We start from the raw sequence: 60,948 nt of genomic DNA, 5'->3' as shown, positions 1-60,948 counted from the left end.
AATCCATTTTCATCTTGTTTCTTCACTAGCTGTGAAGATTAACCAGTCTATATTATAACAATTCTTAAAATAAAGCCATATAATTTCTGTAACAGGAAGCCTTTTGTTATTTACTATTTTTTTTCCCTGAAGCGGTGAGCAGGAGGGCCAGCTGAAGCATTGCAGGAAATCTCATTTTATTTGGGTAAATTGCACCCAAAGAAGTGCTATTCAGTGTTAACAAATGGAGAATAACACACAGGAGTGAATACACAAAGAACATGACCACTGTCTTGTGCATTAAAACCTGATTCACAAGTTAGGAGACTTTGAGTCATTGAAGAGAATTCAGTGGTTAATTCAGCAATCCTAAAAGCAAGTGAAATACAAGAAATAAAAACTAAATAGAGGAGAGATTGAAAAAGAAAAAAAACTGTGCTGATTTAGAAACTTATTTTCTTCGTATTTCTATTTTTGAGCTACCTCTTACATGAAGGGTAGAGTAAGACTAGCCTCCAGTTAAACCAGAACATCAAGGAATAAAGGACCACTACAAAAACATGAAAAGTTGATGCAAGTTTTTGTAGGTGTTGAAAGGCCAACAATTTCAAATACTGCCGGAATAAGTCAAGGGAGAGAAAAAAAAAAAAAGCTGCTTAAGTGAGGGGCTCATGTAGCCTTCTGGAAGACTGTTCTATTTGTGTTATTACTCTTTGTCCTATTTTTATACCATTCCTGGATAATTGATTCTCACCTCTCTCAGCCAGGGCACATGCTTTAGAGGGGTGTATAATCTGTCCTTGTGAAGTTATTCTTGTTGTAGTAGATTCTAAGAGTAAAGCTTGCTACTTTTCCCTTATTTTCAAGTGTCTCTGAGTGTAGGAATCTTGGAGTCTGAGAATGCATCTCAGAGTTTTTAATTCCCTGTCAGCCCTGAGCTGTGCTGTAGTTAACAGCTTTTATTCAGTACCTGTAGCCACTCTGCTCCAAATATAGAAACAAAATTAGCTGCTTTTCAGAGATTTCAATATTATGCTTAGATTTATTTGTACTGGTTTGAGGTTTGTGCTACATTAGTCCAGTAAGTGCTATGCTAAAGGCTGTGCATTTATTCAGCCCTGTGCATTGTTCTCATTCAGTGTTTTTTTGTAGCAGATGAGTAAAAAGATATTTACATGGATTCCTTTTTCCTTAGCCTCTTCTTTTAAGTGGCTTCAAAAGAAATTGCATAAGCTTCTGCATTTGCCAAACTGCTCCGGTAGCCTAAAGTTACTCTCTTTTAGTACTAGCTACTCTGTTTGGGCAGCAAAAAGTCTTAACCCTAGTTTATTCCTTTCAGCACCTCATGACTACAGTTAAAGACTTAGTGGTTCTGTTTTTCTAGCCCAAGCAGTTGCTATTCACAAGCACCCTTACAAAGTAACTGCATCAGCTCCTTGTCTAAGTTTCCTACGCATTCCTGCTGTACACATCTGTCTGTTGAAAGTTGATTTCTTGAGGCAGAGTGGTGCTTATGTATTTGAATTTCTCAATGTTTAAATAGGTCATTGCAAGAGACCTATACCAAAAATTAACAAAAATAGTGTTCTTGTTTACTGGGTACAGTTAAACTGGCTGATAGAGTATCTTCTTAGTTCACTTGGCATCAGCAATTGCAGAGGAAATTAGATTCTACTTTTCTCAGTAAACATAGTTTAATGCTTCTTCAGGCAACAGAACTGACTGTAAGAATGGACAAAGCTGGACTCTTGCAGGTACCATCAATTTTGCTTGGGAGATTTGACCCTTTCATGAGGATTGCTCTAGTACATAGCATAGCCACAGCTGTTCTTAAAATAGGACAAAAAGGAACAATTTCTGCAATGCTGGTTTCATAAACAAATTTCTGGGGGAAGGAATGCGTTGAAGTGTAGATAAAATTATGAGAAAAGTGTTAGATTGTGCACAGCAGCTGCATTGCTCCAGGTAATACCATGCTCTGTGTGCTGCCATCTTTCCACAGTGCTTAGTTTTATGGGATAAATTGAATTCAGTGTAACCCAGCCATCAGTCTTCAGTCAAGTAAGTGCCTTTCCAGGAAGTTGTATTTTTCACTAGTCCTGAGTAGAAGCCTCAAGAGTTGTGCAGAGCATATCTATTGTTCCAGGAGCAGCACAGAGCTGATAAAGCTGTGTTTCTGTGGTTTTATGCCCTTTACCACATGTGCCTTCCAGCAGCTCCAGCTCACTGCTTTGGAGCACTGTGTGTCCATGGTGGTGAGGCAGACACTGCTGGACAGCCTGTGTGGCGGAGGACAAAGTCTCATTCTCCTCTTCATGCCTGTTCCTCTGCCTGAACACAGATTTTTCACAGAGCTTATAGGGGCTTCCCAGGTCTGTCAATGAATGGGATTTTCCAGCCCTTCTTTGGTTACTTCAGAGTCTTGGTAGAAGGCAGGGTAGAGCAATTGATGTAGTTGAAATTCAGGATACTTGTTGAAATTTGCATTTGCTTCCAAGATAAACCCTAACCCAAGACTGAGGTATGATTAATTTGGAAAATGAACGCCACAGTTTACCTCTAGACAGCTGGAATTTGGTTAGGCTAGTGGGGCCAACTGTTGAACTCTCTCTTGGTCAGTTTGTTTCTTAAAGAATTATACTAATTTATGCCAATGGAAGAGCTAATGAATGTAGACCAGTGTTGTTTAAATGGGGAACACAGACATATAACCCCAGGACAACATGTGGCAGTGATTCACCTCTGCGTGGTGTCACTTGAGGAATCTGTGTCTGACTGGTACAGTGTGGTACAAACATGAGCCACTGACCTTTCCACATGGAGCATGGCTGCCCCTTCCTCAACATCTATACAGTTACAAAGTGGGCATAAGCATCCGTGTGGCAGTAGTCTTTATCAAGGATAGTCTTGTCACAGAACAGTAAATTGGATGCTAATGGGGGAAAAAGGCAAGACAAATGCATATCTTCAAGAGTCAGTCAGAAAATTATAGAAGTAGCCTGCAATAAATAAGATTAGGAATATGAAAATTAACATGCAAAACAGTTTGTGCTATACAGTCTAAATCCTTCCTGATACTCTAAGCAGTGTGGCTCAGGGAGCCACAGAGTAGCTTCATTCCTGTCAACAGGTAGATTAGATAGTGAGAAGGAAAATAGGTTTCCCATCATAAGCAGAGCACTTGTGTGTGACTGACTTGGTGTCAGCTAGGAGTTTCGTTAGAGACGTCTGGGAACTGTCCTGTGCTAACCTTCCACTGTCCTTCTTGGAATCAATGCAGTCAACCTGCTTACAACCATCTTGCTCCTCAAGTGATCCATGCAACAAAAGTGAGACTTGAACAGGTTTTATATGTACTGCCTAGAAGTACTGCAAGAGATGCACATTTTTTTACTTAGTCAAAATTAATTATTGTTATTTTTATCAATTTTAGATACGGACTGTATTTTGGAGCCTCTGTCTCTGCCAGAAAGTCGAGGTGGTTTTGATGCAGTAGAAAGTTCCCCCTATGTGCCTTGTATTTTCTGCAAAGAATGCTATGTCTTAGCAGAACAAAACCAGCTTCTGAAGCACATGATTATTGAACACAAGCTCGTCATAGCAGATGTGAAACTGGTTGCAGATTTTAGAAGGTAAGGGTTATATAATTTAAAATGAGTGTGTATATGTGCTTGGTATTACTAAAAGCTTTGGAAAAGTAGAGATCATCTTTTTTCCAAGACATTGTGGGAGGATTTGTGTTAGCTTTTCTTATGAGCAATTTGCTGCTGGACTGTAAGGTTGTTTTCCTATTTCCTCCCCTCTCCCTTGTGCCTAGATGTTGCTGGGATTTGGGAGCTCAGTTTTTAGAATACATGGCAATTCTTGTGTTTGACATTTTTTTGTATATCCTACGGTCTTCTCAGGTCCTGTCACTAGTCAACAAGTTGTGTGCAAACTAGAAAGCTGTTTTTTAGCAAAGTCCGTTCCAGACAATCAGCTCTTCTAATTTAGGGTTTTATTTGTGTAGGGCAAGACTATTTCTGCACCTGTACAATGTCCTGAAGCTATGTATTGTACACAGAAGCTGCTCAGTACAGGATTTCTCACATTCTGGGATGCAATTTATTTGTGCTACTTTAAGGACAGTATTTCCCCATAGAAATCACATTTAATCCTTAACTATGTTTACAGTACTGTCATCTACATACTTTGACTCCTTCTACAGCTGTGTCACTGATCATCTCACCAGGGTCACATTTGGCTTTCTCTCTAACTTCTTCCAGTAACTGGCATGGCCAGCTGGCTTGTAACTTCAGAGACAAGGTACTTGCTTGGCATTTTGCTTTCCACAGTAATGTATGGACTAGGAGGAAGGCTAGACAGTACCTGCCAGTCTGTAGATAGTTCTGCTGTACTACTTAAGTGTTAGACTGATAATTTCTCAAATAAAATTAGTTTTCTAGTAGGTCTTCTGTTACTAGTTACGCAGTCAAAGTCAAGACCTTGTGTCTATCAAGACTCAATAAAAAAGAAATAATACAATATAATTTTGGAAGAGAAATGTAAGCCATATAAATCCTTAATCAAATGTATGAGCTTAACATTGCTTACAACTGAAAATGGATGGTAGTTTTTGTTTGCTTTTCTGCTGAAGGCAGGCAGAAGGAGAATGTAGTGTTCTTTGGAGATAGTACTAGTATCTTTGGGTAAGTAAAGGAATCAGAACTGTTCAGTCATGGATCACCAGTCTCAGCATGCTTGAGGGAATTATTTTGCATTAATAGAAATGTATTTTAAAATCACCCCTTCCAAAAGTGCCCATTTAGATTCTTTTTGCTGCTAATGCAATTGGAAGGTAGCCAAGTCTTACAGAAAGTGGCCCCAGGATGTGAAATGATGGAGTTGTTGCTCTGAAGTGTGCATTCTCTGATTTGCTTTATTAGTAAAATAATCTAATACTATGCACAAAAAGGAGAGTATATTCTGAAGTGTTGAACTGAGGTGTGGAAAATACAAGGATGAATTCTGTAAAGATAGTATTATTTTTATACTTAGCAATGAGTTACAGCCAGTCCTAGGAATAAATTTCTCGACAGAACTGCAGAAATGGATAATCCAGAAAAGACGAATGCTAATGGAAAATTTTTTTTCTTTCCATTTTAACTTTGAAGAATAAAGATAAGTTGGCATAAGGGCAGAGGGAAGAGATAAGAGGAATAAGCTTCTGCTTCATGACTCAATACGATCACTCATTCTGTCTCCCTGGAAGTATCACAAGGCATTGGTTTTATCTGGTCATTGATTATTTGGGTTAAGTCTTATGATATGAAATCCCTTAACTGTAATTTCCATGATACAGACAGTTATGGGCAGGTGAGTTTGTACCAGTGTTCATTTCTCTCAGTGCAAGGGACAGCCATTTATTAAATGAGCTCTTGAAATCTCTTAATTTGTACATTTATGTCCTAAAAACTCAAGGACGACTTAGTCTGGAAGAATTGTAGTTCTGTTTAGGAGTTCTTTCGATGTGCATTGCAAACAGTGGAGTAGGCAGGGGGAGAACTAGACTCTTCTCTTACTTACTGACTTCTGATGATGCTGCTGAGTAAGCCTCAGCCACATGTGCTGGCTTCACTGTGCTCAGCTGTCTGTGCACCAGAGGTTAGTCCTCTCCATGTCAGAGTTAGCAGAAAGAAAGATGTGCTGATTCCTTGGCTGCTGCAGTTGAAATCCTCAAATGTATTAGGTGAGATGGTAGAAGCAGTGTGAGTCACTATGGGATGTGATGGCTGTGGCAAGTAAACTTACCAATTGCACAAGTATTAAAAGCTACAGCTATTTAAAAATGCTCTCATAATAATGATATCTGATTTTTTAATTGTTATTTTTCTAATTTGGTGGCACATAATAAGAAGCATTTACCTTACCAGCTCTCACATGATTTATATCATACATTAGTATAAATTTAAGCAAGCACTTAAGCAATTTCAGATTATTTTTTATAGTAGAATTCTGAATAATTAGCACAAGTGTTTCTTGGTTCCCTTCATCATGCAAGTGAAGTGATGAGTTCTTCTTGGTTGGACAGTAACTTCCTAATTCAGTAGAAATCTAATCTCAGTTGTGTTCTGTTGATGCAGCTGTAATACCAACAAAATACCAAATAGAATGTTTTTAAACAATTGTAGCTGATGGGTTAAACTTTCAAGATGTGTTTAGGTCTTTTTCTTATTCTCTCTGCTGTCTTACCCCCAGGTGTTCAGGGACTTCATTTTTCTGTCTTTCTAGTTGTTTGCCAAGCTACAGCTTTCACTATAACTCCACAGGAGACCTGCCAAAACCTCACTTTTGTCAAGTTGGTGTTTTTACTGAGTTTCAGCTGTCTGACTGCATCTTGCAGAACACAGAGCCCAATATTTTGGGAATTTGAGAATGCTCTGTAGTATATCTTTTCAGTAAAGATGCATCTGAGTGGCACTTCTGTCTGAAGATGTGAATAGGTCACAGTGTTTATGCAAAGCTTGGTGCAAATCTGCTTATTGAGTTCTTCACTTTGACAGCACGGGTAAACCCAGTTTAAGTGAAACTGAATTAATTTCATAAAATTGAAAACTAATATGAAGGAAGAAAAAAGGGATGCAGGAGCTAAAAAAAGAAACAAAACCACAGAAGAATTTAGAGCATGGAAAAAAAAAACAACAGCTAATCAAATTTTTAGTAGAAGTATTTTGCTTTTTCACTGATCATCTCCCCCTTATTTTTAAAGCTACATCTTGTACTGGAAGAGGAGGTTTGCAGAGCAGCCTATCACAGACTTTTGTAGCGTGATAAGAACAAATTCAAAAGCTCCATTAGGTAAGTATGCTGCTTGCTTACTCTCTGATGGGCAGTTAATGTGATAATTTCTGGCATATACTGCTTCTTTGATCAGCCCAAGTGGGTCTGACACTAGGTCATAAAACCACAGAAGTAATGTTTAACTCTTAAGCACTTATTCAAACGTACCTTTTCCAAGGGTTACAACATGAGCTTCAGCACTGTGCTGGGTGAGGATGAGCTCAGTACATGCTTAAATGCCCTGTGAACATGGTCTGCTGCAAATCAAGGCTTGGAAGGAGAGCTGGGGAGATATTGGTATCCACTGCATAAAAATTAGTGATGGTCCTTCCAAATTATGAGAAACATTCCCAGCAAGCTGCCTTTTCTGACTTTATCCTGCCCACCACCTGCCCTGATGCTGCTAATTCTTCTTGGACATTAGGGACACAACCTCCCTTCCTTTCCCCTGCCACAGTGCTCCCTGTCCCAAGAATGTCAGGGGATGTTATCTTGACAGAAGCCATACAATTCTGCAGTTTTCTGGGCTCCAACACCAGTCTAAAACTACAGTTCACTGTTCTGCTGCATTGGTATGGTGGCACGTTCCATCATAGGGGCAGTGTTGACTGTGTGAAGGAAGTGGTTTTCTCAGAAGTAGCTGATGCATTACTTTGTCTTTCCTTTTCTAAAAGAAAAACACAGATAGATAAGAACTTTAGGACTTTTCTGCATCTTTAATTCTCAGTGGAGACCTTAAAAGAGAAAGAACAATACATACAGCTGTCAGAGATGGTTAGAAAGTGAAAACTGAGCACAAAATGGATGAAAGTAATTTTTTTAAATTATTCAAAATAATTTTAAGAAAAGTAGCACTGGACAACATGAAATTCACTCCAAAAATCATAATTCTGTTTCTCTTACACTTACCATTCAGTTTGAAAACTGCAAATCAAGCACCTGAATGGCAGAATTAGGAAATACCAATGAGCTTTCTCCCTGTCGCTCTCTCTCTCCTTCTCCTTTCCTTCTCACCCCCTCCTTTCCCCTCGAGAAAATTGTTCTTATCTCAACCCATTATCTTTTGTATTTTCCTACACACTGAGTAATTTTAATTCCTTTGAATAAAATTTGTTGCCTTCTTCAATTGGATATGACCATAAATAGTAAAAAGGTTACTGAAGATAAGATATGTGTAAAACATGTAAGTCAAAATGTAAATTAGGCAAGTCTAATGTATGGTACTGAGCAGTTGTGTATATCCACAGGTGGAAAAATACTTGATGGTAAAAGGTAATGTGATAGATCATTGCAAGGGGAGAATAAACCAAATTATGATAGCTACTGAAAACTGACAATTACTTAGGGAAACAAGTGATAAGATAAAATTAAAGGTGATTTCGTATTTCTTTCATGCTGATTTTAATCTGTAACCAATATAAATGCTAATTGTTTTCTGTATCCAGATGAACCATCATAAAAATGAATAAAGCTGGTAGTGGAGAAGAGCTATGCAAGACTTTTGCCTTCATACTCTAATATAAATATGCATAAATATTTAAACATGCTTCATTAAATTATGAAATTAAAGTAACTGACTTTTATAGGTTAAAAATCACATTTTTACATTTTTAATGTATTCCAAAGTCTTAGCAAATTATCTGCCAGTAATATTCAAAGCAGCTACAACTTCCCATTCCTTACTCAGACTTCCTAATCTCTTCACAGAGGAACAGGACAATTATTTTCTTTTATGTGATGTTTTACCAGAAGACAGATTACTTAGAGAACAGCTTCAGCAAAAGAGACTGGTAAGAAATTACTCTTGTTTCATTTTTTAAGGTAAAAATTCCAATAGTAACTTAGGCATTTTGAGTTTAAAGCATTTTTTGCTAGATGGCAAAACCCTGCATTTTTTTTAAGCTTATTTCCCTAGCTGCTGCACAAACATATACAAATCCCCTGTTTATATATTTTATCTTGGGATAAATTTACAGGTTATATCTCAGTGTTTCACACAAATGAAGAATATGCCCAGAACACTGAAAAGGGTTGAGTGTGCTGAATGTTTTGCATCTTGCAAGGATCTGCATTGCATTGACACACTATCTTTCATGTAATAATATGCATCTAGGGAAATTAGTAAAACAGAACTCAGTGTGCCATACTGCGAGCATAGAAGGTGATAGTTATCTACAAAATCTTTGAGCAAGTTGTTTTTGTGCCTTCATACTCCCTTTCCCAGATTTCATTAATTCACAGTCTCACAAGCACCATGGTGTGTGAGTGGAGGAAGTCTGGCCAGTATTGTTTTTGTGAGATGCAAAGGACAAGAAATGCCAGCTCTTGAGTCCACATGAACCATTCTGGTTCTTCTTGCCTGATGGCAACCTAGTACTTTGGACAGACCTTGCTGAATTTTTAGGCATTGTCAGTTCTGAATGGATGGTCCTTCAAGTTCAATTCATGCTGACCAGATTCCAGGAGTCTTAGTCCAGATTGTTGACCGGTGGGTTTTTTTTTTCTGTCTTCTTGTTTGAAATACACATCTGGAGTCTGGTTTTGGTGTTGGGCTAATTTAGAAATGAATGTTGTATGGTACATAGCAGCCTTGTTGGCAATCTCCTTGTGTTAGGATGCAAGGTGTTCTGCTGGAGATGCAGAGTACCCCGTATCTGTACTGTGAGATGTTAGAGTGCAGGTCTTATGGTCTTTACATAAATACATTCCTCGGTTTAGTGCTGGCAGCTGTGTCCTGAGAATTGTCAACACAGGCCTTTTAACCCTTTGTTTTGCTGTTTGTTCTGGTGTGTTTATATTACAATTTTGTACATACACAGCATGCAAATAAAGACACATTAAGTTATATGCATTCAGAATGAGGGAGAACCTTACAAAACCCAAATTCTAGGCCTGACATGCAAAATCCAGTTGGTTCAGCTACTCTGTGAGTGCTATTTCCATTTGCTGCCAGCAGTAATATTCTTCAGCTTGAAGTACATGACTAGTGAATTCCCAGAACTGGAGGAGTATGTACAAGTCTTACACAGCTTTCCATAGGATCCCAGTTCCTGCAAAGGAGAGATGTGGTAGTTCTTCCACTGGGGATTTCCTGTGGAGTTGCCTGAGCTGAAACCTGCATTCCTATGTAGGCCCATTGGATTGGCATAGACTCAGAGAAAAACAGCTGATGCACTCATGCCTAGCATGCTTCCCTTCCAAAGCTATCTGGGATTAGTTAAAAATGTTTGTCTAGATCAGTATCTTATCCTTGACAGCAGCTAAGTGTCTCTGGTATGTGCTGTCTTCTGATCTAGTGTTGATTCTTTCCCAAAATACTCACTTAGTCTCCTGCAATTGGAGAAAAAAAATCTGAATTCAGAAATATGAGCTTCCAACTCTGAACCCACAAAAACTTCAGGATCCCCACTACCTGCAGAAGTGAGTTGCTCAGGCTTAACACACACTGGGAGAGAACCATCTATTTGGTCCTTTTGAACCTGTCATGTCACACCTGGCAGGTTTTTGTATTAGAAGAGATAGTGAAGAATTTGTCCTTAGTATTATCCAAACAATTCATGGTTTGTCTCTTGATTTATCTGCCTTACATTATGTCTTTCATTGGTCCTGTGCTGGAGTGCACACTCATGGCAAAGAAGGATAGCAACATCCTGGGCTGTATTAGGAAGAGTGTTGCAGTCAGGTCAGGAGAGATGATCCTTCCCCTCTACTTAGCACTGCTGAGACCACACCTGGAATGCTGGATCCAGCTCAGGGCTCCCCAGTACAAGAAGGATACAAGAAGGATTTCCTTGAGCAACTCTGGTGCAGGGTCACAAAGATGCTTAAGGGACTGCAACAGCCTGTGTACAAGTTGAGGCTGAGACAGCTTGGACTGTTAAGTCTGGAAGACAAGGCTCATGGGGGAACTTAGTGATGTATATAAATACTTGATGAATGGAAAAAGATTCAGATTCTTCTCAGTTGTGTCCACCGACAGGACAAGAGGAAATGGGCATAAATTAAAAATCAGGAAATTCTCCTGAAAACAAAAAAAACCCACTTTTTTTTTACTGTGAGGGTGGTCAAACACTACAGCAAGTTACCCATAGAGGCTGTAAATTCTTCCTCTGTGCAGACAGTCAAAAGAAAACTCAACACACTACTGGGTTACCAGGCAGAGGTGACCTTGCTTTGGAACAGGAGTTGGACTTGTTGCTCTTAAGAGATCCTTTGCCACGTCAATGATTAGGTGATTTGAGGATGAGGAATGCTATTTGATGGTTCTTCAAAGTGCATCGTTACTGCACTTCCCTGTATCTTTTACAGTTTTCAACAGTCCTTTTGCGTTTGTGAAAGACATCTTGAATTATGCATGTGGGCATGCAGTGTCATAATGATACTTGTTTCCGAAGAGTATATCATGTTTGTGGCTTTGAGGGAGGAAAAAGGGTTGTGATTGATCATGCAGCTGATGATTTCATAGAACCATTTTATTATAAATAATATCTCCTGGCTGCTATAAATTAGGCTGTATTTTGGGGTTTTTAAAAGGCATTAGTTTCTGATTTTGTAGTGTTTTGTACTATGCAGTCCTATACCAACTAAACCTTTTCTGCACTGCAGTGCTAAGGGCATGAGGGGTCTGTCAGCAGATGAGCAATCTCATCTGCTCTGTAAGTACACATTTCCTCAAACTCTGGAATGAGTAGAGAATTTAGCTGAAAGCAATTGCTGATTTTGTTTACAGAGTAATTCAATTAGGGAAAAAAAGAAATATGCATTCTTATTATGGTGCAAAATAGTTTGTAGTTGTCATTGTTTTGAATATCAGAATTGTATCCCCTGTTTTTACAGAAGGATTTTGTGAAATCAAGCTGCAGCTGTAGTTGGGGCTAATGGAGTCACTGCTTTAGTTACAGCAATAAAGTCTGTTTATTTTTTTCATTTCCTTTTGCTGCAATCTAAGCATTGACTTGCAAGTTAAATAGATATTTTGCTTTGTAAAGCCTTTTACCTCCAGACAAGTCCAGCAATTAAGAGTGAGCTGGCAAATGGGCTCATGTGAGTTGCATAGAATAAAGACAGAACTATACAACTTCTGGTGATTTTTCTGCAGCCTTTGAATCCTAACTGCTGTCTCCAACAGCAAGCCCAGACAAGGAAAAATGCTGTCTTTAAAATGTGCTGCCTGAAGCATTTAATTCTACAGTTTTGAAACTCCAGTTTAGGAATATTTCAGGCTGTATTGCAGCAGGGAGCTAGCCAAGGTAGATGTCATGCAGAGACATAATGGTGACTGTGATGTATTGAGAGGCGCCAAGGAATGAGCCTGAAGTAGGTTAGAGAGCACAGCTTGCTGAAATAGCTGACAAGGCTGTGAAATACAAAACAGATATGGTCTTTTGGAAAAACAGTCTTGACAAAGAATCTGTAGTTGTGAACCACTACCAGGCAAGGAAATCCTGGCAGCAAAACAAGAGATACATGAAGGGGCAGTGTCAATATGAGCCACCTGGGTGTTTAAATACAAGTAACATCCCCAAACCTGTTTTCTTTGAAAATACATACTTTCTACAACAGCACTGACCTTGTCTTGCTGTCAGGTATACAGCTATTCACCCATCATCTCACTGGTACGTGTAGGCAAAGGGGCTTATCTTTCTCCCAATAAGTAAAGACCCTGAAGAGGAGTCTTCACCAAGACTGCAAGCTGTACCAGCTTCCAAGGAAGAGCTGCTTGTATGATCCCCAGTTTGTCACAATCTTAAGCTGAGACAAGGTTCAGGCGGTTGAAGATAGGCACTGGAAGGGATGGAGATGTTAGTCCAGTTTAGAGTAATGCAACATCAGAAGTACTTACTGAGTAGCTGGTAATGTCAGCATGCTAAAACCTACTTCTGAGTTCTATAAGCCCTTCTTTGCCTGTTTTGGGTATTTCATTGCTTTTCTCAAGCACTCTTTAATCTTGCCCATCCTCTATCAGTTTATTAAGACTTGCCATACTAATGGTCAGAAATAGTTTTATCTGATTCCGTGATGACTGTTGGGTAAATAATGTCAGGTCTGAAGACGTTTAATGTCCAACCTTTAACCCTTTCTTATCCTTTGCTGATCTTGGTTCTTTTTTTTCTTTTGTTTTAAAAGCATTTCTTCAATAGTTGTGACATAATTAGACTGAAGCCCTGCATGTTCCAAGCATTCCTCTTTGCTCATGTTTGGTTTCTTGCTGCATTGGATCTATGCTCTTTTTTGTTGTTTATTTCTGATGTATTTGAGGGTGGGGGAAGGTCAGTTTTTCCTATTTCCCTTTACTGTATGAGCATATCTCCATATTCTTTTGCTTGTGTTAGTTCAAACAAACTGCACCTTTCTCCTGCTTCAGCCTGGCAGCCTGTGGTATGTGTCTAATGTAATTTCAGCCCTCTTTTTCTTTCCATACATCTTTACATAGTTAGTCTTCATCCTACCATGAAACTCTTCCTTCCTTCCTTTGTTTTAATTGACTCAGCTTCCTGAATGAGCTGCGAGTATGATGTCTTCTACATCAGCACTACAGTACCCTTCAAAGTCTGTCATCTGACCTGTCATTGATTATAGCCTTTTCAGGGGTAGGGTTTAGCCTGTAGCGCTTCAGTAGCTGAGTCAACTCAAGAAGAGGAGCAATAGTGAAGAAAGGAAGAACCTAAGAGCAAATGGGACAGCTAGAGGAACAATTCCTTATACCTGTCCCAGTTAGTCATTCCAACATTAGTTTTGAACCCAATCTCTGTGGAGTAGGCTGGAATAAAGGGTAAAGTACAGGAAAAAAAAGGATAAAAAAAGGAAACAAAGACATTTTTTAAATGTTTCAGGTATTGTTTTGTCTTGGTATCAACAGTGAATTAATGCTGACATCCCCAAACATTCAAGGAGGTTAGAAGCTGGTGCAAGTATTTAAGCAAATTGCTCATTTCCTGCCTCATAACTTCAGTTTCTGCTTGACATACATTACCAGAATCTATCTGCTCAGAAAAATTTCCATTTTATGTAAGATATTGTAATTGCTGTTCTCCTTTTGGAGTCCCAGCAGTGAAATAGAAGGTTGGAAATGTCTTTAGGGAAGAAGAGCAGCCTTGTTGCTTTTGCTGTATTTGATGTGAATTGGTGCTTTTAATTCCTCACCTGTCCAAGTATCAGACATGCTTTATGGTTTGGAAAGTTTCCTGTAGCAATGAAAGTTGCCAATATTTCATAAAAAGGAGGGTCTACCTCAGAAAATATTTTTTAAACTCTGTTGAGTAAATTGATAAAGCAACAATGCTGTGTTAGTCAAAGCTTCCCAGATGCCAAGTGTGCTGGTGTAAGGGGAAACAGGAAAGGTGAGAGTAGAGTAGTAGTAGCATCATCTGTATGGAGAACACAGTATGCTTCTGCTTCCTCCTTAGACATAACTGAGAGCAGCTGCCAACAAGGACTTCAGTAAGCAATCTGAAGTCAGGCAGACAAATACTGCAGAAAACCTTTTTCCTTCCTTGTAAATTAAAATCAGGAAGCTACATTGCAGTACTGTTAATGAGGGTGGGGGTGTTCAAACCCTTTCTATCCTTATGTTTGAATTGTGCACGATTACCATTTAGTTTCCAGTGTTTTTTACAAAGTATATTAACTGTGTTTATAATGGTTTCAAATCCAAGGTTAGTCAAACATGCTGCTGAGTGGAGAAAGGGGCAGCTCCACATATCAGAGAAAGCCCCAGTTTCTGCTGATGTTGTTGTATGGGACATTTGCTGCCCATGTGGAGCAGTCTTAATTGCATCTCTGCTGAAGGGCTCTGGCAAGTTGTGCTGCATTCATGCCTTTCCAGAGTCAGCCCTGAAAAATAGGATTTTACATTTCTGTGAGTTGACATTTTGCATAACAGAGCAGGACGTGAGCCGATATGGCCTAAAACGTGAGTAGGTGCTGCTAAACATCACTCCAACATAAAATGCACACCTTGTAGTATAAAAACAAACATAAAAGCCGCAGCATCTGTATTTTCATGGTAACGGACCCTTAGCTGCAGTTCCTGAGTGGTGTGGTTGAATATGGGCCCTGGAAGGGGCTGTGGCACAGTGTGCCCATGTGCCCCAGCACCCACAGACCCCAGGACAAGAGCATCTCAGCTGCAGCACTCTCATGTGCTCTTGAAGACATCTCATCAGCCCACGGCCCCTCACGGCATGTAGCCTGCTGCTTTTGTGGAAGAGAAGTAGACAGCACATTTATTTGCTCAGTGGGCAGCAGGATGTGGTGTGGTACAGCCACGCCAGCCCCTCTGCGCTGCAGGACACGCTGGGGCCTTTCATCAGAAGAGCTGAAGCCTTCCTCTCATTTCTTTTGGGTTTTAGGGGGTGTGTCTTTGCTTTCTTTTCTCTTTTCCTTTCTTTTCTACCTTCTCTGGGAAGAAGAGGCAAAGCTTTGCCAACAGGCGAAGCTGAATTCAGCTGGACCCTATGGACAAATTTGGGCATTAATCCACATAAAAGAGTTACCAAAGATGCAGGTGAGAAACACAGTTTCACTGCAGGTTCTAAAGAGATAAAGAGATTGAGAAAATCCCCTAAGAAATTCAGTTAGGATTCTGAATGTCAGAAAGCAGGCAGTATCACCTTTATGTTGCACAGAAATTAAATCCTTTCCCAGTTATCAGTACTTAAAAAACAAGTACAGATTAGTATGCTGCTAGGGTGAAAATATGCTGTTTTAATCCAGACATTGATTCTCCCATGCCCCAGATGAGTATGGCCTTTCCATCTGCAGTGCACAGTAAAACTACGCTGCTGCTCTTACAGCAATGGAGACAAATCATCTGCTGCTTGATTTTGTTGTTAGAAATGTGCACCAGGTGTTGTAAAGTGTCTGACCCAGCCTGTTGCCCTGCCTTAAACAGAGCCAGAGTGAAGGCAATGACCTGCTCCTTTTCCCTGGGTTTGGTATGTGCTTCTTATAGAAACTGCCAGGGCTGTGTCCTGTATTAGGAAAAAGCCCCCTAGGTTGCCTGCAATTAGCCATGTAGGATTGATTTTGCCATTCCATTGGGCGTTAGATGGTTACCCATAAACCTGCTCATTGATACCAGAGGTAAACCTGAGTCACAGGTAGAAACATTAAACTGATATGTTTTATACAGAACTATTTCAATACCTGTCTAAGATCTCAGTGTGGATTGTATTTATGTCCATGCACCATGTATATAAAGTTAAGAGACTTTTACTGGAACTTAACTGGGACATATACTGCCTTTGGAAAAACTTGGGATTTTTGTGAGAACCCACAATCAAAGCATGCTGACATCTGGTTTGTGCCAGCAGCACATTTGAATTTTATGTGTTTGTTGTTACCAGTAAGGATAAATATGTATAATAAGCTTATGTGATGGAATGATTTTATGATTATGGTTTTGTCTGAATAACTACATCTGTTTCTTTTCATAGAGAGAGATTCTAGAACAGCAACAACAAGAGAGATGTGACACGAGTTTTCGTAGTATGTGTATGTTCTGTGATCAAGAATTCACAGGAAACAGGTTTGTTTGTTTGTTGCCCTGTTTGCTTTTGTTTTATTTTTTGGTATCTACTCAGCATCTTTGTTTATGTTTTCAATGGAGTTGAACCAGTCAATGAATAATGGTAGGACTCAGAAGATAGAATTAACTTTAAAGTATAGATTAAGTATTTCTTTCAACTGAAGTGCCATTTTAAATAGATCCTGTCCTACTTCTCAAACCTTTATTTATTTATTCCAGTGTAATTATTCCTACTACACAGTACACTGGAGTTGGGAACAAACCACTTTAAAGAGAAACTATTTTTTGGCAGCTGTTTTAGTGACAAGGACATCTGCGTAAGCCAGTGTGATAGTTAAAAAAATAATTTTATCCAGTTGTACATTTTCTTATTTAATGCTCACCTAACTAGTGTGAATTTAAATATCAAATGAAAACGAGGAGAAGAAAATTAGAGTGGGAACAGAGGGCTTTACAGAAGTGTGAACAAGAATTGCATTGAAGTGCATGCTCCAAAGAATCTTTGTTTATTCAGAGTAAATAAGTTTCAGTTGGATAGGCTAAGTCTGTTTGCATAGGTAGGCTGGAAGGATATATTCCTGCAGGTCATCCCAGTGTTCTATGAGTGTCCCTCTCTTCTCTCTGGTGACCGTAGAGGAACTTCATCCTCTGCTTCCTCTTGGGTCTGGGCAGGCTGAGTGCATGTTTGAAAATTAAGCCCAGATAATGGTAAAAGCAAGTGTCAACATTCAGGTATTTCTTTAGTCCCCAAAAGCAGAAGCTGAGGCATATAGAGAGGTTGGGCACCTAAGGAATTAACCCGTATATCTCTGGTAGAAGAATATCTTAATTGAACATCCATTGTGTTTATTTGTGTACACTTTTGAGTGCCATTCATATCGTTAGTGCTAGTGTGTGAAGCAATATTGAGCTAAAAGCACGTTGCATCCAAGAATTTCTGCTCTGAAACCAGCAAAGAGAAGTCTGACAAATGGCTTTTTAGAATGTTTCTCAGGAGGGTTGTTTGAAATGTGATTTGCTTATACAAGGTAATGAATGAGCTTTGCTAACAGGGAGGGTCAAAATAAACTATACTGTAATTTTCATTTAAAAGGTTATATTTCATGCATGTGGATGGAGCAGTTGAAATGTTACTGAACATTCAGCAGTGCTGAAAATTAAAAACTTCCTGTTTCAATAAAATTGCATTCCTTTTTTCCTAGCATTGGCAGCAAGACTGTTACTGTTTATTTAACATCAGCATTTATGCAGTTTTAGTGCCATTGGTGTATTTTAAATCACTAATTGAATAATTTTTATATATATATATATCAAAAAATATGTAACATTCTATTTGAATGTCTTTTGTAGATCTGTTCTTCTCAATCATATGGCAAGAGAGCATGCCTTTAACATTGGACTGCCAGATAACATTGTGAACTGCAATGAGTTTTTGGCAGTATTACAGGGGAAGCTTGACAAGTAAGTAGAGTTTTGTTTGTTTTCAATAAACTTGGGTTGTATTTCTTTTAATTTTGAAATTGTGGGTAAAAGTGAATTCCACATTTGTGGCTAGTTAAGAAGAAGCAAAGAGAGCATGTAAGTTAATTGTGAGTGCTCTTAGAAGTCTTTGTTGACTTATTGAAAGCTAATTTGTAACAGTTCATCCTATGAAGTCATGTGCTGTGTTTCAGTTACCTGTTGCAGTTTGATATAATAATAGCATGTGCCTTTTTCTCATAACTGTTAGCATTAATGTTCTTTCTTATCATGACAAACTTTTTGCTAAACATCTCTTTAATCACTGAATACAGAGTCCTTGTTCCAGTCTTCATTTGCCTCCATATACCATTACTGTGAGATATTTGGTCTCTCCCTTTTGTACTGCTTATGGAGTAAACACAGAGCAGAAGGGGATAAATTTTCCAGAAATGAAGATATATTAAGAATCATTTGTGTTGCCTAATGCACCGAATTACCATGCTCTCTGATAATTTGCAGCTCTACTGTTTATCAGTAGGACCTGAGGTCTTCAGTTAGAGGGAGTTTTCTCAAAGCTGATCCTCTCTGTAGTTAATGCACTTGCTGAAATTGTGTCCAGAGTAGTGAAAGACTACTCCCCCTATGGCTAAGAACACACTTACTAGCTATGCTAGTAGAATAGGACCTGGGAATGAATTACTAGAGGAGTAAAATCTTGTTTCAGGCAAATAAGACTACATTATGTGTGCTGACAGAAAGCCTCCCATATTCTTCTTGGGAATGCCTTTCTCAAGTAGAGCAAACACTTTGCTGTTAGCAGGTGGAACAAAGCAGATATTAAAATTCATAGATGTATTCTGGCATCAGACCTATGATTCACCAGCAAGGCAATCTTGATTTGAAGTCTGCAAGCACAGGGGAACTCAAAACTTCTTAAATGTCTTGAAAGACAAAGTGATACTGAGAATCCTGAATTTCCACACAAAACAAATGATGGGAATCTGGAACCAAAACAGTTTTATGATGCTGATTGATTTAAGGCAGTGCGTATACTTCTGTTTTGTTTGAATTGCTCTGGAAGACATAATAATTTCATGTCTATGTATATATATATATATATATGCATATACATATGTGTGTGTATGTATGTCTGTCTATGAATTATATATACTTCTGAGTGTGTGGATATGAATTTACTTACTGAATTTTACTTCTTAGGATTTCAAATCCCATTGACCACCCTGGCAAACTTTCATTTGTCTTCCCTGTTGAGGTAGAGCTATAAAAAACTTTCTGCTTAGCTAGTTTAAATTGTTTCAAAAGATAAGTAGTTTGTCCAGAGTTTGGTTTTTTTCACTCTGAATTGCAAAGAAACAATTACAGATGTCAGTGTAAGTCTACGCTAAGTTAGAGAGCTCACACAGTGAGCAATCAGTCTTCCTCTGCCTACTTTTGGTAATCAGACTTTTCTCCCACCTTGCTTATGGGACTAACAGTAAACTTTTTTGTTATCTATATTTTTCATTTTCTGTCATTGTTATTTCTGTTTAATTGACTCTACTGTGATCTAAGATTATCTTGTAATTTTTTTTAAATAAGCTTTCTGTTTCTTTTACTTCGATCTGAAATGCTTAGGTAAATCTTACTATATATAACTCCAGTTTATTTAAGTTTATTATTTTGTACTATTTTCATTTTAACATGTTGGCCTGTTTACTTTTTTATCTTAGTTTGCAGTGTTTATACTGTGAAAAAGTCTTCAGAGACAAAAACACACTTAAAGATCACATGAGAAAGAAGCAACATCGCAGAATCAATGCTAAAAACAAAGAATATGACAAATTTTATATTATTAACTACTTGGTAAGTAGTTCTATGAATAATTAGCAAATTGACTAAAGAGATACAGACATCATCTAGTTAAAAGTGAATAATCCAAACTAGTAATTAGTATAAAGGTCAAAAATCAAGTGAAAGATTCTTAAGAAGTATGTTCATTTATGGTATGATATTCTGGATAATTGTCAAACTAAGCAGTAGTGAACATTTTTTGTTGAGATTTGATTTTGAGAGATGCAGGAATGTAGCTTGAAGAGACACTAATCATCATGTCATTAATGCTCAGTCTCTGCTTTAAAAACAGAAGGGAAAGTGAGATAGAGAAATGAAGTAAATAGAGCAAGTTGGCTCTGAGCTTGTTTTCTACAAACTTTAAGCTGGAAGTGCTCTTTAGATGATAAATTATATACAGAGATGAGGAAAATGAAAGATACAGAGATGAAAGAAAAACAGTTAGTTTTTGGACTACAGGTAGGTGTATGTTGCTAAATGATTTTTTTTATCTCAGACCTTTGGGAGTGCGTGCATGTGTATGTAACAGATTTTCACTTGCTGCCAACAACTTATGAATATGGGAGCTGCTTCAAATGCTGCTATGTTCTGTCCCAGAAATAATTATAGTTCACCTGAAGTAGTCTTTGTGCCTTCTACAAGTGCTAATATCCAGGCTATAAATAAAATAGCCATTCTTGACTGTTTTACCTACTCTTTCCTTTTAATTTCTCTCCATGGGTGTTACTTTAATACTGAGAACAAGAAATTTGTATGTTTAGTGCCCTGCCAAGTCTCTTCTACCCAAGACAGGATAAATTCCTTTGGTCATACTTTTTTTTTTTTCCCAAAGATCAATGATCTGAGACCTGGGTTTGTGTTTTTTTCTAGATATTCAAATTTCACAACTTAGAAAACTGACCTGTATTTGCTGCACAGTGAGGAAAAAGTTGTGAAGCTGTGTAGGGTAGATGTTTTTAGATCCTCAACAGAACTGAGCATTTACTTATTTGGCAGTTAACAGATTTTAATTTAATGTAATTGTTTTAAGTGATTTTAATAGTTTCTTTCTTCTCTGCTTGTCCTGCACATCATACTATGTTTTCAGAACTTGGCATCTTTTTAAATTATCTTTTGTCTCTCATTTGCATTCATCGTTCACATTTTAATGTGTTCCATCATAGATCAGGAAATTGAGCTAGTTGACTGCCCAGAATCTCTGAGAACTATGAAGTACTACTTGAGAAATTTGAGAGACATGCAGAGAAGTCATAACATGAATACAGACACAATGGCTGTGGCATGTTAATAAGCAGAATATGCCAAAGCTAATATAATAGCAAGGCTAATATTCATGTAGCTAACCTCTTTTCTCCAGTTGCTCCAAAACTGGTGACCTTGCCCATGCCTGTCACCTGAGAATGATCTGTGTGCTGTGTGCTTCCTGAACCACATCCAGGCATGGTCTGAGTGATGCTGCTTGCATGACCACAGAACATGCAAACTGTTTTACCAGTCAGGGCCTTGTCCCCATTGCCTGCAGCTGGGATTCTGGCCAGAACTTTGTAGAGTGCCTTCACATGCCAGCCTGAACCAGCTCGGGCATTGGTCACTGAGTAGCGTCACTCAGGCTTGTATTCTTTCAGGTTCTTGATTGAAATTACAGACAATAGTAAATATAACTCAAATAAGCTATGTCAAACCACCAAAGTGTTTAAAATTGGGCAGTGGGTACTGCGTATGCAAGATCTGTGCCAGTACATCTGGGACATACTTGAATGATCACAATTCTTTGTTTGGCTCTACATGCTCTGCTACAGCTCTGTTGTCTTTCCAGACATTTTCAGTTGTGTACACTACAGTCTACTCAGGGGATTGGTTCTACTCAGCCTTTCTGATCCTTCAGACTATACCTGCATCAGAATTTCAGACATTTCTTCTTTTAAAGAAATATTAAAGAAAAAAACTTGTAAACAGACTAAAATAACTGTCTTAAACTCTTAAATGTTCACTATAAAATGTATATTTGCACACAGGAAATTTTTAGGAATGTTCCTACATAATGGAAAGTGTTTGCTTTCCAAACAGCCTTTGACAACTCCTTTTTTTTCTGCACAGAGACAAGAAGACTAAAAGGAAGAGCCTCTGTTTACTACGAGCTCAGTAGATTGGCCATTACATTGTAAGGAGGAAATATTCTGTAGTGCACATACAAGCTCTACAGTAGATTATATTAAATGTGATAGGATGGGTTTTTTCAAACTGAGTCTATATTCAGTAAATTATAGATGTTATACAAGATCTGCTTTTTGTAACGGCTCAATGTAGTGATTCTGCTTCCTCTCCCCTAACATCTCACAAGTTAGCAGATTTTTTTTTTCTTTTTAAATGTGTACTATCAAGATTTACTCATTTTTACCAATGAGTGTTAGAGGTCTGTGCTTCACATTGCTCTAAATATCCAAGGGATTATACAGTTTCAAAGACACAAACATGGTTTATATATTGTATCAAATATCTCTATTGTGTAAGTGTGGAAGATTATACCAGTACTACAGAATGGCTTGAAGTGTTAATTCAGAGAGATTAACTGGTAGCAGAGTGTGAAAACCTGAGCAACAATGTATCAATGATATATAGATGTAAAATTCCTTATTTTTATTTTATTTTAAAAAAATAAATAAATAAAAAGAAAAAAAACACAACCACAACTTCCAAAACTTCCAACCTAATTTCCTTGTTTCTCTGCCTGTATTATCCTGTGGCCCCATGACATACATTGCACAAAGAGCCAAGTAAAAATGGAGAGGGAAGAACTTTGTAATCTTTGGTGCTTGCTGGAGGCCATAAAAGAACAGAAGGCAGTATTAAAACTCTTTTATTCCCAGAGGAACTGAGGCAAACCCAGATTGACAAGGCCTTCCTTTCTGTATTCACCTGATTCAGCACTTATAGGTATAGAGTATCCTTTGTAGGAAGCCCAGATGTCTACTTTCAAATTGACTAATGGCATGTGTTTACAGTATGCAACATCACTGTAATTAATACACTTATAACTAAGCTAGGCAGCTGAAAAATGGTACCTACTACTTACTAGAAAACCTGTTTCATAAAGCTTTTATATTTCTCAAAGATAAAAAGATGTTTTCTCCTTTTACCAAGCTCTAGGTCATCACTGTTATATCTTGGGGGACAGGGGAAGAATATTTTATTATGGGAGTCACAACTTATGTTTAGCCTCTTTTGATTTACACAGTGTGTATTTTGTAAAATAGTAAGAGGAAACCCTTCATGGTGATGGTTCAAGATTTAATAGAATCCCCCAACTGGGGAATGCTTCATATTGAAATTCATCTAACATGGATTAACTAATGTTGGGGTAAGACCATCTCTTCTTCCTGATCGACCATCTCGAGTTCTGCAGCAATATAAAACAGATGACATAACTCAAATGATCACAGCAAGACAGGTGAGAAGAAGGGTGAGAGAAAATTTGCAGGGGAAATCAACATATGTTTGGAGTTTCTGAGCTCCACAGGCCTGGAACTCCATTTGCATCTAGTTTGGGAACTGCTCTTTAGGGAAGATATCAGCTGCTGTTTCTAGTTTCTCCCATCTTTGCACTATTTTCAAGCTGTGGTGTGTTGCTTCAGTGAGGCACACAGACTTTCTGCCTGTAGAACTGCACTCAGGTTTAGAAGGTAAATTGCCAGTGAGACTTTTAATCTCTGTGCATTCAGACTACATTTTGGAAGAGGAAATAATCAAACCACACACATTTGCACTTTTCTGTAGGATCATTCTCTCTGTGAGGTACATAGAAAGTGTTTAAAAGAAAAAGTTGTTTTTTTCTTGAATATATAGCAAGGCCTTTAGGGTTTATTTAATTATTCATTTTTAGTGTTTGAACTATTAACAATGTCAAGTCTCATTTTTTCTCTGGTTATGTTAGGAATTTCATGGGAATCTCTAGAGATCATTCATGGCAGCTCTTGCATCTTGGATGAAAAAGCAGAGAAAGTTGAATACTTAACAAAGGCACCCTTGGTCCCAGGTGCCCATCAAGCTGGAGAATTGAAAAAGTTAAAAAAAAATTTAAAAAAGGTTAAAAGAAAAACCTGAAAGATTTTTAAGAATGTTTCAAATAACTCTTTTCTACCCAATTGCTCAGATTCAGTCTCTTGGCACTTTCATCACAGTGTTCCTAGTTATCCATTCGCCATGCAATTTTCCAGTAATACAAGACCTGGTTAGCTTTTTGCTTTTTCCTTATTTTTTTCTCCTCTGAATATAAATAGATGAGGGAAACGGAGACATCTTACAAGCTCCCTCTCTGCCTTCTTCACAGAAATGCCATAAAAAACATCAGCAATAACAAAGCTCAGGCATGTTTTTTCCCTTTCACCTTCAGTTAAAAGGTGAAGCTTAATATTGGCTGCTGTTTTGAATGTACTCTTAATGCTGATATAGTTTGAGCTGGTAAAGGGAAAAAGTGGTGAGCATTCATCTTCATTTTGCAGTGGTTGTGAGCACTATCTGCTGATTAAGTTGTTAACATTAGCAGACATAGGAAGCGAGTGTGCAGCTGGGAGAACATGTGGTGAGCGGTGTTTATGGCTTCGTGTTATCTCACAGTAATGGTGACATTAATGAGTCTCCCCTCTCACTCAGAGAGCTTACACAGTACCGTGTAGCATCACTGAATTAATTACAGAATTTTCATTCTGTAGTATATTATGACATTATGTTTAGAGCTGTCTAGAGACAATTGTTTATCATTTTCCTGACAGACACTAACAACTTTAAAAATTCTCATTAAATTGTTACATGATGGATATATTTTCCTTTTTTTTCCAAACACCCATAAAGGCAACAATCATATTTGTTACTAAGGATGATATTAAATATATTTATTTGTAGGAATATTTAAATAAAATCAATTAAAGGATTATCTTTTTATTAGCTCTTTTTTTTCTATGGGGACAAAATCGTCAACTATAATATTTGTGAATCCTCCGCAGCCATCAAAAGTATGGGTACAAAAATACTGTTCTGATTACTGGTTAGTTTGCTTGGGTTTGTTTTTGAAAGCAAGAAGAATCTGAGGAAAGAAAAACACTAGCTGAAGATCACTGCTGGTATTTGAGTAGAGCCCTTCAGCTTTTTATTGCCTGTTATTTATATCTCAGTCATGCTGAGAGTGCTTGCCATTGTGCTGAATGCTGCACACATGCATTGTGATATAGTTCGTGCTGAAGGTCTTTAAGGTATAAATAAAGAAATGAAAAAGTAAAAGGAAGAACAGAACATGGTGAATAGATGTGCTTATGCTGATGTCTGAGAAGAGGAGGGAGGACAGACTGGAGTCTGTCTCGGAGGTCTGTGCCCTGGCTCACGCTGCCTTTCTGGAGCACTCTGCAGCTACGTTTGCACCATGTTTTCGCTGGCACAGCCTTGAACAAGGCACAGCTCCTCCCTGGTGGAGCTGTACCAGCTGAAGCCTCGGGTGTGACAGCTGCATTAAGCAGCAGGTGCTGCTTCAAAAGCAAGGTAGGCAGATTGGATTGAGCAAGTTTGAGGGCAAACTTGAGACAATGATAACATACCCACCTCAGGAACGCTTTGGAAGTGTTACACTATGGTTTTCTTGAGACATCTGTGCCAAATCATCTTCCTCTCAGCTGTAGTGTGGGAAGTGCCCTGTTAAAAGATGTAAATAATTCTTACTTTAAAAATTCTTACTAAAGCAGTGCTGTATGACTACCTTTTATTTGCAGCAATACTGAAGTGATCCAAAATAAGACACTGATTGTGACTTCTGAGATGATGATTCAGTTGAGTGACAATGTGTGATGAGAATCAGCAAATGTTTTTTTCTTTTCTTTTTTCCCCACAGGAATTTGGAAAGTCCTGGGAGGAAGTGCAGTCAGAGGATGACCGGGAATTACTAGATAACCTGGAAGAGTAAGAGTTACTCATGTACCCATTACACAGACTTGCAGGACCATTATTTTTTAAAGTAGTTGCAGAGAAAATGCTGTGCACAGTTAGCACACAGTTTAAATTAATTTAAGCCAATCAAATGAACTCCAAGTTGTCCTCATTAAAAACACTTCTCAGCAATGAGAGCTGTAAACTTCGTATTTCAACCACAAGCCCGTTTTTTGTTTCCCTAGGGCTCAAACAAAAGCCTTCTGGGTTTGTAATGAAGTAGACAAAATACATTTTTTTTTTTTACTTTTGCGCCAGAAAACAGTTGAACAGCTTTTGCTCAATTTTAAAAATTAAAAGTAAGCATTAAAAATGTCAGTATGAAGAAGAAATTGTATGAAGAAAATGATAAAAAGGGAATAATTAGAGATTAAAGAAAGATTTCAAAGGAAGCTTCTCAGCAGTGCACCTCTTCTGCATCCTTCTGTGGTCTAGGCCCTCAGATCACTGCAGAGGTGATTTCCTTGGCCATAGAAAACTGAATAAGCAGGAACTAATTTATGGGTATCAAGGTCCCTGATCTTTCTGGTTCTCTCTGTGACTTGAGGTTAATTTTGCTTTACTGTACCTGGTTGTAATAATCGTTCTATCTCTCAGCAGTACTAGGATTTAAATTAATGTTTTGGTAAAGTATTCTCCGTGTACATGTCTAAATGTAGCATAAGTGAGTAATTAATATTTCATAAGTAAGTAACACTTAGAGTTAGCTCTGCCTGATGATTATGACTTTGGCTGGTGAATTGAAAGATTAGAAAAATATACCAGGATTTTAAAAGACCTTAGAAAAATAAATACTAAAAGCAATATTGAATGACTTGGCAAACTGGATAGAAATTGAAGTTAGCATTCTGTTTATGAGTGCAGACAGTTTCAAGTAGGATTAAAAGCCTGTCTGCATAGGAATTACCCAATATTAACTGCTCAGTTATTCTCAAATTTGTAATTTTTTTGGACTCTACACCAGACTGTAATCATGTATCCAGCTATAAATCCACACTGTCTTTTCCATCCCTTTAAAATACTCAGTTTCTCTGAATTCATTTCTAATGTTGTGAAAGCAGAATCTGAATTGCCCTTTCTCAAAATGTCTCTTTTCCACAACTAAATGAATCTTTTTGACTTTTATTCATAAGAGATTGGTCTGACTGGGAAGAGCATCCTGTATGTGCAGTTTGCCTGTTTTGTGAGCAGCAAGCAAACACCACAGAAAAACTGTATCTTCACATGCAGGTAAGTCTTCTTTTAAATAACCATTTTTTCATCACTTTGGAATTAAAAATTGTGTTTGTAACATCTTTATTAAGGTCAAATCAGCTGCTGCATTAGAATGCCCTCTTCAGCACAGAACCAAAGTACTGCATGCACCTCCAGCATCTGTTCTTTAAAAGATGTAGAGAAGTCAAGCTTTCCATTAAGAGTATGAGTAGCTATTACTTGTGAGTGTACAGACTGCTACAGGCAGTAAAGAAATAGCATCTTTGATATCACAGTGGTTTCATGATTTAATATATTTTATGGTTAGTATCTGCCTTTCAGTTTTAATAAACTATTTAACAGTATTAAATATGAATGTGAAAGTTTCTGCTGAATCAAAAATTTTGGGGTTTGTTTCATGCATTCATGTTTGTGTGTCTGTATGCATATGTCTGTGCCAACCCATGAAAAGCTGAGCTGTTTTTATCTTGAAGTAGTAGAAATAGTAGAAGTAGTAGAAATAAGATTTCTTTTCTTTCTTTTTATTTTTTCCTCCAGAAATCACATGGATTTCACTTTCCTAAAATAAAGTCAGAGCATGGTGAGTAAGAGGTGCTCTAATTGTCAGCATTTGCCACTAGTGTGGAGAAAACCGCATCATAAGAATAGTGGAAAACAAGTTTATCAGTTTTATTTTTGTAGAGACATTTAACTTTTCCATTATGGAAACTTTTCTGCCAGCTTACAAAAGCAAGCCAAGAACACTTTATTTTTATGGAACTGTTGTTACTGCCAAGGATGTGTGCTACTTTCTTTAGACCCATTGGACTCTATTTGCAGAGTAGCTTCTACAAATACCTACTCTATGAGTTCCAGGTCTGGCTGCTGGAGACTTGGAAATATTATATTTTATTATTATTGTTGTTGTTGTTATACCTGTTAATGTTTGCTTGCAAGCTAGAACCTTTGTTTGGCCAGTGTTTGTTTTCTGCTGTAGAATAGAATAATTTAGATTGTGGAAGACCTTTGAGATCATTGAGGCCAACAATTAACCCAGCACTGCCAAGTCCACCACTAAACCATGTCTCTGAGTGCCACATCTACACATATTTTAAATACCTCTAGGCACGGTGACTCAACTACTTCTCTGAGCAGCCTGTGCCAAGGCTAGACAAGCCTTTTGGTGCAGAAATTTTTCTTAATATCCATCTTAAATCTCCCCTATTACTTGTTACTTGGAAGAAGAGACTGACCCCTACCTGGCCACAGCCTCCTTTCAGGGAGCTGTGGAGAACAATGAAGTCAGTCTGGAGCCTCCTCTCCACACTAAACAGGGGGGCAATCTCGGCCCTGGTCCTGCTGGCCACACTTGTTGCTGATGCAGGCCAGGATGCCATTGGCCTTCTTGGCCTCCTGGGCACAGCTGGCTCATGTTCAGCTGCTGTCACCAGCATTCCCAGGTCCTTTTCTACCACACAGCTTCCCCCAGCATGTGGCACTGTGTGGGGTTGTGTGACCCAGTAGCAGGACCCAGCACTTCACTTTGTCAAACATAATACACTGACATCCTGACTCAGGCTCATCTCTAACTGGCCTGGTTTTATCCCTTACCCCCTTCAAATCTAGTTTGAAATGTCTCAATGAGCCCTGCTAGCTCCTGTGCAAGGATCCTTCTCCCTCTCTGAGACAGGCATATCCTGTCTGTCACCACCAGCCTGGGGTCATCTTGATACACCCATTATCCAAAACCCCCAAATTCTTCCAGTGACACCAGGCTTGGAACCAGGTATTGATCTGCTGGCTCTTCCTGTTTCTTCCCTCATTATTCCTTGCAACTGGAAGGACAGAGGAAAACACCACTTATGCTCCTGATCCCTTAACCAGTTTTCCCAAGGCCCTGCAGTCTCTCTTGATTGCTTCTTGTTGCAACTTCATCACTGCCCACCTCAAAAATCACTAACAGATCATTAATTACCCATGGGGGTAGGAAGGTTTCTTGTCAGATGTTTAACCTGAGCTCCAAGGAGGCAGAAGTCTTCCCCTAAAAGTGGGTCTGGTTGGCTTTTTGGCCTTCATTCCCTCCAGCAGGGAGCCTTCTGTGACAATGATCTGTCTTTTCTTCTTTAAGGGAGCAGGTTTTTTTGCAGGGGATAGGCTGACTTTACCCTGGTGGCACCTCTGCTGGATGAACCATCATCTTTGTCACTGTTGGGTTCCGCTTGCAGGGGCTCACACCTGTTACCCTGGGGAGATGGGGCAGTCCCAGAGGAGACAGGTGTGCTGCACCAGGAAGGGACTTGTCACCACTGCCCCTGTCCTTATGTCACTGTGCTCAGGCAGGCAGAGGGAGGGCAGGGAATCCTCCAAACTGTGCATCCTGTCTGCCTGCTGGGCCTGTCCCTGGGAAGTCAGAGTAAAGTGCCAATAGTCAGTCTATCTCTCATTTCCCAATATTCTTCAGCCTACTTGCCTCCTCCTGAATCTCTGCCACTAAGCCTAGAGGCTTAGACTGAGAGGAAGCAAAATGTTTGCGGTTTTTGCACTAAAAGAAGGGTTGGTTTCCCAGCAGCTAGAAATAAACACTTATTCAGTTAATTTACTAAGATAGAGCATACAGGCAGTGCTGTCTTCAGTAAACTTTTGATCAATCCTTATGCTTAATCCAAGAAAGCATTTTTAAATTAAGACTTATGTTGCTCAGGTGCTTGTTTGCTACCATCTCTCCCAGGTCTGAACTTCTATCAGCAAGTAAAGCTTGTGAATTTCATCAGAAGAGAAATACACCATTGTCGTTGTTACAACTGCCAGGAGAAATTTGAATCCAAAGGAGGATTGATAAATCACATGGAAGAGACCAAACACATTGCATTCCTGCCAGCCAGGTCTACATGGGATCAACCACAGTAAGGGCAAATACATTTCTTCCAGCATTTATACTTTGACTTGATAATTTCTATGAAACAGTAAGTTGACAGTTCTAGGGTTTGCAAATATAACAGTGTCCTGAGGGCCTTAACTCTAGTGACCCAGAGAAAATAATAAGTGGTCTCAGAACTGCTCAGAATTAGAAATCTCTTTACCATCTGAAGATAAAATGGACATGGGATATGGCTCTTCTAGTTGCCTCCAGGACACTGTCCCTATACATGAGATCTGCACTTCCAGGGCGCTATGCTACAGAAGTTTTTTTGTTGCCAAATGGTTCCAGAACAAAGTCAAACCCCTTCTTTTGCATGTCTAATGTAGATATGTGCATGATGTCTACCTAACTTCAGGCATCAAAACAAGTTGGTTTTTTACCCATGTTTTCTCCCATGGAAAATAGAGAGAGAGTGTAACAAAACACTGGGTCAGACTCTTAAATAGGCTGTATGGGTCCAGAGAATGATGCTCTCTACCAGGTGTTAGAGCACAGGGAGTGTTCTACCTCAAACACCTCAGTTCAGCACTTGTTGAGGGACAAATATGGATCTGTAGTCTCTTTTGTAACATCATATGGGTGAAGAAATAGGAGGAAGGGCTCATCTGTTGTCAGCTCTTCTCTATGACTCTTCTACACTGTGCATACCTGCACTGTGCAGTTGATTTTTTGGGTGTGCTGTTTACTGTCATTCCGGATAACCATACTTGCTCATTTTTCCTTTTTTAAAATTCTTATCTCAGCCCCTTAAACAAAATGTGTGACTGTCTAGTAATCATGTCTTGTTGCTTTCAGGTATTATTTTCCTACCTATGAAAATGATACACTCCTGTGTACACTGTCAGACAGTGAAGATGCACAAACTGAGGATCAAAGTGAAGAAGTGCCTGTTGTAAGCGAAGATATATCCAGTCTAAAAGCTCTCAAACAAAGCAGTGTTTTAAACCAGCTTCTGTGTAAAGAGAACAAGAGTCAGAAGAAATTTTGACCTGGAAGTACAGTGGCTGACCTTTAGTGCTTTTTCTGCAAGACAAAAAAAAAATTACATTATTTCAATACTACTGGAATACAGTTAAACTCACAAATGTTATTATCACTGGACAAATATTAGAAAGTGAATGCTAAATAAAAATTTAAGTGTTAACTTTGTTGGTTTACCTTCCTTTACATTTTAGCTTCATTTTAAAATTGAATGCTCAATTTTCTGCTAGGATCTTCAAATACCATTAGTGTGTTAGTGTTACTTACAAATTTTTCATCTTTTTTTTCAATTTTTCCAGAATGAATCAGAATATGAGTTCTATTTTAAGGCCACCTTGTGAAAAGTGGGAACAACTAAGACAATGTGTAAAGCCAGTAGGTTATTGCTCTTAGAGAGCAGGCAGAAAATTTAATTCTTGGTCTGGTGTGTGAAAGAAATCTTGCTATTTTTTTACATTAGACCTTTTGTAACATAAAAATAAATCCGTACATCTCTATTATTAATAATCAGTATTTATGACATATGGTTCCTATTCTGAAAACTTGCTTGGAAACATCAATAAAACTCTGCCTGCCCCATGAATATCTGACTGCCTAAGTTGCTAATCCAGAGTCTAAAAAAGCATAGGAATTATTGCAATATTGGTTGCATTAAAAATCCACTGAATTTAAAATGAATTTCTTGTACGGCTATGAACTGTGATGTTAAAGAATGACTTGGGATTGCAGACACATAATCCAAATTAAATCCTAAAAATCTCAAGTCCAGAAAAGTTGCCGGGTTTCCTTTTAAAGTTCTCAAAGTGGCAGAAGGTCTTCAGTGTGTCCAGAAAGAATCTCAGTCTTGATAGGGTAAAGCTGCTCAGAGATCGTCCAAAGAAAGTATTCCTGAAATGTTAAGTAGTTCCAGAATTCAGATTTATCTTTCCATTTAGCTCTTCCAAAAGTATTAGTACATTCTTTTTTTCTTCTTCAGGTCAGTGTTAGAGCACTTGCTGAAAGAATGGAAGTCTTGGCTCAGTGCCCTTCCCTGCCTGAGAAGATTCAAAGCTCTAGCTTTGCCTTTGCACAGCCCTCCTTACCTGAAATTCCTTGCTATCAGTAAGAGTTGTTGTTGCTTGTCTTTATATGGTGATTGGGAATTATAAAGCAGTCTCTGGGAGCTAGGGCTAAAGTGCAAATCTTTAGCCATGTTCTGCTAAGCTTCTATGTCCCACCTAATTCACCCTGCAATCTTATTTGCATCAGTTTCTTTTCATTTGCACTGTACTGGTTTTCTCCTGCAATTACACATCACCCTCTAACACCTCTCTTTGCTTTCTCTTTCATATTTTTTCTTAGGCCTGGGTGCTCTGGAGGTAAATTAGACCAACAGGATACTGAAAATGCACTGAGTAAGACAGATCAGCCACATAACTGCAGAGTGAAACAGAGACAGAAACAGTATCTGACTCTGTCAAGAGGCAATGGGATATAAGAAGTGCAGCAGGTGCCGAGAATAAAAACAGAAAAGGGGTACAGGTGTAGTCATACATTTGCATTGGTACAAAAATTTAGGAGGAGCAAGTACAAGCCCAGTATTTTTGAACTAAAATGTCCTGACCATCTTAAATAAGCTATAATCTGCACTTTTTGCATTTGTAACATTCTCAATTATGGCTGTTGCTGCCTTTTTTCCCCTTAATTTTTTCCAAGCAGTTATTTTCTTCCTAACTTAGAAATTTATTTCAGTCTTTGCCTTTTAGTCAGATTCTTAGCTGAGGGAATAAGAGTTAATAGGGCTTATATTAGTGATGTGTGTTGAGCAATGGAAAAAATCAGCAAAAGAACTATGGCAGCAGCACACAAAGGAGTTTTATGGCAAGCCCGTCTCAGGAGGGCACTTTAAGGGAAATATAAAATTTGACTGATATATAATAAAGTGAAATTGCAAAACATTTCCTAATCATAAGGAATGTAATGCTGAGTCATTCAAATCCCTACAAAATGAAAACAATGTCAGCAAGAAAATGACTTAAGATATGACTGCTGTTCTGGTTCAAAGAGAAATTCCAAAAAACAATTTTTCGGTGTAGAATTAAGAGGTTATCTAAAGAGAAATTGTAAAAATAACACAGACTGGTTGTCTATTTTGAGTAAAGAGAGAAAGGGATTTAGGAAGAATTTATAAGCATAATATAATTGTTCACTGGAAATGCCAGGAACATGAGGAATCAGATTGGGGTTGAGCTTGTTACTTCAGTAATGAACAGGCAACAAAGTAGTTTTAAGTCTTTTGTAGGTTCACATAGAGGTTTGGTTTTGGTTTCTAGAGTAAAAAGCAAGCATTTTCATTTAGCACAATGATGCTTGTCATTTTGCAGGAGCATACTTATTTGTTCATAACATGCCCACAATTTTCCCTAGGCATTCTTGTCCTCTTATCTGTTTTAAAACTGAAGCTATTTTTTTGTCACAAATAGAGGACACAGTTATGACTGTGTACAGTTATTAGGGCCAAATATGGTCTTCTAAAAAAAGAGTAATTTTGGAAGCATTGCAGCAAAAATAATATAATAATGCCTTAATTCTTGGGGTGGACAGGGTTCGGGTTGGCAAATGCTCTTGAGAGAGTCAGATCAGGAGAATGAGTACTTCTAATTGGTATGAAAAAAATCTGTACTAGTTTAACTCCATTGAACATTTCTTACAATAATTCTTCCTAGCCTAGTCCTGGACTCCTTATACACACTCACTTTTCTGTGTCTAAAGCCTTGTTTAGAAGGACCTAAGTTAAAGGAAGAAAAATGTGTCCAGTTGACTGGTAATCTGTCCTGCCCTTTTTACAAATATCTTAGTTATGTCTTTGATGCTTCTCCACACTCAGTTTAGTCTGACAAGTCTTTGCAGACTTAATCTGACTTAAGGAGTTAATGGTTGTTGGCTTCCATTTAAGACACTGTTTTCTGTTTCTGTTGACATTTGTCTGGCATGCTGTGAGAGCTGTCAGTGTCTTTTCTTAGCTGGCTAAATGGTACGTGATGTGAGAAACACCAGACTAAGTCTCTGAAAAGTCTCTCTGCTGTTGTCCTTTCTCAGTGTTATTGCTGCCTCTGAATTCAGACCAGTCAGATCTCTACTAGTGAGTGAGGTGTTTGTTAGCCTCTCTCTCTTTCTCCTTCCATTTAACAGTGTTTGACCTAAGTCTGGCACAAGACACTGAACTTTGAGTAGAAGTAAGCAAGGTTACCAGTGTCCATTCTCAAATTCAAGTCCAGAGCAGACAGTGGACATAAACCTTGGCATCATCTACTGCCAATGAACAGCAGCAAATTTCACGGCTTTGCTCATGACTTGATAATAATGTTCTTGCATTATTTGCATTTTACTTAGATGCATACAGAGGCCAAAGAGAATCAAAGATCCTTGTAGAAAAACTGTATTTCACATTGGTAACATAAAAATTACTTGGTTTCCCCAGGAGGTTTTGTTAAGACACTATGCTTTCTGAGGCTTAATTACAATACAACAACTGCAGCATCTGTTGGTCAAATTATGCCCTTGTCTACCTCTGCCAGGTATGTCAAACTTAGTTAGATAACAATTGTCACATGCAAGAGGTAATTTGTAGCCCTAGAAGGAATTACTGCTTCCATGTAGTAGTCATTAAAATCAGCTGCTGTAGAAATATATGCAACAGTGGTTGCATGTAAAATTAGTTCCTTTTCATCATGATAATTCAATGTGCTGTTCTTCTGAGTGCAGATTTTTTCCTTCCTATATAAAGTTTTCTCCTACTAAGTTGTACTCAATTTGACTTCTTCCACCAGGAAGAAATTTTTAGTTGCTTGTTGAGTTGGATTTTACGTATTTTGCCAAAGTCTTGCTCATGAAGATGCAGACAAAGTAACTATTTTAGAGATTAACAGGTAACTCTTTAGTTGAATTCACATTTGATATTTTACATCATTGATAGATTCACTCTCTCCATAAGAAGAGCAGGGGAGTTAAGGATATTTAGAACTAAAAATACATAAGTTGTTTTTGCTTCAATTTAGATAGAAATAAAAGTGTTTTCTTCCACAAATGTACCTTGGAACACAATTCTCTCCATCTGGTTTGCTGTATTGAGACTGAAAAGCTGACTGTGTGTAGATTACATATGGGTCTAATGTCTAGCCTTGCATTATAATCAATAAACGTGGTCTGTGGATCCTAGAGTCATTCAGCTCACCCAAAAGAAGTGCCAGTGGCAGATTTCTAGTGTTACTGCTAGAACACTGATAATGCTGTGATTGTAATTCTCAGTATAAACAAATGCTTCAAAATTTCACATTTTGAGGGGGTTGTACAACGCATTTGTCTGTCACATCATATCACAACAGTGTGTAGTGAAATCTCTCAGAATAAATACAGGCAGACTTTTGGTATCACCTCCAGCCACAGTTCCACTGAATGTCAGGAGACTTACTTTTTATTTCTATGTTTTCTGAAAATAACAGAACAATCTAGTAATAAATAATGCAGGAATTGCTAATTGCTCATTAGAGTCTGTCTCTGTAAACTGCCTGCACAGCTTTAACTTTTAGGTGGTTGTAAATTTAGGCTTCCATTTGTACAGAGGTCATGTTGTTACTTTCTGATGCATATCTGTGTCTTCACACCACTTATGGAAATGCTGCTGTGGATCTGCACAAATATTTGACGAGTTATAATAAACTGGTTTTTGTTAGAGTCTAGGTGAAATGAAGAGCAAACAAGCAAGGACGGATCTTAGCATTTGTGAAGAAGAATCGTGAACATGTGACAATGCTTCCCTCTTGTATTTTTACAAACAATGATTTGCATGTGTTCCTTGACAAATATTGTTACTTCTCTCTGCCTCAGTTTCCTAAACAGCAAGATTGTGATTATATGATAACAACTATTAAGAAGAAAACCACAAATTGAAGATAGGGTTCCAATATATGTATGCAGCTTATTTGCATTAGTTGGGCTTTCAAATTTGAAATGTTTAGTTCAGAAGGTGACTAGATCACAGTCAAAAGGTTTGTTCATTCAAGATGAAGAAATTTCATACTGGGATTACATTCCCATAAGGAAACAAAAGTTGAACATTTTGAAAATTACATTTTTTTAAAAGAAGAGTCAACTTCCAAATCAGATTTTCAGGGTATTTCTGGTTTGCCTTCAACTGAGGTTTTTTTGAGTAGAGAATGTTAATTTTCTAAAATATTCTCTGTGTTTAGTCATATTACAGATCCTCCAAGTGTTCAGTTGCATATTAAGGAAAATTGTTTTCCTGTGAGAAAAAAAATGACTGTATAGCAGAGTACCCATGGTTGGCACAGATGAGAGAAAATGTCCATTGCTAGTATGCTCTAGCCTTAAAGGTATAAACACACATGAATTTGCTGAGATTAAAGAAAGAAAATATGTTGCAAAATACTGTGCATCCCTTAATTCATTTAATTGATTATAATTTAATTTCTTTATAAACAGTCTCTATTTAAAATCCTAGCTCTTTAAGAAGGTTGTGAGTGAAGGTTTAGTATTTTTCTCCAAAAGTACATATGTGAGCTAGATAAGATTTCTCAGATTCTCTTAAGCTTGTTATTGCATGTGCCTTGCCTTTCCTTCAATGTAGGAAATTTTCTGACTAAGACAGGACTTCTTTTCACTATTAGAGCTGATACTTGGATATTTTCTTCTCAAAAGTTGCTGCAATGGTACTTTTGTTCATATTGTCATCTTAACCAGAGGTCTGAGTTTTTTAATTTGCCTTGACCCACTCAGACAAACAGTTGCATTTCAAGTAAGCAATCTCTTAAAGGACTGATGCTGGGGTCCATGCTTCAGTGCAGCAACGTGGACCATTTTCCCATTGATGATGGATTGTCCCTAGGGATCTTTAAAGATGAAGGAGATGTTGTTCCTGCTGCCTCCTAGACTTTGGTGACACTGGGAAAGTTGTTTAAATGCCCCAATGACTGATTTGAAACCAGATAGATAGGATTCCAATCAATATCTAAAATGAATGTCAGCATCCTGTAGAGCAAAGATGTTTAGTTTAGTTTTGTTGTTTAGTTTTGTTTCCAGTTGGAAAAAAAAAACTTCTTTAATATATGTGACAGTGTTTATCCACTAGATTTTTTGGGTTTTTGTGCTGATTAAAAATAGTACAGTTCTAGAGTCGGCCCTCTCTTGTTTCTACTGTTTTATTCCTCCTCTCTTCCTCTGCCACCATCCCTCTAATTACCACTGGCCACTTCCCACTCCTCAGTCAGGTTTACCTTGCAGTCTTTGATCTGAAAGCTAGACTAAATCTTATTCCAGTATTTTTCCGAGTTAAGGATTTAGTAGAGCTAAATGGGCAGAATGCCTTCTGTGCAGACTAAGGCCTTTGCAGAGACAGGGGAAGATAGACTGGTTAAAGGTTTTGGTGTTCTCTAGCCATGAAGTAAAAGGCAAAAACATGCTTTCTGCATGTACATGGGATGATCTATGCAAAAAGCAGTAGTTAACACTAGTTGTCTTGCAAAAGGGCTTTTATTAAATCAATAATGATAAGATATGTAGTAATCTATTGGACATAATATTTGAGCATAATATAAACAGATGACTGGTGTCATCTGTTGTGCAGGCTGTAAATTAATGCTCTGGTGCCTACAAATGGTGAAGGAAATCTGGATTTTAGGGGTTTTTTATAATTTCAAAGAATCAAATAGTATTTTATGTCTTCCTTTGAGATAGCTATATCCATTCAAGAGATTTGAACTTTTTGTCCAGGTATTTAGGTAGGCACTGCTTGGCCCTCTGAATTTAGACAGCAATTGAAGAGGTCCTTGATGAAACACATGGTAATAAGGCAGCCATCTTTTTAAAAAGGGGTCCAATAAATCTAATTTTCAGTGACTGAAATAAAATACCCTTTAGCTTCTTTCATTTTATTAATTTGTTTTATTATTTATTTTTCATTTACGTTATTTTTGTATCACATTATGTAGAAGACAGGAGGCTTAGAACCTGGAAATGGAAATTTAAGAGAAGGTAGAAGTCATGTAATGGTGATACAGCTTGAAATGCAGGATCTCCAAAAATGTCAAAGACATGCCAATAAATGCATTTTTTCCCAGAATAATCAGAAATCTTGCAAAAATCTGAAATTAATTTTTTTTTCTGGAATTAAATTTTAATTCTCAGGTATGGGAAACATTGAGTATACTTAGCATACAGAAATTATCAGAAGGCCTATTTAGGAAGTAGATGTAGCTTTTTTACACTTAAATACCAAGGAATAGACAGACCAACAGAAGTAAAAACTCACAGGCTTTATGAATCCTTCCTCGATATTTTCCCCCCCTTTCCACCCTCCTATTAGTCCTCAAATCTCCTGGAAGATTTTGAGGACCCTTGGTTTCCCATGGTTTCAATGGGAGTTGCCAGGAATAGCTTTCAGATTCAGTCACCCAATGTGTTCACTCCCATTGCAGACTGCTGCAGCCACGACCTGACAAATTAAGCCACAATTATATGTCACACTATAAAATATTTTTCTATGGAGCAGTGCCTGTTTTTGTGACAAAGAGCCACACAAGTGCTTGCACAGACACCAAGGAAGGGAAGGACTCATTTTCTCCCCTCCCAGCTCCAGCAGGTGACACCACTTCTGTCCTGTTCTGCAGCCATCTGGCAAATTGCCTTGTCCAAAATTCTCCTTTTCCTGTGGTGGTGGAAGGTAATGACCTCCCCATCATCCAAGGACAGCCAGAAGAATGAGAAACCCGCCTGATTTCTTCTTCCAAGAGCACACTGTTTATATTCCCCCTTCTCTGTTTTGAGGAAGAAGACAGATTTTTATCCCTGCCTCATCAGGTCGTAGGGGGTTGCAGGCAGATGGTTCACTGTCAGGCTCCAGATTTCTTTAAGCCCTCCTTTCTCTTGAGGGCAATAGCAAATATGCCAACTAAAAACATAACTAGAGCACTATTTACTGATTTTTTTCTTTTGCCCAATGACTGCTGATACAGAAGTTCATACATATGCACAGATTATTTTCAGTGAAATGTGTGAATTTCATGGTTATATCCAAGTAAGGCTTTGGGTGCTTTAAAATTGAGCTAAGCAGGGTTCAAATTACTGGGTTTTACTCCAGTGACTGTCTGGAGTTTATGCTGCTCTCTGAAGCAAGAATTTTCCCTCCAGGCTGACTGCCCTCAGCATGAGGCTTTAGACCTGTGCCTGTTTTGGTGCCACATTCTTCTTGAATCTCTTTTGTGGCAAAATATCCATGAGACTTAAAAATTTTTAAGATGAGGCTGCTTGTGCAAAAAATGTTTCAAACATTTTTAGGCAGAGGAAAGTGCCAGACCACGTCCCCATTCCCTGAACATCTGTATTAACTAGGTTCTTACATAGCACTTCCTCCCACAGCACAAAAGCAAGCAATGAACACATTTCAATAATTTAAAACCAGAGGAAAACAACCTCCAGGGAAGACTGTGAGCTCCAAATCTCACCTAGATGGAATTTCTGCAGCCCTCATACAGGTAGAGAGCATGGATGCAAGCATCTTTTCTGCTGGCTCCCTGATTCCTATGCTGACTGGTTTGGGCTTTGTTTTAGTGTGCTTATCCCTATGGAATAGGCAGGGAATGCAGGTAGTAGCTGGGGGTTCTGTATTTTGTGGCAAGGGCAGGTACCTAAGAGTTAACTACGCAGTGTCTGAGCTACTCACAAGGGCCCCAGCAGAGTGGAAGAAGTGTGTGCCAGCACGGAGCAGTGACCAGGGCTCACCTGCTTTGGCTCTCAGTGGCATTACAAGGTGAGTTAATAAGCCTCTATCTGGGGATCACGGCAGCTTTTTTGTTTCAATGCTGTTTAACTTCTCCAGGTCCTGCAGGTAGTTGCTGCAAAAATAGAAAGCACACAACTGCCACAAGTTTGCCATTATTAGATTAACAAGCTGCAGAGGTCCCTCCTGTCCTTTTCTATGTAGCATTGCTGTTCTTACTCGAAATTGGTTTTGTCACTGGTGACAGATTGCAAACTACCTCACCTTTAGAAAGGTGACCACTTTAGGCTCTGCATCCATTACTGTCACTTAACACGTTGAGAGAAATGTAGAAACAGCTGCTTCCATGTAACATGCTACAAACTTCCTATGAAAAAATCAGATGTGATGTTTTGACAGCAAATATTGCTTAGCATGCAAGGCAAGTTCTACCTGAGATAGGCAAAATCACTGTTACTGAAGTAGAAAAATTGAAATGTGCCAGCTTTGGGCTGACAGGAATAGTACAGACCAGGAATATTCAACCCTTTTTTTCAGGAGGCACAGACACCTTAGAAACTAGTGGCACTAACTGAGTCACACATGAAGGATACATATTTGCTTTTCTCAGTCATTTTGGAAGCAGCCACTACAACACCTGATTGGAAACCACAAACTGGACTCTCAGAAGAAATGAATGGACTAAGTGTGTCCCAGTTTTTCTGGTTAATGAGAATTAGAGGGTTTTGTGCGAGGATACGTTCAGTCGTACAAAAGTTACTTTAGACTACAATAGGTAAATGGCTGAGCTGAAAGGATGGGAAGAGCTGCGGGTCTGAAACCCCTGTACCCAGTTGTGCAGTGCTTCATCTCACCATTCCTGCTGCATTGCTTTTTTAAATGAAGTAAATGTTCACAGAGATACCAGTCTGCGTCACTAAACTTATATCATTCTGCAAGCACTTCAGCCCAGTAACACTAAAGAGTTCAAATGATTTTGAACCACTGATACATCTGATGATCTTTTATTCATTATTTTCTGTGCATTATTATATGTCTCTTTTGCTTGTCTGCTCAAAGGGAGTTCAATTGCATTCAGAAGCTGAAAGTTTGTAACATCTGGCAGTTGGTCTGGATGCATCTCCTGGCCTCCAGGAGATTAATTTCAGCATGTTAAACATGTGCCTATTCACTGTTTTTCAGTGACCTGCTAACATCCAAAAGGTAAGATGTGGAATCTGAGCTACCCCCACCCCAATGGTTTCTGCAGGCAGCACATGCCGAGAGAGTATGTAGGGCTTCACCACAGGTGTAGGCTTACTGGGGGAGGCATTTGGAGCTTGTGCCCTCAGACATGCTCCCTTTAGTGTCTAGCATTTTTTTGTATTTTGTAATTAATTTCCTGGGAATGAATTCTAGTCTCTCTGATTATCCAAAAGGTTTTCTTACAGGAAATCAGTCTGAGGGTTTGAGAATGCTTTCAGCAAATATTTGTATTTGTACTCAGAATAGTAAATCAAGCACATACATAATTATCTGCTGCTAGTTCTTTTTCCTTCAACAGCCTCATGGACTACTCAGCTCATTTTTGTGAGGACACATGTCAGACAGTCTTTCTCCAGCTTGCTTGAGTGCAATGCAATTTAATGCAGGTCAGACAATCTAAGAGGAGAATACAAGGCCAAGCTGCTGCATTGGCTCTTCTGGGAAATTGAAGGGAATTGAAAATTTCTCATTATATTTGTGCCTTTGTATTAGAAAGGCAGTTTATTCCAGCCTCAGAAGTTTGCTATCCAAAACTTCTGTGTTAGCACTTGGCTTTTTTTTTTAGTGAAAGACTGGGGGGGAAAGGAAAACAGAAATGCAGCTGTATTAGATAAAACTACAAACAGAAGGACAAAACCAGCCTAATACAATGTTACAAAGTAACATTGTGGTATTTTTTGGATAGTTTACAGAAAGATGCTGGAATTCAGTTCCCCATCACTTTAGTTTCTTCATTTATCAGTATGGCTGTACATCTTGCATTGGAACAATTTGCCAAGCAGGTTTTCTTGCAGAGCAAATTTTGAGAGTTTCAAAAACACAAAATCCATTCATCAGTCTAATCTAAAATATCTTTCTAAAAAGCCTATTTGTATAAATGGTGTTCAGCCATCTCTTTTAATACAAAGAAGCTTATCTGATCCTAATCAGGTTTTTCATATTCACAACTTGGCCAGTATTTTATATCAAGAGACAAATTAGCAAACAAATGTAAAGAGAAAATAGTAAGTTCTTTTCTCTAGAGAACTCACTGAATGTATTTCACGTGTTGGAAAACAAGATTAATGACAGCCTTTCTTTCTGCAGTTGAAGGAGAAAAAGATGAAGTTATTTATAGGACTGTTCACTTATTTAAAAAAGTATTGAGTGAACTACCACATTAAAGAAAAAAAAGATTTTTCTTCTATTTGTTTCTCCATATTAACTTCTGGCCTTTTTTTTTCTTTTTTTTTTCTTTTTGTTTCTTTTTTGACAAGTTTCCTGTGACTCCACGTCAATGCTCTTTGTCCCACACTCATAAGCACCCCATATGCTAAAGAGTTCTGTCAAGGTGCCTTGTTCATAAGGAAAAGACAGGATCTCTGGGAGACAACAGCTCAGAAGTGCCCTGTGGGTATGAGCAGTGATTCCTCAGGCTCGGTCTGGGTGGAACGACTGTTTAATGATTCATTAGGATCTCACTAAAAACATTTGGAAGTCTTGGTGTTCCATTAAGCAATACAAACAACATTACTACATCCTTGCTCTTGCTTCCCTCTTCTTCTTTCCTCTTGCATCATTGATCCTATTTAAGTCCTGGACTCTGAGCATCAGAATAAATCTGTGTGTATTTACAGAGTTCCAAAATATCGCAAGCACCTTTTCTGCTTTGACTTAGGTCTGGTGTAATATAAAAAATATATAATAACATTAGCTCCCAGCTCCTTCTTTCAAGCATCGAGTGGGTGTGTTCTCTCATGCTCCATGGACAGTTATCATCAATCTATAATTAGGCTCAGCTACTTCACTGTAGGATTCTATATATTTTTCCTTCTGGCATGTAAATAATACTCTCTTAATACTCTCAGAAACCACATCCTTCTCTCCCTGAAGTACTTCGTTATTGTATTACCCTCATGTTTTCTAGGCTAGCCTGATTCTACACTCTTATGCTTACAGAAGCTGTTGGATTCTCCTAAAGCAGAGACTTGATGATAGTGCAACTGCAACATGAATGTCTAACCATTAAATGCTGGAGTCAAGTGCAAACTTATGTCCTTGTAGGGAAGGTATTCTCCAGAATTACTTGGAAGTCAATAAGGCACTTGCCATTAAGGCTGCTAAGTGGAGATGGAGGCAAGCACTCTTCCCACAGTTTTCCAGCACTAGTGCTTGGGTGCACCTAAGAGCTGAGGCAGCAGCATTGGTTGTGAGGATGAAAAGCATTTCTAAGCATTACACTGCATTTCTTAAGCTTTTTGAATTAAATATGCTAAAATACTCAAATATAGTGACAGTAGAGCTATGTACACCGTAGGTACATGGTCATAAGTTTTGTGCAAGAGGGAAAGACACTGTGCACTACAGTGTAAGAATCCCAGGCACACCTTCAGGATCAGGTGGGACCTGCTTTCTATCTTTGCACACTGTGTGTCTGCTTGCAGTGATTGAGTTAGGATATTATACTGAAAACCTTTTTCTATTTCCAATACACATTCATTAGCATTCACATGGGATAATGATCTGCAGTTATTAGATGCCGATCACCTCTCCCAAATAGAGGTATTGCTCAACAGGAGCAGATGAATTTGAATGAAAACCCATAGTTACCTAGTGGAAATGAGAAATCATTTCTTATCTTCTCTCTGCAATTTCTATGTCACTGGAACACATGAAGTCTTATATGAATCTTCCATTATCTGTGGAGGAAAAAATCCTTGCTACTTTACAATAATTGTGCTATTCTGCAAGAAGAGCTGTGAAAACATGGCTATAGTTTTAGGCTCTTTAGCCAAACATTTTTTTCTGACTTGACCTGGGTCTGCTTTGAGTTTAATTTGGAAATCTTTCCTACTCAAAACACGTGGGAGTACATGTCTCTGGCATGAGTGATTCAGTAGAGAAATACCACATCACCTCCACATAAGAGCTTTTGTGTGTGCTATTATGCCTTGCAGACAATCCTCAGGCTGTGCCAATTGTTTCATTGTGTCTGCAGGTTAAAAAATTGTGCATCTTAAAACTGGGATGGCCATTAAAAGATGTCCATGTTAGGGAAAGGGCAAGGTAAGGTCTGCTAGAAGTTGGTGCTGACTAAACATCCTTGCTTTAAAATCTTCACTCCCAGTAAGAGGGTGTGAAAGGGCCATTCCAGAAATACCGCCTCTGATCTCTCTACAGAGAGGGAGGTGGAGGTTAAACCCTAACTTGTCAAGTCCTTTTCAAGAATCATTCATATACTAATCCCATTGAGCAGTCTGCTATGGTTGGAGACACAGAATGATCCACAGACATGAGAAAAAGCCCTGATAACTGCCCAGGGCTGCACTCAAAAGTTCATGTACAACAGCAGGGCTCAGTTAAATCCTCAATAACTGTGAATGCCCTGAAAATCTGGCATTTCCAGCTATCAGACATGCAAGTTAGGGGCTCTGCACAGCCTTTTGCAGACTGCTGTTTTGCAAATCAGGCTCTACAAAGCTAGAAGTAAGTCAGGAAAACAAGTGAGGCAAGGGACAGCCTGGATGACTGCTTGTGAAACCCTTCTGTTGGAAACAGGCTCCATGCCAGCTTCTTCTTTTCTATGATGTTTCCCTTTCAGGTTTGAGTCCACAGTCTACCTCTGCCTCTTTTGAAGATTTTTTTCCCCTTTGAACACTGTGTTCTTGTTTCACAGGGAAGCTGAGCCATGGGAGCAGCAGCCAAAAAAAAACAAAAAAAAAAGGCATTTGTAGCTCCAGAGTTCAGGCCTCTTACTTCATCTGCTTTTGGATTTTGGATCTTCACACATATTCAAACCTCTTACAACCCCAGTCCCTGCAGGCAGCAGTGGATGTGCATGTTTCCAGTTTCTTTGGGTGTTAGAGGTATTGTTAGGAAATCATCTATATCTGGAAGAGAAGGCAGTTAGTTTGAAATCTGTATAGCAGTTGGGACCCAAATTCCTAAAAAAGATGGAATGACATTTTTTTCTTTTTTTCCTTAAAAAAATATGATCCCAGCTTGATAATGCCTAAGAAAGCTCTGAAACACTTGCTGAGCTGGTTGAAATATATAAGCCTAAAATAGATTCTCTACAGGCAGTTGCAGAAACTTGAATCTGGAATACTGATCAGGTAAACCATTGGAAAAACATGGTGATGTACAGCCATGTTACACAGTCTACCTTTGCCTATTCATGCTTCAAGTAACAGCCCCAAACAGCCAAGTGCCGACATTAGTGTTAGAAGGAGACACTTTTTTTTTCATTTAAGGTAACTTCGTCATGTCTCAGTCTGTACAATCACACCAGGAAAAGAAAAGTAAGTAAAAACTTTCTTAATCCAAATCCCCCTCTGGAGAGCATTGTACTGTGCCACTGGCCAGCCCAGATAGATCCACCTGCTGCTACCACCTGTCACCAGCTGCTCCTTGGGCCAGGTCATCCTCTTTGTAGCACCAAAGGTTGTGAACCTTTCCAGTCCCTGTCAGGAGCTTTGCCACACAAAGCACAAAAGGCCTGGTCAAGGGCTGTACTAAAGCCAAGCCTAGCTTTGAGTCTTCCTTTGTTTTCTCCAGGAGAAGAGTTTGACACTTCCCAGCTAGCACAGTGAAAGATGCACCATCTGAATCTGGTTGTCTGTAGCCACAGCTGTGTGCTCAGCTGCTTGTGTTTCCAGCCATCTAATGTCAAAAAAGGACTACACATCTTTAGTAGACTATATACAAAAAGAAGTGTTTTTCTTTGCAATTAGTGTGTATTTTGTAACATATTTTCAGGAGCTGAAAACTGCATGGAAAGTGGCAGGTGCCACAACTGCCATGAGTGGTAGGTGCAAAAGCAAGATGACCCAACAGAGCAATCACAGGAAGTCATATCTAGGAAGAGCTTTGTGAAGATGAGGAGGAGAACAAGGTCTTTCATGGCCAATAAGAGACCACTGTCCCAGCAGCTTCCTCAGCTCCAAGTTGAATCTCAGGACAAAGGCTGCACACACAAGGCAGTGCACAGGCCAGCCTGACAAGGCACAGTGACTGAGGCTGCTACAAACTTCTCTGGAAGTTTGGAACTTCTCTGGAACTTCTCTGGAAATTTGGCAGCAAAAGCACATAGACATTAAAATAAAATAAACACATCATAACTACAGAGACTCAGAGACAGCTCAGATTTTGGTGTGTTAAACCAAGGCTGCAACAAGGGAAGAGCTGATCTCATCTCTGTTCCTTGGTACAAGCTTCAGAAGACAGGACAGCAATTGCTGGTTTAAAACATGTTTGTGTATCTGCAGAGGTGATTTAGAATAACTTCCCCTTTGGGTGAACAATTACAAGACAGATCTAATAATCTACTCTGGTATCTTTAACAATCTAGTTCCTGTGTGTTCTGCCCTTTCAGGTGGTCCAGTTTCTTTGTAAAATGACGTATTTTAACCCTGGTCATAGACAGGATCACACAAGCATCAGATCATGGTTTTCATGTCTGCAGCATCATTTCATTACCACTGGAATTACCATTAGAATAAACCAAAAGATCATAATGTCTCTATTTCTCTGCTGACACAAGTATTACCTTATGCTGGACAGGCCATTTGAGAAAACTTAAAGTCAAAGAAAAAATCTAATCCTCCATGTAAACCACTGTCACTTGAATAACTAAACTGCACAAACTGTAATGCTGATGGAAACCCAGAGAAGAATTCAAACCAGTGTTAAATATATGCAACTCATTCCTTCTGTTCTGCCAAGTCATCATCAAAAGAGGAACACACAGACACACAAAATAATTCATGCAGGAAATCCAGAATACTGCAGAATTAATCTCTCTGCTGTGACAATCTCATTCTAGTTTCATGTATTTTATTTCCAAAGCAAATATTTTTCAAGACACTGCTCCCATGTTTTATCCAGATTACTTGGTATGTAGCATGAGTGACATACCTTGACACAGGCAAGATTTAACAAATACAGCACAGTGTTTAATGAATTATGCATTTCTGCATTACAGTCCTTCAGGCTGGAGATATCAGTGCTGCAGACAGTGTTTACACAGGAGCCAAGTTTACAATGAAGGAAAGGAAAGGAAAGGAAAGGAAAGGAAAGGAAAGGAAAGGAAAGGAAAGGAAAGGAAAGGAAAGGAAAGGAAAGGAAAGGAAAGGAAAGGAAAGGAAAGGAAAGGAAAGGAAAGGAAAGGAAAGGAAAGGAAAGGAAAGGAAAGGAAAGGAAAGGAAAGGAAAGGAAAGGAAAGGAAAGGAAAGGAAAGGAAAGGAAAGGAAAGGAAAGGAAAGGAAAGGAAAGATAATAGAAAAGGAGATTTCAGCTTGGCACTTCTTGGTAGCTCACAGTTTTTTGCCTACCTTCCCTAATCATTTGTACTATTACTGCAGTCACTCTCTTCCATTGATGGCCTGAAAGTCCCCATCACATTTTTACAGGTTTTGAGTAGAATCCTGCAAAAAGAGAAGGAGATCAGTGTGGTTTGTTGTCAGCAACTAGAATACTTCAGGGCTTGCTGGGGGTCCAGCAAGTCAGGGCTGCTCCTGCTTACAAAAGCTAGTGTCTGGTTGCAAGGTACCAAAAAAACCACAGGTAATGAAGAAAATGTAACTGCACCTTAAAACTGATATTTGCCAACGTCTTTATCTCATTTTGAAATTCAGTGCACTGTTATGGAAAACTGAGTAACTACAAGGCAGAGTCTTTCTGGGGGTACTGCTGTGTGTGTGGGGTTAAAAGCCAAGGGATGGGGGAAGTACTCACTTTCATGGGTACAGCAGAGCATAGTGCCAGCTCCCTGCTGCTGGCCTTCCCTCTCACCACTGGCAAAAAGGGAGCTGACACAAAGGTAGGCATGGATGCATTATGTTAAAGGACAAAGCAACATGAACTTCCAGTGCTTTAACAAATGTTTGAAAATATTCTGCTCATGTCTCAATGTGGCAGGTTTTTGCAATTAAAATCTCCTTTTTTTGCGAGGGTAACTTTACACTCTGTGTTAGGGATCAAAAGCATAAAAGCATAACATGGATACACCTGAGTAAGACAGAAATTAAGCAAAAGTTAACAGAAAAAAAAGAATGGATTTTAAGTAGCATTTTAATCCACTTCTACTCCATGACTACATCTTTTGAAGGGTTAGTTTGACAGCACAGAAGAAAAAAGATACAATATTTTTTTAGAAACAGTACAAAGGCTTTTAAAAGGTTTTCAGAACATTTTGATCCTACTTTAGTGTTCTGACAATATTCCTCAATTAAATACTTCTTCAGCATAAAAGATGTCACTGGTGCTCTCAGGAGAGTTCTTGGGCACTTCTCCTTCCAACAACCACAGTGTTTCCCACATCTTTGGGCAGATTCTCTACCAAATCCTGTAGATTTGCTCAGCAGAGGAGAGAAGTATGAGCAACAGGCTTGGCTTTTGCTTGTCTTAGCTTTTTGAGTCATCAGAACTCCCCATTTTTCTAGTAGGTTTTGGTCTCCCCACTCCTTCTCCTCTTTTGTATCTGCCTGGACAATGCTCACTGCTACCTGTACCTGCACCATCAACAATATATTTGTTTGAAAAACTTCCTGATACTGCCAATATGGAAGTGCCTAACAGGTTGGTTTTTTTTTTTTTTCTAAAGTGCTTGTATTTCCCCTTTTGGTCCCACAGCAAGTTTTGCTGACTGCAGTCTATGTTAACAGTAGGGCAAAAAAAATGGTAGGAAAGGTCAGGAACTCCAAGAGTTGGAAGGACACAACAGTGACTCTACTAAAAGGTGTCTTTCTGCTGCTGGCAGTGCACTGTGACTGAACAAATGGGAAGCTGAAGATAAGTTAGGGGAGAAAAGGAAAAAGATTACAAAAATAAAGGCTGTTTCTCCTTGGAGACGATCTCATATCTGAACAACTGAACTCTCACTTCCTTGTCCTTTGTCTTCTGCTTGTTACCAATGTTGGCACACAGAAGCCAGGAAGGAAACAGAACAAAACAATTTTAGGGAGATAATGTTATTGGCAAATATCTGAGAACACTAGTAGAAATCATCATTTTCCTTATTTATTGAGAGGTTATCAAAAATATCTCCTTAGCCCAACCCAAAAATAAAGGAAATATCCAGGGAAGGCTGGTTTCTTGTGGTTGTTTAAAAGTAGCAATAGGTACTTGTTGCAGAGCAGTCATTTAACTAGGACTGCCTCCACACAACAGAGATGCATTTCAGGCTCTGCCAAAAGCAGGACTGAAGCCACTGACTTAGGACTCAGTTCCTGCAGCTTGCTTTGGCTATGGTGATACCTGCATGGCTGTACCCAAGCTGGTTACCCAAGCCTCTCTGTGGGTGTGAGCAGAGACAGAAGTGGGCTGTGCAAGGGGAGGGCTGAACTTCAGCATGTATGCACAACCCAAATGCACCAGCTGCTGGTAGAACAGTGGAGGAAGATCTCCTCCGCACAGGCTGTGTAGCCAGGAGCTCTGCTCCCTGAGGTAGCAGTCAGCATGTGCCAGCCTTGCTGCTCCTGCTGCTGCAGGGCTTTCTGCTGCCCCAGAAATAATGACTGGTCCCCTTGAAAATTAAACCCCCAAATACATGGGATTTCTGCACTTACTTGCAGGGGATTTATAGCCTTCAGTAGTTTTAGCCTTCAGAGTTTGGACGATGGAAAAAAAGATTAAAATATTGTGGGAGTTAGTGTCTAGATAGCTCACACACAGACTTGTTGTGTTCTTTGTTCTCAATGTCAAGGGTAACTATAATACCTTCAGATTGAATACTAAGAAACCTGGCCAGGCCAAGCAGGTTATGGCATGACCATAAACAGAGAGCACTGCCTTGCCAGAGAGGTTTTCTTTGCTTTTCTGTGGACCCATGCCATTCCACAGCGGCCTAAGTCCCTGCTTCCCAGAACGTTGTGATGCAAATGGCAAACATGGGCTTGCAGCTCTTCTAATTTTCAGGCAGCAGTATTAAGCAAACTGGAAGATTGAAATAGCAAGCCATGAGTGAAATTAGTGTTTTGTGGTAGAGGAAAAGCATTCAGGCTGACTGCAAGTGACATACATAAGTAAGACCATTCTCTTTCTCCTGCTTAGCAATTCTTTTTCTTTATACTCCATTTACTCTGTATTAAGTATTTATAAGAGATCACTTTAAATCTCCTTTGCAGTCAGCATGTGTATGTCAAGACTCATGCCTGTTTGCTGAGGCTCTATAGCCAGGGAAACACACTGTGGGTAATTGCTGCTGTGAGGGTTTTGATTGAACAGGTAAAAATATAAGTGCCTTTAAAAGAAAAAAACAAAAACAAACATTTTTGCATCTGCCCTCTCTTATGTGTGCCCAACTCAAATTCATTTAGCTAAGAATGCTAGCATGTGCTTGAGAAATAGGGGTTAAGCTGGGGAGAACCAAGTGAATTTCATGTTTTATAACTGGAAAATTACTTTCTGCTCATATAATGAGCCAATGTATATGCTGTGTCTGCAAGGCACAGCGTGCAGTGTGGTACTGCACCCTGTTGGTCTGTGGTGTTATGAAAGCCCAACTGCATTCTCAGTACAATTTGAGGCATTTCTTTTACATTATACCTTTATTTCAGGCAAGCTGGTTCCAAATTAATCGTAGAGACAGGTGGGATAAAAAAAGAAACATCCTGGCAGAGAGAGTGTGACCTACAAAAGTGAGAAGAAAAAGGTGTGTTAGAAAAGCAGCTGTGATTGAAGTGTTCTCACTCACTAGTAAATGGGTGGAAGCAACAAAAAAATAATCAGCAAGGAAAAGGAAAGCAGGTTTTCATGTTACTTATAGGGAAGCAAAAGGGATGTATAAATCATTAGAAGACTGACTCAAAAGTGTGTCTAATGTGGTTCAGATGTGTACAAAAGAGCAAGTTCAGGAGAACCACATTTTGGGAACCTGGTGCCAAAACTCAAATTCCAGAAAAGGTAATGAAGAATGTGCCTGATTCAGTCTTATTTCCTGAGTACGTGGCTACTGAACTAATTTTAACTCAGAAAGATGACTTTAAGGTGGCCCCCCAGCAAAGGAGGAAGAGCAGGCATCCTGAAAGGGGGTCAAGGCAAAGGACACAAGTGCCAAGGGTCTGGCAGGCTATAGGAGGCAGCATGTATATGCAGTCAGAGTGCCATCATGAAGCAGACAGCAGGATTAGGGACATAATATCTTAAAAATCAAGCCAGGCAGAGAGGTTCAGAGGCAGATCCTTGGTTAGGACACTCCCCTGCAGAGAAGCCTTGCCCGTGCACCCTGCTGATCATTTGGTCATATGCTCCTATGACATCAGCAGTGTTTCAGAGCTGAGCCAGGAAAAAGTGCATACTCATTGAGTAGTCTTTGCCCCAGCAGCCTGCAAGATTAACTCATTCTGTTGAGCCACTGACTCATTGTTCACACAAGACTGTAGCTTCACATGTCATTGGTATTAAGAGCTCTTTCTCCATCCATTCCTACAGGTTACCACCTTTTTGTAGGGGACTTCCCAGTGAATGCAGAGATCAGCCAATGGTTGTCATGTCCTTGCTTGCTCCCATCCTGCTGCCCATCCTCCCATGTACAGGGAGCTCCTGGTCCTGCCTGGCCTTGCCTCTCCTTTTCTCTAATCAGTCTTGGCCTGAATGACTTATCCTAAGGCTAAATAGGATAGAAATAAGTGCCAAAGACAACCAGCTGGTTACAAGAGCTTCTGGACTAGCACCTTAAGGGAATAAGGTTGTGGATGTTCATTTGGTGAAACCAGAGTCTTTTAATAGTTGTTGACAGTAGTATAAGTATTATGACAGTATCAGAAATTGTGTGAAGATTGGATTAGGTTTCTTCGCTTTAAGACACAATTTTCAGTGACTCCTTGTCTCATTACTTCCTTGGAATTTAAACTAGAGTGCCATACAAGCTGTACATGCCTAAGCATCCAAGTACCTACTTGTCACTTAAGTACATGACTTGAGATGATCTGCTGCGACTTTTGTTGGGTGTTGCATTCCAGGTAGGGTTCCTACTGGTACAGCTCTTCTGCAACAGGCACAGCTGTTCCTCTCCTCACCTTTGAATGCAAAACAGCCCTTGCACTGGGCAGCTTTACACAGTGTTTAAACCAGCCAGGAAGAGTGTTTGTGTCAGCAGCTGTGATCCGCTCTTCTCCAAAGGCTGACAGAGCTCTCAACACATGCATACGGGCAGGAGCCATGCCTCAAAGGCTGCAGGTTTAATTACTAATTTCTATGAGAAGCCTCAGCATTTTCTTGCTCTCATTTTCTCTTGCACTTGTGTGTAGCCCCCAGCAGGAGAGAGCTTCATCCCAGCAGCCATTTGTCACACAGTGAAAGAGAGAGCTGCTACCGCCCCAGGCAAGAGGCAAGGAGGGAGGTGAGAGCCAAACGCCCACCCCAGCTCTGGCTTCATACACCCTCCGAGAGCAACTCACTTATGGAACACTGCAAGTAATACACAAAGAAGTCAGAACCACCCCACCTTAATCTGCAGAGGGGGAAAGTGAATTCAGTGTGAGGTAGAGCAAGCTGTGGTGAGCTTCACACGTGCACCACAGCCACATGGGGAAGCAGGTCAGGCTGCAGCCATAGAAATAAAGCCTCGCAGGGCCCACCTGTCCCAACAGAGCTGGCTGAAAGCTGCTGGATGCTACAGGGCCAGCCGTGCACTGCCAGTGGAGACTGACAGGCAGACAGAATAGGGACATGGGGACAGAATGGAGAGCAGGCAGGGGGTGGCCACAGCGCACCAGTGGGGTGGCACAGCTGCCTCTGGGCAGTGCCGGGGGCTGCTGAGCTCCCACACCAGCCTGATTCAAACCTACACCTCTTCACCTCTCCAAGGGCAAGGTCCCTTGGATCATTAGGCTTGCAAAGTGACAGAAACACAGAGTCTTCCTCCCAGTCAATACCCCAGGAGCCACAGCAGGAACCTTCTCCTGTCTGCACCCAGCAGGCACCAGCTGGCCTCCCAGCTGGAGGCAGAAAGCAAAGGCAACTATCCTTGCCAGGTCCAGCCCAGAGCAGGCAGCAGGACTTTGCTGTTCTCTCTCCTGTGCTATCACAGCCCTGGGCCGTGTGTCTCTCAGCTGCCAGGCTGTGCCCACCAGGGCACTGCCTGCTGTGGCACCCACCTGCCAGCCAGTGCTGGGAAAGGTCAGCATGCCTGGGAAGTCCCTTGAGGAGTCCCTCTTGTCCATACTGAACAAAGAGCACTCAGCTCCTCCCACCCTCTGTAATTAATAGTCAGAGAGGACTTTTCATCTTTCCACAATACAAGCTAGCTTGAGGCAGAGCACTGCCACTCTGCTGGGCTCACACACACTGGACATGGGACTATGCTCAGGGCTTCCAGCTACCCCTCTGGGGCAGTTTTGGTATTCAAAGAATCTTGAAGGATAATTTTATGAGGGCCAACACCAATAAGACCATGCAGTTAATTGGCTGAGCTCTTGGACTTTCTTGTGTGATATCTGTCTACTCGCCAAACATCACATTTATTGGGTTCAAACTAAGGGTAACAGCAGGTACCCAAAGTGTATAAAAACAGAAACAAAGCTTCTGGGAAACTCCCCAGCTCTGGTTCACTTCTGCTTTAGCAGGTGCAAACAGCAATATTCTCTGTCGCCTCGGGGCTGGATTACAGGCAGAACATAATGAGTTCTGTGGATTTGAGGAATGGTTTAACATGCAAGGAGCAGGCAACAGGAACACAGGAACAGAAGACTGGAAAAGGTGATTCAGCATCATAGGTCTAGTCTACTACTTTTGAAAAAGAGAAATTTTAATTTTCATTTGACAAGCTACCTGGGACAGGCAAATTTGCTGAAGAGCAGTCATAAATACTGCCATATTCCAAACCACTGACAACGGGCTTACTCTTATCTGTTTTCAGTGTTTTTCATATATTCTTCTTGATGAGATATTTAAGACTGTCTTTTCTTCCTGTGTGAGCTAATCCCTTTCTGTCCCTCTTGTAACACATAAGAATATCAATCTCTTATCCTACTGTTCAAATTGAAAAGAAAGAAAATTTAAGCTGACTCATTATTTTAAGGTGTCACTCATCCCCAGTCCCCTGACAATGAGAATATCAAGGCAAAGTTTCAGCCACTTCATCTTCTTCAGACCCCTCCTAGGGATGTTATTGTTATGAACACAGCCCTTCTTGCTTTATTATTTCACTATAACAATGCTGCAGCAGTGCAGCCAGCCAGAGGGTGACCTCCTGTGATCAGCTTGCAGATTTGCAGGGAAATCTGGAAAAACCCTGGGTTTTTAACAGTTCAGGGTTTGTCTCCCTGCATCACACTCACCAGGTTCTTCCCTGGTGGTGCCATCAGGCTCTGTGTGGCAGGCAGACATTGCTGGGGACCATGCTCCAGGTTTGCTCAGGACTTGTCACTGGGATGGCTGAGAGAGGCACTCGGTCCCCCAGGGGTGCTAGCCCAAATCACCATGACAACAGATTTGGAATGGAGACCTAGCATGCTGAGTGACAGAAGGTCATTGCAGAAAAAAAAAAAAAAAAAAAAAAAAAAACAAAAAACAAACAAACAAAAAAAAAAGCCCAACCAAACCAAAACAAAAATGTATAGGGGGAGGAAAAGAGCAGCTGGGGAAGAGATCAAGGGGCATCTTGCAGTGTCTTCAATCATATTGCAGTTCTGAGTTTATTGGCTCCATGTGCTGGGGCTTTTAAAACAATCTTGTAAGAAGCAATTGCCATATAGGGAAAAAAAAACAATACCAGCCAAGTCCTGTTTAATTCTACATGTTACTAGATTTATTTTTTTTTACTGTAATAGAGAAAACATTGAGCAAAAATATGTTTCTTGCCTGGTGGATCTTGTGATACAAAGTCAGGATGAGAGACAGGAAGTCTGGTAGGCAGACAAAAGGAGATGGTACTGAGTTCAGTTCCTTATGATCCACTTTTCAAAGTAATTAATTTTTAGCTCTACTTTCTAGGGAATTGGAGTAGTATAATTGCAGTGACTGCCTCTCCTCCTATCTGCCTTCCCACTGTGCAAGGACTCCTGAAGCCATCCTGCTATTTTTACCAAATCTGCCAAAGAAGTAGAAGTCTCAAAGATATTTAGTTCTTATGAGGACCAAAAAAATGCAGGTGGTTGGCAGAGAGGGCTGAGGAAGTGCCCCAGAGGAGGAGAGGAAAGGGTAGCTCAGCCCTCCTCCACTGCAGGAGGCACAGCTCGGCTGTGTGAACAGCATGTGCTCACTGGCACAATGGGCAGCACACGGGAGCTCTGAACACAACAGAGCATATGTTGCCTCTTGGGCTGCCAAGAATATACAGGCATGAGAGGAAAATAAAGCACCACAATGAGGAATTGTGAAAACATGATGTACAGAAAGGAGGTAAAGATTAAGAGATACAGCAGAAATCCAACCAGTGCTACGTGAGAGCAAGTGCAAAGATGGTGAGCAGGTGAAAGATGTGTGGGAGGATCATTTGAAATGATCTGTAGGAACTAAACTAAACAGAACAACAACTGGGAATTAACTCTTGTGTGCTGATGTAACTATGTGCCTGGGAAAACTGCTGGGTTGGAAAACATGGCAACCTTGTCCTTTCTTAGATGGGGGAGAAACATAACAGAGTCAACAGCGAAACATTTTCCCCATTAGTATGAAATACCTCCAATGAAGGGTGAGCCTGCTGTTCACTGAGCCTATCTCCCATTTTTGTCCTGGGGTCAATGATAAAACTACTGGGCAGTGTAAGTTCAGTGGAGACATGTTGGAATGTGCTCTGACCCTCACTTGCAGAGTCATTACACTTGAATATGTGTGCTTCCAGCATTCCTCCTATTCCACATGCATACACAGAGCTCACTGAAATGTTCTCTTCAGGCTGCAATCTACCATCAAATGCTTCCAGGCATCTGCCTCTGACAAAGATAGGGGGAGTTTTCCCACAGGTATGTCTGCCATTTATAGTGGTTATGAAAAGACAAATAAACCATAACTCTTTTATATTTTCTGTGCACCTTCATTCTCACCCATTCTTTTAGAAAGCAATAAATCTGATGTTCACTGCTGTAAGCAGCCTTGAATCACACCAGACACCCGCCCACCAGCACTGCTGTCACCGGGCACTCCCTGTGCAGTCCCTGCTCATCCTGTGCCTCCCCATGAATTCTTCATTAGGTCACAGTTGTCTCCAATGAGTGCTAGTTCTTTTTCTTGCCCACACCTTCTGAATGTGACACATGAAATAAGAAGGCCATAAGTAGAGCAAAGAGAAGTGCATCCTTGGTTATCTTATTCGGAATAGCAGCGATATCATATACAAAGTAAGTCCTAATTCTACAGTGGTTATTCTTGGGGAGTTTTATGAGACCCAGTTGTATTTCATACAGCAATGGATAGTGGGATTTAAAAATATAGATTTACAGGTAAAAATTACTTAGTTCATTGCATGGGATAGGGGTTCCTACAGAACATTTTATCGAGGAGTATTATTTTACTCCACAATGTAAAGAAAGTAGCTCAACTAAATGGTTAAGGTTTTTTACATTTCTGAGGTTTGCATTCATTTATAGATTAAAATATTTGTTGAGCATAAATGACTATGCTCCAGAGAGTGCTGTGCACTGCCAAAACTTTTTTGATCCCAAAATAATATTTTTCCGATCATATGGAAACCATTCTTAACTCCAGAAACTTGGATGCCATATTGGTAGGCTGCCAGCCAGGGCAAACCAAAGATATTCTGTCCTTGGAGTGGGAAAGGTACATGGTACACAGAAGCTCTTAGAGAAAAAAAAAATCAGCATCAGGAAGTATCTTGGCCAAGAGGAACTTGGCAGATCAGTATTTTAGCTTTGCTGAGGGACTGTGTATGCCCATTGAAACATTGACATCTGTGGAGGAAGGGCAGAGCACAGGGATACAATGCAGTTTTATGGCAGCACTGCTTAGTCAGGGAAAGGGACTCCAAAGGGAGCTGATGCTGCCAGCTGGCCTGCTGGTGAACGGAGTAACGATTGTGGAAGAGATCAAAAAGCTATCAAGTGCTCCAATTCTCCCATAATGAATAATGAATTTCTGAGGAGTAGTGAAGATTGCAGTTGAAGTATATAGGTGTGAAGTCAGGAAATATTGGTTTTTTTCATCCTTAAATCATTAAAAATCATTTTGAACTCACAAGCAAGCCAGAGCAATGACAAAACTCTAAAGAATCTGAAATTCGTCATGAATGAAGGAAAATACGTACAGAATAATGTGTTTTGTTCACAGAATAAGGGCAGAAATTCAGTGTATTTTCTATTGGTATGATGGATTCCCACTGGATTCAGCTGTGCACCTCATGGAGTTGCTTTCTTTGCAAAGCACAGCACACCCTTTTTATTTTCCGGTGAAATGTGTTAAGTATGGAGCAAAAACATCACCTAAAAATATTTATTCATTTATTTATTTGTTTATTTATTTATTGCTCAGGTCACTGAATTTCTTATTGTGCCTTTACTGAACTCCAGGAGGTTTATTAATTTTTCTTTCATTTACCACAGTTACGAAACAACAGCAATTATAGGGACACTATCAGGTGATCAGTTCCAGAAGTGTTAATTAAAGACATTTCTAACCTTGCACCTCTCCTTGAACTTTCATGGGTAATTTCCATTGTTTAAGCATTAAGCATTTACCTGCCTAAAGCATAAAATATTCTCTTCTTTCTTACTCTGAAAGAGCCCTTCAGACAGCAGAGAAATTACTTCAGCAAAAATATAAAATTGATTGCAGAGTCATTATGTCAAATGCCTATCAAAACTTAGAGAAATATAATTTTTTTCCTTATGTTTTCTAATATCATCATGGGTGTTGCATTGGTACTACAACAACGAGCAAGGCAGTTCCAGGGAACACTGAAATTTCCATCTGGCAATGGTCCTTCTGGTGTGTATTATCTTTTAAGATGCTTTCCTGGCATCTACCAGCTGCCTTCGGGAAAATGTATATTCTATTTTCGTTTGTTTAATTTCTCTTCCCTGCTAATGCGCCTTTGTTATTGCCGTGTGGAGTTCATTAACTGAGCCAGGAGATGGCGGCAATGGAAACCACTTCGTGCCCTCCATGCAAAAACGATCTCCCGTGCCGAGAGAGGACAACGTGGTTATCAACCAACGCTAAAAAATTGTTAAGAGAAAACAGTCTTCGCAGTTGTAGACACCGAAAGATATGGGGGGGAAGTGGGGGGGAAAGAGGGGAAAAAAAGAAAAAAAAAAAAAGAGCTATGAAGCGTGAAAGGAACTATGGGATCCCTTCCCAGGATCTGAAGGTCATTTTTTCACCACATAAGTTGCAAAGGCCACAGATAGACGTCAATAGATAGAAATGTTGGAAGGCATGACTTTCCCAGGCTACCATGACCAAAAAGGTCTGAAGTAGCTTTAATTTATCTGATCTTCGTGGCATGGAAGAAAAGGTATTTGAGTCTAGAGCAGAGGAGGACTGGGGAGAGTCTGAAAAAATATAAAGATCAGAGGTGGGATTTGGGGCTGCTGGACTTTGGCTCATGTCTCTAATTTGGTGAGAAGAGGCACAGAGAGCAAGCTGCGTATTTAACTGTTCTTAGAAAACAGGTGAAGGGACATGCAGAGCCAGACAGAACATCTACTTAGGAGAAATGAGTGTTTACACAGGCAAATTACCATAGATATTTCCCACAGGACACAAGCATTATTAGATCTGTTACAAACTTTTTCAGCAACCTCTGAGGAAAAAAACGGATCTTATTTACCCTTCTAAATACAGACCAGTCTTCAGGGCAATACAGCTGCTATATTTACTGGCACGGATGCCTGTGTTACAGCCAGGATTTATCATGCATGATAAATGCAAAACTGTCTCAGCCTCAGTTACAAGCTTTTGTTCCAAGCATATTATTTATTTATTGCCCAAAATTAAGAGCATATGGGGAAAATAAGCTTCCCCACCAGGAGGTAATGTTTGTGTGCCACTGAGCAGAAGGAGTAGTGGAGCTGGGGCCTGTGGCAAAATCCCAGCTCTGCCCTGGTCCATGCCTTTCAGCACAGCTAGGACAACCCTGGCCATGCATCTGCACAAAGGGTTAAGAGGCAAAGGTTGCTAGTTATGTGCTCTTCTGAAAAGGAATTACAGTGGTGAGAAAAGACACGGCCCCTTGTCATGTTTCCTGTCAAATTTGGGGCTGTAAATTGCCTTGCTACCTTTTGTGAATGAACAGTAACTCCTGTCCTGGAGAAACATGAGTTTTCATCAATGTATCCTCACAGAAAGTCTGTGACACTTACAGCTTTGGCTAACTGCTTGTTTTAATGAGACAGATAATACAATAAATCATGTTTATGGAAATCAATCTGTCCTGCATTGCAGTCTTTCCACTAGTGGGAAATCAGTTGTAACTACTGGAAACTAATGGTATTTTAAGATTTTAAGGGGCCTTCTGGAGTTAAAAAAGGCCAATATTACCAGGAGGAATACATGGTTTTTGTAACTACAAGCCACTTCAATCATGGTAGAGACTTCCAGGCAATTTTGCCTTCTGTAAATTAAAGATCCATAACCCTCAGGGTAAAGGGAGCTTTATTGCAAGAAAATATCGCTTATAGTTTTCAGAGATGTCCTCTGTGCAACCCAGGTCAGCGATTATTTTGATGTAAATCAAAATGGTCTAAAAGAAATGCAGATGAAATGAAGCTGCCTTCAGTTATATAAAAACCTTTAATTATGAGGTTAGTTGATTTTCAGAACAAAAGATCACAACCTCTGGGTTTGTTCATAGCTGAATATACTTTGTGACTAAGAGCATATGAGGAACATGGACTTTTGCACCTCTAATTAGTCCTGTGGTTAGTTTGTATGAGAAGCTCTCTTTCTTAAACATCTCAATTGCAATTATGTCCTATTACTACCTGTGTTGAAAATTTTTCTACAAGCCACAGTGAGTATTCATCCTATGTGGGTCTATAATAGTCTAATATGTAAATGTGTTTCTCTTCCTTATTTCTAGCTCCTCAATTGCATCAAAAGGCAACATGATTTATATTTTCAGCATGTTATCCTACTGGTCTTAGATACTTTTGAATAAGAAATGGAAGGGAAGGTACATGCAGCATTACTGGTATGTTGTTGATCTGTAGGGTATACCTCATTCCTTCAGTGCTAATTATATAACAGAAATAGCTAGAGAGATTTAAAGATATTTTAATAATTCTAAGTACAATTAAAAATAGAAAAATTTTGAGATGCAGGAAGAGGAAAATAGTGTCTAACTGCCCTCTGAGCAGATTTTCTTAATGCTGACCAAAAAGTCCTGGAGAGGTATGGTGTCACAGAGAAGCATGGGGGTCCTGGACAGCAGCATCCATGAGGCGCCTGCTCTGGTTTTTTGTTCCATCGGCTTTGCCCTGCAGGAGGAGAGGGCAACGGGAGGCTTGTGAGCTCCTCCCCTCTCCCTGCTTAGTGTGGGTGCTGGCTGCCTTTAATAGTAGCAACACAGGGCATTTCTGTGAGCCTCCTTTAAAAATGAGATGCCCTCTGAAATGCCTGAATTTAGAAACAGATTTATTATACAGGTTGGAATAATAATTGGCTCTCACCAGTGTCACCAGGCAAAAAGGAGCTTTCTCTAGTCAGTAGTGAAATCTGACAACAACAAAAAAAAAAAAAACACCACCACCTTCAACAAAAAAAAAAAAAACAAACAAAAAACAGAAGCCAAACAAAAATGAAATAAATGGAAAACAACCTGATAGCATGACCTTGTCCTGCCTTGTCACTTGATCAACTTTCACAACCACAGCAATAATATCTTACACAATACAATACTGCATTGTACTGTATTCTACCTTACAATATCTTATCTTTCCATTATAGCCTTGTATGAACAAGGCTTGTATGAACTGTTTTCAGTCCTGACCCCACTGTCTCTGTCCTAAAAGTAGCAGGGAGACTAGTGGAGTGGAGCTGCTAGATGTAAAGGACACTCCTTACCAGGCCTGATCCTGACCCTGCCACACACACAGGCTGATGTCCCAACCTGGCCTTAGGCTTTCCCCATCCCCACGGAGGTGATGGGAGTAGGGCTGCCAAAAAGGCAGTCAAGGTCTGAACAGGGCTTGAGTGACGATCTTTTGGAGATGAGGATTTGGGTTACAATGACATTACTGGCAGGTGTGGTGAGGTGTTGGCATCAGTCTGACTGGTTTAGGGTGCTGACCTCAAGGCAGAGGAATGCTGCCAGCACTACACACTGTGATTACCACCTCAGCAAGGCAG

General features: G+C 39.6%; 1 protein-coding gene across 1 annotated transcript; it reads left to right on the top strand.

The window, feature by feature from the left end:
* The first annotated feature begins 2,502 nt into the window (after nt 1–2,502).
* Nucleotides 2,503–30,711, top strand: ZNF277 (zinc finger protein 277). The gene is made up of 12 exons (XM_062492502.1): nt 2,503–2,593; nt 3,413–3,611; nt 6,728–6,816; nt 8,506–8,588; nt 16,236–16,327; nt 17,678–17,788; nt 19,519–19,651; nt 25,515–25,582; nt 26,743–26,839; nt 27,362–27,404; nt 29,532–29,706; nt 30,519–30,711. Exons 1-12 carry the CDS (start codon nt 2,503–2,505, stop codon nt 30,709–30,711), a joined length of 1,374 nt encoding a protein of 457 aa, XP_062348486.1.
* The last annotated feature ends 30,237 nt before the right edge of the window (nt 30,712–60,948 follow it).

Source organism: Cinclus cinclus, chromosome 4 (assembly GCF_963662255.1).
Source record: "Cinclus cinclus chromosome 4, bCinCin1.1, whole genome shotgun sequence".
Taxonomy (NCBI): domain Eukaryota; kingdom Metazoa; phylum Chordata; class Aves; order Passeriformes; family Cinclidae; genus Cinclus; species Cinclus cinclus.
This window is presented reverse-complemented; position numbering and strand designations above follow the sequence as displayed.

Bases quoted from the DNA above. Each gene is read 5' to 3' on its own strand.
- ZNF277 (XM_062492502.1), top strand. From the start codon at position 2,503: ATGATTAATTTGGAAAATGAACGCCACAGTTTACCTCTAGACAGCTGG. The intron at 8,589-16,235 runs GTAAGAAATTAC...TTCTTTTCATAG, and splicing joins AGCTTCAGCAAAAGAGACTG to AGAGAGATTCTAGAACAGCA. The intron at 26,840-27,361 runs GTAAGTCTTCTT...TTTTTCCTCCAG, and splicing joins AACTGTATCTTCACATGCAG to AAATCACATGGATTTCACTT.